Source organism: Trematomus bernacchii, unplaced genomic scaffold (assembly GCF_902827165.1).
Source record: "Trematomus bernacchii unplaced genomic scaffold, fTreBer1.1, whole genome shotgun sequence".
Taxonomy (NCBI): Eukaryota; Metazoa; Chordata; class Actinopteri; order Perciformes; family Nototheniidae; genus Trematomus; species Trematomus bernacchii.
Genome location: NW_022987332.1, coordinates 1,386,754 through 1,458,842, shown reverse-complemented (window position 1 = coordinate 1,458,842; position 72,089 = coordinate 1,386,754). Strand labels below are relative to the sequence as shown.

General features: G+C 41.8%; 1 protein-coding gene across 3 annotated transcripts; it reads left to right on the top strand.

Moving 5' to 3' along the window:
* Window positions 1-32,268: 32,268 nt before the first annotated feature.
* Window positions 32,269-67,601, top strand: il16 (interleukin 16). Of its 3 annotated transcripts, XM_034127363.1 has the most exons (24): window positions 32,269-32,394; window positions 35,538-35,674; window positions 36,166-36,283; window positions 42,763-42,906; window positions 43,177-43,258; window positions 48,880-49,028; window positions 49,814-49,921; window positions 50,084-50,198; window positions 50,336-50,409; window positions 51,008-51,224; window positions 51,601-51,718; window positions 52,084-52,216; window positions 53,256-53,343; window positions 53,470-53,693; window positions 53,792-53,929; window positions 55,434-55,583; window positions 57,941-58,007; window positions 58,636-59,729; window positions 60,224-60,327; window positions 60,711-60,870; window positions 61,461-61,562; window positions 62,394-62,625; window positions 63,882-64,010; window positions 67,028-67,601. In XM_034127363.1, exons 2-24 carry the CDS (start codon window positions 35,556-35,558, stop codon window positions 67,219-67,221), a joined length of 4,059 nt encoding a protein of 1,352 aa, XP_033983254.1. In that variant the 5' UTR covers window positions 32,269-32,394; window positions 35,538-35,555; the 3' UTR covers window positions 67,222-67,601. The 3 variants fall into 3 exon arrangements, with proteins under 3 accessions (XP_033983254.1, XP_033983263.1, XP_033983272.1); XM_034127372.1 differs by lacking the exon at window positions 53,792-53,929 and having other exon boundaries at window positions 57,938-58,007; XM_034127381.1 differs by lacking the exons at window positions 32,269-32,394; window positions 35,538-35,674; window positions 36,166-36,283; window positions 42,763-42,906; window positions 43,177-43,258 and adding an exon at window positions 44,250-44,266 and having other exon boundaries at window positions 57,938-58,007.
* The last annotated feature ends 4,488 nt before the right edge of the window (window positions 67,602-72,089 follow it).

The following is a 72,089-nucleotide window of genomic DNA, read 5'->3' as shown; positions in this document are numbered from 1 at the left end:
CCGGAGTATACTGTATGAGTATTCCGTGTGTGTGACTGCAGACATTCTCCTGCCATGACAAACATGTAAGGCCATCTGCTGACATTGTAGTTGATATATTTAAACGCTAGCAACGTAGCATCACAAAAATGTTTTTCCGACCAAAACTAGCTCTAGCTCCGTGTGTTAGATCGGTTGCATACACGCTACGCCAGCTATAATGTAATTACGTTTCGCGACTGACCGCACGGCAAATCACCCGGAGTATACTGTCAATAGGTATTTTGTGTGTGAATGCAGACATTCTCCTGCTATGAGATACATGTATGCAAGGCCATCTGCTGATATTAGAGTTGATATATGGAAACTCTAGCAACTTAGTTAGCACAGTTAGCACTGTGTCAATGGCTTAGCAGTCCAACACAGTTTTACACATTTAAACAGTCTTGTTTGATAAATACACAAATAACAATGCAAACTTACAGGTTGTATACCCGGATCTTCCCCTGCTCCAAACGGTCCAAACAAGCTGTGCATATCCGGCCTCAAACTGGGCAATGTTTTGGAAGCTTTCGTCTGTGAAATGCCGGTTCTTCGAACCTCTGGAGGAGGAACACGCCGCTGCTGGTGTGGCCATAGCTCTTCGGGATTGGTCCATTTCGTTCCGGGTACCGCATGACATCAGGCGGTACCCGGAAGAATCAAATGGGCAGTGACGTATCTCCAACGAGGCGTTTTGGGGAGGTATTTTCTGTGTTAGAGTTTTACTCGCTACAGGGTGTACTTTGAGGGTTTTGACTCTGCACACCGTTTACATGCATAAAATCCTTCATAACACACAAGGGTACGGGTAATAACCGGAAAAGCATGACATGGGAGCTTTAAGTGTAAACATGGCCGAAGCGCTGGTCTTATCTGCTTTCAGCGGAGAGGAGATGGACACTGAACAGGCAGAAAAGAAGTGTGATAGGAAAGAGAAAGGGGCCCAGAAGAGCAAGAGAAGTATCCGTGCTCCCATTGACAGTGAAGACAGTGAGCCTGAGCAAGAGAAAGGTGGAGAAATAGAGGAGGAACACAAGAATGAGATGAGGAAGGAAGCTAAATCGATGAAGGAACATAAGAAGAGAAGGAAGAGGGAAGCTAAAGAGAGAGGGCAGCTTGAAAAAATGACAGCACAAGCTCACCCTCTGTCATCCGCACTTGACATGAAACAGGTGACTTAAATAGACAAACCACACCCATGTGACAATTACCGGAAGTGCTCAACAAACAAATAAAAGTGACGTAAACAAATAATAATAATACAAATAATGAACTTGGGCTAAGTAGCATTATGGCACCTACAGAGGTGTTGTTGGTGCAGTATTCCTGGATCTGCGCAAAGCTTTTGATACAGTCAATCATAAGGTCCTTCTGTCCAAACTGTCAGCTTTTAACTGCTCTCCATTAACACTCAGTTGGATTGAATGATACCTCACTGGTAGGCGTCAGCATGTTACCGTCAATAATCGACTCTCTCTAATCTAGACTTAACCACCGGAGTACCACAAGGTTCAATACTTGGTCCACTTATTTTTACCCTATATATTAATGACCTGCCATCTGTCTGTCCTGATGTGGAAACACAGCTATATGCCGATGACACTGTGATATATGTGCATGCCAATACAAAGCAAAAGGCTGCTGATAAACTGACCTCAGCTTTAGTGCTGATCACTAGCTGGCTACACCGCTCCTGTCTTCAGCTTAATGTAAACAAAACAGTAGGAATGTTTTTCACAAAAAGAAAATGCAACATTGTGTCAAATATAAGCATCTCAGGTGAAAATATTGATATTGTGCCTCAGGTTAAGTACCTTGGAATCATTATTGACTCTAATTTCACATTCAAAACACAAGTCAAAAAAGTGACCCAAAGAGTAAAGTTTAGCCTAGCAAATGTTAAATACATAAGAAACACAATGACATTGAATTCTGCCAAGTTATACATGAATGCCATGATCATGTCACATCTAACATACTGTCTCACAAGCTGGGGGCAAACTAACAGCTCCACACTGAAGCCACTAGCAACCCTGTACAAACAAACCCTCAAAGTACTGGACCAGAAACCTAACAGCTCCCATCACTGTACCATCCTCAACAAGCATAACATCCTGAGTTGGGAAGATTTAATAAAGTATAGGAACATCGTTCTGGTGTACAAAATCCTGCACAATACAGCCCCTCCACCTCTTAACTCATTGGTTACTCAACGTAACAACACCAGACTGACCACTAGAAGCTCCACACGTGGCGACCTATCAGTCCCATTCAGGAAGAGTACTTTTGGTCAGTCATCATTCTCGGTCACAGCAATACAAAACTGGAATCTCTACCCACTCAAATCAAAGACATACATACACATACCACCTTCACAGCTCACTTCAAAACATGGTTCACTGAGAACTACACCTGCACACACTAGTCTGTGTTGAGTATGGCGTGAGTGTTACATGTTGTGTTACATGTTGTGATCATGGATGTTGCCCCTCGTTTCTGTTATGTGATTGTGATGTGCTATATGTGACATGTACTGTATGTATTAACGTGTGTTGTTTATTGTTCTCTTTTATCCTCTCTTATCCTTTCGCCTGTGCTAACAGTCCAGCCGTGAAGACATCTACGGGACAGTTTTGAGATTTCTTCAAATGCCGTTGCCATGGCGACAGACCACTCCCCATGAAACACAATGTCGCTGTAAGTCCAATGGACACGGTCCGATCGCCCCCCAATCTTCACTTGTATATCACCGGTCCATGCCTCAACAGCTCTACGTCAAATCTGAGATCTCACCATATCCCTCGCCATAAAAGACGATGCCGCTATAACTCCTATGAAAATGTGCTAACAGTCCAGCCGTGAAGACATCTACGGGACAGTTTTGAGATTTCTTCAAATGCTGTTGGCATGGCGACAGATCATTCACCATCAAGTTAGTTCAAAGGTTTGCAGTTCAAATATTCTGCTGCTTTTCCAAGCCTTTTTACTCTCTTTTCTTCTCTCATCACACATTCAAGCCCCCAGTGTTCATGTATCATTTCAATCTAAATTCTTCACTTTCTTCTTACACATTACATTTCAGCATAAAGCATTCCCACTAGCAATTTCTTCAGGAATTGCATTCTCTAGTTATGAATGTTGTTACATCAAGGCCGAAAATTAGGATGAGCGCAAACAGTCAAAAATAGTTGTTTCCCCTCCCAGAGCCAGCGCAGCCCCCCCCCCCAGATCTGGCACCCTGCATACCGCCACTTACTGTACAAGACTGGCTTCATCATCATTTCAACACCTGAAAAATCATTTTATCACTGTATGATACCTGGTTTTCATATTCACATCAGTGTTATTTTATTAAAATGTTAAGTATAATATATGTTGTTCTTTAGGTTTGCCATTGTTATTGTTATTGAATTCCTCGTACGTGTAAACCTCCCTGGTAATAAACCTGTTTCTGATTCTGATTCTGATATATATATATATATATATATATATGTATGCAGATGTCAAAAATGATTGTAGAAAAAGTGTATACCTAACAAGAAATACAAAATGTTGTTGAAGCATTACGGTTGTTGTTATTGTTAAGTATTGCTTTGTGATGGTGCCCTTTACTGCATGTATTAAGGTGCATTACAATATGACATCCCCACGCTACTGAAAATACATTTGACAGCAGCAAAGAGGAGAACAGAGGCCTGTACTACGAAGCCGGATTTTCGCTTAGCGAGCTAACTTCAGGGAAAACTCTGGGTTTCCGGTCCTACGACACTGGTTCTCTTTTTACCGGGCTAGATCTCAATGGTAACTTATGCTGAACGGCTAACCTGCTCCCGAGCAGGTTGGGTTCCAGGATAAGAGATCAACTCAGTGAAAGCACCGCCTGCTGACCAATCAGAGCTCAGTGTGCGGAGTTTAAAGCTATCAATTCATATTACAGGAGAAAGGAAATACAGAAAAACTGCCGTTGCAGGAAAGAGGGCCGTCAAAAATCAACTGACTGTGTGAACGTGAAAATGAATAGAATATCACCTCCCATCTTCAGAGCAATCTGACTAATATAACATTAGCGTTAAGAAAGCTTACTTAAATATCTGCCACAACATAAGTAACCGGATCAAAGTAACATTACACTGCCCTTTCAAAAAAACACTATAGTATCACTATTAAGAATTACTATAGAAATACCATAAAAAAACTGCTATAGTATTTCTATGGTGTTTTGGAACACACTATAGAGAATTACTTTAGTAATACTATAGAGTTGGCTATGGTGATCTTATAGTGAAGTTATGCTGCGTTCACACCGGACGCGATGCGAATATTCGCTTCGCTCTAATCGCTCCTATCGCATCGCTCTAAACGCTCGAGTTTCACCGCGGCTGCCAGCTGTGTTTACTCGCATCATTCAAACAAGACGCGCTGGCTCGGGAGCTACAACTACAACAAAATGAACATATTTTACCGTGATTAAATTGTAATACACGTTTCTAAATGATGCCGAAGTAACAACATACTGATACCGGTTAGTAAAAACCATGAATTAATGCTTGACAAGTCTGCAGACAAGACGGCAGGCGAAACATCTTTTAAAATGCTTGTTTTCTGAATGAAGATCGGGTCGACCAGGCTAAGCTAACGTTGTATATGCTCACTCCACACTCATAACAACGGCCTACAGACATAAATAAACCAGCGACTGTATTCGCCATGACACAGACAGTCTGTGGTTTGTACTTGTTTAACTTTTGTCCAGTTTCTGAACAGATATGAGGAGCTGTGAGCTCTGTGTGCTAACTGCTAACAGCTAACGGCTGATGTTGTGTGGTTGAACGTCAGTGACGGCAGGCTGAGATCCTCACCGCTGATTGGCTTCCGCGAGAACGCGTCACGTGAATTTGACGCTCGAGTTGAAAAAATTGAACTCTCGCGTTTAACGCGGCACCGTTCAATCGCCTCAATCGCGTGATTCGCGCGGCGTCCACCGCTTCATGCGCGCCGTCGGAGCGAATTCGCGTCTGTCCGCGTCTCTGCATTGACTTTACAGGTAATCGCGCCGCCCCCAAACATCGCATCGCGTCCGGTGTGAACGCAGCATTACAGTTATACTATAGTGTTTGTATGGTATCACTATAGTGTTTCCTGTAGTATTTCTATGGTTTTTTCGGCCACTATAGGAAATTACTATAGTTATACAATAGAGTTTTATGTAGTATCACTATAGTGCTTTCTATATTATTTCTATGGTGTTTTGGAACACACTAGAGAATTACTATAGTAATACTATAGAGTTGACTATGGTGAGTATATCTATAGTTAATTAGCTTTAATAATTATGTAGTCATCCCTATAGTAAGTATGGTATCAACAAATACAAGTTAGCAAGCAGAGCAGTTTAAATTTGAAAGATAGGGACTTTATTAACAAAATAAAATAACGTAAATGTAAAAAATGTACAAGAACAATTTCAGGCCCGGAAACAGAACTGGTTGGGCAATGAAATTTAGGGAAAAAGTGTCCCAACCCCAAACCCGCTCAGCAACACTAATGGCGCGTTTCCACTACACGGCCTCGCTCGGTATGGCTAGGCCTCGTTAGGACTGACTCACTTCATGGCGCATTTCCATTACAGTTTAGGAACTGGGGTAGTATCTATAGTAACGCAGTGTAGGCGGAGCCGTGACGTCATCTTCAATGAGAACCCCAGAAAAACAACACAGCCGTTAGCTGTTAGCACTCAAGCTCACAGCTCCTCATATCTGTTCAGAAACTAGACAAAAGTTACAACAAGTACACACCACAGACTGTCTGTGTCATGGCGAGTACAGTCGCTGGTTTATTTATGTCTGTATAGGCCGTTGTTGTGAGTGTGGACGGTCGGAGCATATATTGCGTTAGCTTAGCCAATCTCCATTTAGAAAACACGCATTTTAAAAGGTTTTTCGCCTGCCGTCTGTCTGCAGACTTGTCAAAGCATTAATTCATGGTTTTTACTAACCGGTATCAGTATGTTGTTACTTCGGCATCATTTTGAAACGTGTATTACAATTAAATCACGGTCAAATATGTTCATCTTGGTGTACAGATGGAGCGTCTTATTTTGGACAGTTTGAAACGCGAGGGTCGTGATTGGCTCGTGCACGGTCCCTGATCGGCCCGTGATCGGTTCGTGATGAAGAGCCGGCCCCCAGTCTGACTTGATACCGCCCCCGTGATAAATAAATGTAATTATTGTGAAGCCAGCTGCAATGGATCATTGATCCACCAGGGGGTGCAGTGGGGTTCCACACTGGAGCTCATGTGAAATCAACTTCGATACAGTAAGCTGGATGTACAGTATGTCTGGTACTAATGTATAGTGGATCTTTGTTAAGATCCATATGTCACGGATAGGATCATAGTCTGTGCTAAATAAGACATGTAATCATTTACAAAACATCACCATGTTGTTATTTAACAAAATAATGTTGTTTAGTCGAAAAAAACGAACGAGAGGAAATGCAGCCGGCTCTCCCGATTTTTAATCCTAATTTAATCATCATCTTCACCACGATCATTTATGTTTATGTTCGCCGAATTGACATGAAATCACTGACAAATATGAATATTCTGTATTCAACTTCATTGAAACGATCAGGATCCCTGGGTGTTATTTTTCCCCACAATGAGAAATAGTCAGAAAAGCAGAAAAGAACACTCAAACCGAGAGATGAGTTATTATTACAACGTGACTTCACTATTATTTAACAACTGTTTTTATTGGGTTCTTTTATTTGGGGTTAAGTATAGGTGAATTGCCCTAATGTGGGAAGATCGTGATGTCTCCTCCGATCTGCTTTATGATCTTCTTTCTCCCGCTGTGTAGATTGGGGGACCGCCGTCCTCTGTCTTCAATGTTCGACATCGCGTGAAACAGAGGATTTCGACATTCTGTATTCCTTGCTTACTTCCTTAAACCTTTTCTCCTCCTTATCTCTTTCATGACTTTTTATTTAATGCTTTATAACAGCTGTAATAGTTCGTTTAGAAATCCTAGAAACTCCTTCTGACGTCATAGCTACCCACGTATGTGAAAACACTTTACGATCAACGGTACCTTCATTTAATATTCATCAGTAATAATATCTCGACGTCTATAGATGTAGTGTTAAAGTCAGTAGGTTTTGGTGTGCAACATTCCGTGTCATTTTTACTTCACATTCAGAAAACGTAATATTAGCCACATGCTTGTCAATACTAACCGGATATGAAGGATTTTCAGAATAAAAGCTTGGCATTGAGATTTTATGAGAACTTCCGGGTTTTTTCACAATAAAACAGCTTTTAAACTGACGGTATGTTTTAGACTAAATAATGCTATTAAACATTGATTTTAATTTCTAACATTTTGCATTTCAGACTTCTGGAATATATTGCGATATGAACAGGGTTGGGAGGGTTACTTTGTAAATGTAATCAGTTACTGATTACTGAATACATGGCTCTGAATGTAATCCGAATACAGTTACAGTTACGTGTCTTAAAAAAGTAACGTAATGAGATTACTTTTAGATTACTTTTGGATTACTTTCTTTATCCATCACAGATGAGAAAATAATAAAACAAAAACAATTTGATATGTCTACCATTTATTTTAGGAGTATTAATATTTTTTCAGATAGGATCATACATTTACAAAACATCACCATGTTTTTATTTAACAAATTAATCTACAATAAATCCTAATCTTATATTATAAAACATCACCATGTTTTTATTTAACAAATTAATCTACAATAAATCCTAATCTTATATTATAAAACATCACCATGTTTTTATTTAACAAAATAATCTACAAGAAATCCTAATTTTATATTATAAAACATCACAATGTTTTTATTTAACAAAATAATCTACAAGAAATCCTAATCTTATATTATAAAACGTCACCATGTTTTTATTTAACAAAATAATCTACAAAAAATCCTAATCTTATATTATGGTCCTATATTTAACAAACTATGCCTATCTGCGGCCTATCTACAGTATGCCTATCTTTGGCCTATCTACAGTTTGCCTATCTGCGGCGGAAACCAGGGCGAGGTGTTTCTGGATCCGTTTTTCGTGGGCTCCTCAGTCTCTCGTTTACCCGGTTCCTAATTTTATGCCACTGGTCCACGGTCAGGCCTGGGAACCGACGGGAGACACTGGACTCAAGTGTTTGCCTCACATTGAGGGGAAGAGGCATTTTCCCTTTGCTCCCACTCCAGTTGGTGATTTTGACCATGTTCTCATATGAGTCAAATGGCACTAAGAAACACTTTTACGGCAGCTCTCATTTACGGTAACTCCTTCTGACGTCATAGCTACCCACGTAAAATATATAAACAAAGTCTTGGCTTTCAGAATATGAAACTTTTATTTCCAAAATCACACGATAAATACATTTGTGAAGCTTGTAAAGGGAAGATGACAGGCACCTCTCACTCGCAATCTGCTCCTCCGCAGCGCCGCCCCCCTCCCTCCGGCTGAAATTATGAATGTACAGTAAGGCATATAGTAATCATAGATAACACGGCAGGGTCCGTTACAGTTTGTTTTCATCTGATTTCAAATAAACAAAGTCTTGGCTTTCAGAATATTCAGAAATTTAGATGATAAATACAACCATGAAGCTTGTAACGGCATAATTACAAGCGGAGAACGGAGTAATTTAACGTTACAGCAGGCATAACAACAGCCGGTGTTTATTTTATTATTATATATAGTCGTTATTCATTTGTTTTAAAGCTCAATAAGGAAGATTTAAACTTTCACACGTTGACCGGCGAAAAACTCTGCCCGGTTCCCTCGGCCCCCACCACGTTGAATAAACAGAAGGCTGCTTTTGTGGAGGAAGTTACAGCGCTACGTACAGGCTCGGCATATGCAGCTTTTTCCAGCGGTATCCATAAATCTCTTAATTTTGACCTCAAGTGCACCAGATTGATGCATTTAACTTCAATATAAAGAAAAACATCTTCTGTTGTAACAACAATAACATTATAAATAGTAACATAGCTGAACATGGTATTGCACATTTAGCTTTCAGTGTTACTGACCTGAGATGTTTTTATTACATGAATTAAGGTGACTGAGACTTTTTAACATAGACTTTTCAGATGTCTGAGTGTAATATCTGCATTTTCTATTTTGGTTTGATAAGGACACATCCTGGGGATTGTGTTTACAAACATTGACCATACCGTTCACCATCCCCCACCCCCCTACTGTATGTTGATTTTTGACTTTGTTTGCCTACATGTAAATGGGTGGCATTTAGTACCTACCCCCCTCTGAGTGAATACCTGCTTAGCTACTTACTTGGCACTAAGTACAGATATGTCTACCCTTTCTTCTTAGGCCCCACTCACATGGGAACGTTTGCGTTTATGCACAGTATGCGTATTCAAAAAAGTCTTCCGTTCACATGCATTCGTTTCATTTAACGTGTCTGTTCAAACGAGGCCGCTGGAAACGCTGTAGTACATATGCCGGGACTGTAAGTGGCGCTGTAACTTCCGCCAAAATACACCAAAAACAGCGAAGAAGAGCAGCCCGAGCAGCCCCGCCGCAATGTTGCCATGGCTACCCTTCTGTTTATGCCCCGCGGTGTATTTAGCAACATGTAGTTCATGTAATTCTCCATGTCCACTTGTTGCTGATGGTTGTGGTAGAGGAGCTGTAGATTTTGTACTAATATCTGTAGCATGGTCAGTAGCAGTAGCACTAGCAGTAGCTACTGACAGGAGGAAGTGTGTGGCGATTGCTGGTATTCAGCGGGATATAGTCATTTCCTCAGCATATGGATAAATGCAACGGGGAAGTTAACTGAAAGAAACCGAATCTGTGGATATTACATCGACCGACCAAGAAGCACGTCTCTGTGGAGAGGACGGCTCAGAAAGAGAGATATTCTCTACAAACACCGGGTGAGATCGCTCCTTTGTCAATATAATGGATCAATGCATGAAATCTGACTCTGTTTATTTTGTTTAAGGAGTATATTGGGCGTTAACAATTCTGGTTTGCCTTTTATAATATTATTTCATTCAAGAACCCCTTGTGCGTTTAATTAACACCGCTATTTTTGATAGTTGCTACAGCAGTGAGCAGGAGAGGTGGGGAGAGGTGGGGCTATCGCTATTTTTTCAGGAAATATTCGTATAGAGGTGATTACACGGACTCGGTTGACCCCCCAGAGCGTTTCGTTTGCAAATCTATCCACCTTGGGACCCGTTATCGTTTGTGGGGTCAGTTTCTATCGGCCTCGTGTAAATAATAGGGCTATACGCACGCGAAACTATCAGATACAAGCAGTTTTCTCCTCGTGTAAACGGCGCCTTAGAGTTAGCCAAGAGGCTATTTTTCATCTGTAGTTAGTTAGATTTTAAAAGTCAATCTAAAACACATTTCATTTTAAACAAGTAAATACAATACATTTAAAACATGCAACATACACTGTAAACAAAATCTGTAATCTAGGCAGTAAATTGCTGTATTACCCACAGTCATTTACTTTGAATTTGTAATACAGTGTGATACTGTACATTATGCTGCACTGTGGGAATATTATCCTTAGGCGGGAAATGTATGTAAGCTGGAGTCTGAAATAAGCTAAAAATATGTATTTCTTAATAAACTAAATAGGCCACCATTGGTAGCAGTTCTCATTATATACTTCTCAGTAACTGCTCCCCTTAAATTAAATGTATTCTGTAGATTTTGGGGATTCATTAATGCATTTATTGCCATCACCATGCTTTTTCAAGACTCTTTTAAATTCTATCATTTTATAGGCCTATTTAAGTTTCACTTTTCTGAAAATAACAAAGCAGGGTTGAGGAAATATTCCCAACTGCATCTTCATTTGTCATATGTTTACAAAAAACGATGTTAACACTTTCTCGTTCTTAATATATGCTATATTTAGGGTCGATATGTGTTGAATTTACTTTAAAATAGTAGATCACTGTGACCGGATATAGTTTTTTCGGCTTAGTGAACGTGTGTCTCTTCCTCCGCGGCTCCTCCGTGCAGAGAGTTTGCAGCGGTGTGTGTCAGCAACGTGCAGTCAGGGGAGGCACGGATTGGCCGTCGGGAGAGTCGGGACTTATCCCTGGCCAGCTGTGAGTTCTGGAGAATCACAGAACGGCCGGACGCCAACGGCCCGGTTCGCTTACGGCCGACAACACCCACCCCCGTCGCACCTTTTAACAGAGCCCCCCCCACATATCAAATCCCAATTTAACCCCTGGCCTCTGGAGCAGAAATGAAAGAGTTTTAAAAATGTTTACGTTTTGGTACGTTTTTAGGGAAATGTTGTAATATTGCAACGTTGGCCTTAGGTGGGAGCAGAATTTCTGTATTTCTACTCACATTGTCTGAATAAACAACTAAGGGTTAATTTGCAGGATTGATTTGTTACTTAGCCCTATATCAGTATATAGCATGAATAATAATCACACATCACTCATATTTGTTATGAATAATCATTTATCATTTATTAAATAGTAAGTCGCTTTGGATAAAAGCGTCAGCTAAATGCAATTTATGAAAGCCTCACTCAGGATTTTTTTACCAAGTGTTTTTATTGCTCTTGGGGCATTAAAAACAAGATTTTAACTTTAGTTTTTTATATAATATTTGCATTTTCTCTTTTGAAAAACTAAGTCTCAGTTTGGCCATAGTTTGGACACTCATTTTTAATCACACACACGTCTCCCCATCCCATTCAAATTCTTGACTGAGCCTATACTGTATGCATTTGAAAATAAATAGTAGCTACAGTACCCCCCTCTGAGTGAATACCTGTTGACTTCACATCTTGTACACATTTAATTAGGAGCAAAAACACACACTTCAAGTCAGATCATCACCCTTAGCTATTTTAATTACCTCTCAAACAACCTAAACTAGTTATAAATGTTTATTTTTACTGTCGGCCGGATCAGCTGCTGCATGAGACAGACACTGAAAAGTATTATCATCTGAAATTAATCATTATGTTATTAGTATTAAATATATACAAGTATTTTTACAGCTTGTATTTTTTTTACCAAGTGTTTTTATTGCTCTTGGGGCATTAAAAACAAGATCTTAACTTTAGTTTTTTTATATAATATCTGCATTTTCTCTTGTGAAAAACGAAGTCTTAGTTTGGCCATAGTTATTTAATATATAAAGACTATATATTATTGAATTACAAGATTAGATATACTTCATTTGATCTAAAATATTGATGTGTTCAAATGCTCTTCTCAACAAAACTGAAAGTCCATGAAAAGTTGTCTTCCTGTTTTTGTGAAGGAAGCGCCATCTCCTGGTTAAATCCTGAAATTGAAAATCTGGCAACGCCCTCTTGGAAAATAGTGGGAGGGCTTAACATTCCCAGATACTGGTCTTTGGCAGGTAACTGGCAGGTAGTAGGCAGGAAGCAGTAAGCTGGAGTCTGAAATAAGATGCTCCATCTGTAGTTGTAGCCCCCTTGCTAGCGATTCTCTCTCTAGTTTAGCAAACTCAGCCCGACTCAGCCCTGTTTGTTGGCCCCGATAGAACCACAATTTTGTCGGGCCAGAAAAAAGGTGAAAAAGTAGCCCCGGGCCGGAACTAGGCATAGTGGAAACGCAACCAAAAACGGGCCCGGCACGCTTAAACCGCGCTCCGCGCCATGGTGGAAATGCGCCATTAGTATCTGCAGGCTCAGCACAGCGCTGGAAGTGAATCAGTGTCAGGTCAGGGCCCAGAGAACACAGAGAGGTTTCCTGCCCTCAGGCTGTTTACTGAGGATGTTTTTTTACCCTCTTTTCCCTTTTCCCTCCACAGAAGCAGAGCCTGTCTGCTGAGAGCTGTTGGATTAGTTCTTTGATCGGTGTGAGTTCATTCCTCCACTGAGACATCCAGCACAGAAAGAAACAAGATACATATACCCTTACATCATAAAAGCAAAAGCTTTACAAGCCACATGTTATGTTTTTGACTTGAAACTTAAAACAACAGATAACCACAGAAGATTACATGTCCAACTACATTTCAAGTACAACAGACAGGAAACTGATTCCCGCCAATGGAAAACTGAGTGACATAGTTCCTGGTAGAGAGCCCTATTCCATAAGGAATATTTGACTCTATGCACAGGCTTAACTTTTAAAAAAGTTTTAAGAAACCATGTTTGTATGTTGCAGCCCATTATTTTTAGCAGTATATGGAATTATAATTTTCACCGTAAAATAAAGTAATGCCACACAGATCTGCTTTTGATGAGTAATCTATTGCAGTGAATGTCATCCTAACTTTATTACTTTAAAAAAATGTTTAATTTTGTTATAATGACAGCCATTGCTGGGTAATACAGCAGAAATGTGGACTGGGTCGTATGAGCAACATTCTTGCTCGCTTCAGCAGACATGTGCTGAGTCATGGATTCCAAAGAATACTTAGGGTTCTAGTCCCAGCTTTTTACTGCATAGACATGTTAGGTAACTGGCTAGACCCGACATTAAAGATGCACTCTTCTCATTGCTTTTAAAACAACCCATGTTTGGATCACTTATCGGTTGTAAGTGTATCAGTTGTTAGTGCCTTCTACAACCCGACTGCCATAAAGACAACTATGAGTCTGAGAATTCCCAAACGACTGACAGTGTACATGTAAAGGAGGGGGGAGGGGTAGAAATGTAGGAAGAGGGAAAGGGTTCTTCTAGGCCCCGCTCACACGGAACCGTTTGCGTTTATGCACAGTATGCGTATTCAAAAAAGTCTTCCGTTCACATGCATTTGTTTCATTTAACGTGTCTGTTTAAACGAGGCCGCTGGAAACGCTGTAGTACATATGCTGGGACTGTAAGTGGCGCTGTAACTTCCGCCAAAATACACCAAAAGCCGCGAAGAAGAGCAGCCTGGAGCAGCCCCGCAGCAATGTTGCCATGGCTACCCTTCTGTTTAAGCCCTGAAACTGAAACTGAAACTGAAAGAAACTGAAAGAAACCGAATCTGTTGTTGCTGATGGTTGTGGTAGAGGAGCTGTATATTTTTGCACTAATATCTGTAGCATGGTCAGTAGCAGTAGCACTAGCAGTAGCTACTGACAGGAGGAAGTCAGTGTGTGTGGCGATTGCTGGTATTCAGCGGGATATAGTCATTTCCTCAGCATATGGATAAATGCAACGGGGAAGTTAACTGAAAGAAACCAAGAAGCACGTCTCTGTGGATATTGCATCGAGAGGACGGCTCAGAAAGAGAGATATTCTCTACAAACACCGGGTGAGATGCACCTTTGTCAATATAATGGATCAATGCATGAAATCTGACTCTGTTTATTTTGTTTAAGGAGTATATTGGGCGTTAACAATTCTGGTTTGCCTTTTATAATATTATTTCATTCAAGAACCCCTTGTGCGTTTAATTAACACAGCTATTTTTGATGGTTGCTACAGCAGTGAGCAGGAGAGGTGCTATTTTTTTTTTTTTTTCGCTATTTTTTCAGGAAATATTCGTATAGAGGTGATTACACGGACTCGGTTGACACCCCAGAGCGTTTCGTTTGCAAATCTATCCACCTTGGGACCCGTTATCGTTTGTGGGGTCAGTTTCTATCGGCCTCGTGTAAATAATAGGGCTATACGCACGCGAAACTATGCAGATACAAGCAGTTTTCTCCTCGTGTAAACGGCGCCTAAATCGGCTATAGAGTGCGACTGGGCAATCAGGAGCCAAACTACTCAAGTTTACAACGTTAACATAAATTATTATTGGACATATATAACCTTTACTAAAAACTAAAACCCATTTAAAATAAAATAAGTAAATCAATAAAACAATTTCACAAGCTACAAGGGCTTAAAAGTATTTTCTTTCAAATCCAGGCACTCGATGAGGGGGGTAAAACACTTCTGGGCACACAGTCCACTCCTCCAGCTTGGCTCCCACTCAGACAAATAGCATGTCACTCGTCTTTTAAGGGCAAATCAGGTCTTTGGTTGGAGAGTGTTACTCACGAAATAAGGGCAGAGCTATAAAATCTTCTGTCCTTGGCTTCACACTCTCAACTGGACTGTCGTTTGTCTCCTTTCTGCAGTGCTCAGCTGCATCTCCTGTCTTCTTCCCTTGTTTCTCTGGCCTCCTGTGTTCTTCCCTTGTTTCTCTGGCCTCCTGTGTTCTTCCCTTGTTTCTACGGCCTCCTGTGTTCTCTCTCTCCCTTTATAGGTAGGCCGTGATTGGCCCCAGGTGCTGCTAATTCTAAAATAGAAGCACACAATAAAATCAGAATAACAAGTATAAAACACACAAAAACCATGCAATATAATTAAAATACTTCGCCATGTGACATACAGGGTCCATATGTCTCCTCGCACTCGCACAGGTTGATCTCTTGTATAATCAAAGAATCTTCTCCCCTTAAAAAAGCTTCTTTGTTACTGGCAGTCATCACAGATTTCCAGAACCATGTTATCTCCCTATCATGGCGTTTCATTTCTTCCTGACCGTCAGCTACAGTAAACATGTCGATGATTGATTCCAGCAGTCAGGATGAAACACACATGCCTACTGGTCAATCCCAGAGGCCCATGGATGACCTGCTGCTGTCAGTGGGGATCAGGAGCCACTTCAGGTGCAGAGTGATGCCCAGGAAGCAGGTGCAGCCAAATATGTGGCCACACCCCTGGTAGAATAACTGGTGACATTGGAGAGGGCAGTGTTAGCTGCACGGTGCAGAAACTGTAAACCAGTAATGCACACAAGACTAATGTCTGATGTGAGCACATTGAGTTATGGTTAAATCAATATACAGACATAGTTGTGGAATAAAAATAAACAATAAGCCTTGTGTTACACATTCATTTTCCAGTAGCATGGAAGTAATGAATTCAGGACTGTCTCTAATATTTACAACGTATTGGGGAAGTAAAGAGGCCTATTTGGAGTTTCAAGCTTTATCATCAGGAGCAGGGAGAGGTGGCAGCAAATAAAAGCAAATCATTATTAAGGTAGAAATCATCACATAATGCCAAAGCTCTGAACATACCTTAGAAAGCTTCTGTTGCTTAGAGGTTTTCAGACCACTGTTCAGAGACTATTTTATATCGGGTTTTATTAAAGGTTTAGATCTGCTGAGTTATTATGGTGATGAATCAAGGTTCAGGCTGGAGTGTAACCAGCATTACAACCATGGCAATTCAACTGAAATATACCTAGCTTCTGAATGTCACTTTTAATTACATAGAACCCAAATCACCAAAGTTGCTTAAAATGGCAGATTTGTGAAGATATACTTCAAGTATGCCTTACTTTTGCGTCCCATATTGTTATGTATTTGATTTCTTTCTTCCTTCTTTGTTTATCAATGAGTTCTCTATGTCTCCAGTAGATGGCAGATGGATCCACAGATTGTACAGTTGAAGCTGGCATTAACATTCAAACACATTGATGCAGCAAATCCTTATCTCCTGAATGCAGTGGTCAGTCATTCAACGTGCGCTCATCTGCGTTGCAGTTTTTGTTGTTTTTTACATCTGATTTTATTTCTCCATCCTGAATTCTCTTTTCAAAACTATTCACATCGTTTTTCTTTCTTATTGTATTACATTACAATATCACTCACTGCATGGATTGTGTTACCTAACATTATACTGTTTATGTAACAGAAAATGCTGCATTCAGTCAGCTTTATTTTCCCAAAACAATGTTTTACTTGAGCTCTAGAGAACATGTGTGTGGCTCGTGTGACTATATATTTCTGTATTGAATATTATGAAATGTTTTCTTACTACATATTGTATAGCATAATATCATATTTACGTTAAATATGATATTAAATAGTGTTAGATATGAATATTTAATTTCCCGTTTTTTTTGATGAAGTTGAACAAACTGTGGTCTTGTTTAATTTTGTGTTTTGTAACGTTAAAAAGTATACTTATCATATATTTTGTAGGTATGTAAACATGTGCAGTATAGAGTTCTGTTGGTGGTTCAGTTTTAAAACAGAAGTATTTTGCCAGTTTAGTCCATAATGATTGATGTGATGAGTTGTGAATATACACTTTGGAAAAAAATTACAAATTATTGAGAAATGCATGTAACCGATAAAAAACAACAGCAAAACTAGGCCTATAATACACAACATGGCGTGTGGCGCAGTGGATAGTGCGTTGGTGTTAGGATTAGGGGGTCACAGGTTCAAACTCCACTGCAGTCAGCATGTCGTTGTGTCCCTGAGACACTTCACCCCAAATTGCTCCTGTGGGGATTGCCCACAGTATAGAGTATGTAAGTCGCTTTGGATAAAAGCGTCTAACAAGTGACATGTAATGTTCAAGGTTCTTTATTAGTCATACAACCATAGCTACAGAGTAGTTATGTTGATGAAATTCTTAAGTCACAGGCTTCTCCAACAGTGCAACACAATATTACAGAAAAACAGAAAAATATAGTGCAAGTAAATATTAAAAGTAACTGCGAAAAGAAAGGAATAGTTAAAAAAAAAGTGAAATAGTGCAATAAGAGTCTACTATATGCAAGCTATTGGAATGATATATTAGGTAAATAGATAAATGATTACTAAGTAGCAGAATGTTATGAATGTTGTTACAGCAGTTCAGGTGTTTAACAGTCTTATGGCCTGTGGGATGAAACTGTCTCTGAATCTGTTGGTTTTAGTCAGGATGCTGTGGTAACGCCTGCCAGACGGCAACAGACAGAACAGTTTGTGGCTGGGGTGATGGGGGTCTTTTATAATCCTGAGGGCTTTCTTCCTGAGCCGCTGGGAGTAAAGGTCCTCCATGGATGGCAGCTCCGTCCTGGTGATGTTCTGTGCAGTTTTCACCCCCCTCTGTAAAGCCTTACGATTGAGGGCGGTGCAGCTGCCGTACCAGGCCGTGATGCAGCCATCCTCTCTATGGTGCACCTGTAGAAGGTCAGGATCCTCTCTATGGTGCACCTGTAGAAGGTCAGGATCCTCTCTATGGTGCACCTGTAGAAGGTCAGGATCCTCTCTATGGTGCACCTGTAGAAGGTCAGGATCCTCTCTATGGTGCACCTGTAGAAGGTCAGGATCCTCTCTATGGTGCACCTGTAGAAGGTCAGGATGCTCTCTATGGTGCACCTGTAGAAGATCAGGATGCTCTCTATGGTGCACCTGTAGAAGGTCAGGATCCTCTCTATGGTGCACCTGTAGAAGGTCAGGATCCTCTCTATGGTGCACCTGTAGAAGGTCAGGATCCTCTCTATGGTGCACCTGTAGAAGTTGCAGAGTATCCTGGAGTCCATGTTGAACCTCCTCAGCCTGCGGAGGAAGAAGAGCCGCTGTCGAGCTTTCTTGGTGATGGTGGTGGTGTGAAGAGTCCATGTCAGGTCCTCAGTGATGTGGACCCCAAGGAACCTGAAGCTGCTGACTCTCCCCACCGTAGTCCCATTGATGGCGATGGGGGCGTGTCCCTCTCTCTGCTGCTTCCTGTAGTCCACAATCAGCTCCTTGGTTTTGCTGACGTTGAGATGGAGGTTGTTATCCTGGCAACAAGATGTCAGGTTTTCGACCTCCCCTCTGTTCGCCGTCTCGTCGCCGTCTGTGATCTGGCCGATGACGGTCGTGTCGTCAGCAAAGTTCACGATGGTGTTGGAGCTGTGTGTGGCCACGCAGTCGTGAGTGAACAGAGAGTAGAGGAGAGGGCTGAGCACGAAGCCTTGAGGGGCTCCGGTGTTGAGGATCAGGGTGGAGGATGTGATGTTTCCCACCCACACTGCAGGAAGTTCAGGATCCAATCACAGAGGGCGCTGTTGAGCCCCAGGTCTCTGAGCTTGATGGCCAGCTTGGAGGGCACAATGGTGTTGAATGCTGAACTGTAATCAATGAACAGCATTCTCACATATGTGTTCCTCTGGTCCAGGTGTGAGAGGGCAGTGTGGATGGTGTGGGCTATGGCGTCGTCTGTGGACCTGTTTGCTCTGTAGGCAAACTGCAGGGGGTCCAGAGAGTCAGGGAGGGAGGAGGTGATGAAGGTTTTGACTAACCGCTCAAAGCACTTCATGATGATGGAGGTGAGCGCTACTGGGCGGTAGTCGTTGGGGCAGGTGATTTATTGTTTTTTTGGGGACAGGAACGATGGTGGAGTGTTTGAAGCATGTGGGGACTACAGACTGCATCAGGGACCTGTTGAAGATGTCTGTGAACACCTCTGCCAGCTGAACTGCACACACCCTGAGAACACGGCCAGGGATGCCATCAGGTCCAGGAGCCTTGTGTGGGTTAACCCTTTTAAAGGATTTACACACATCTGCCCTGTTTAAAACAAAAGGGCAGGGCTCTGGCTCCTGGTCCTTCTGTACCTCCACAGCCTGGCCGTTCTCAAAACGTGCAAAAAATCCGTTCAGCTCATCTGGGAGAGATGCGCACGCAGACACTCCCGCAGCACCCCCGCTGCTCCTTTGTAGTCTGTCATTGTTCTTAGTCCCGCCCACATGTTCCTGGTATTACAGCCTTTGAAGTCAGATTCCACCTTCTCTTTGTACTGTCTCTTTGCCTTGTTAATAGCTCTCCGGAGTTCATACCTAGAATTCCTGTACTCCTCCAAATCTCCAGCGATAGTGCGCGATAGTGCGCGCTTTCAGCTTGGTACGAACCTCGCCGTTTATCCAGGGCTTTTGATTTGGGAATGTTCGTACAGAAACCTTCGGTACCACGTCATCGATGCATTTCCCAATGTAGCAGATGACCGTGTCCGTGTGTGTGTTGATGTTGTTGTGCTCAAACACACTCCAATCCGTGGATGCAAAGCAATCCTGCAGTGTTGAATCTGACTCCTCGCTCCATCGCTGTACTGTCCTTGTTACCGGTCTGTCCCTTTTAAGTTTCTGCTTGTAAGCAGGCAGCAGCAGCAGAGAGATGTGGTCTGATTTGCCGAAGGGAGGGCGAGGGAGGGACATTAATGTAATGTAATGTAACATAATGGTAACAGTATACATATAGCGAGACAGAATAGTTTTGAATGATTTGTTAATGCTTTTATAGTAAGCCACACACTATCAACATCAACAAACTATAGCTACATTCTGTAAGTGTGTGTTCTTACAACTCCTCACTGCTGCTTCACCTAATCAGGGGTCAGCAACCCGCGGCTCTCGAGCCGCATGCGGCTCTTTAAGCCCTCTGCTCTGGCTCCCTTGAGCTTAGACAAAAATAAGAAGGAAATTAAATAAAAGTATGTGTAGGACTATTTACATTTTGTTGCATGGTTGAAAATGTTTCGTACCTTGTATTTTGAGGTGATACAGGGTGTTTCTCAATGTCGAGGACGCTTCCTTGGTAGGACATGTCTTCCGAGTCACTTCCTTCAGAAGCGAGGCAAGAACCCTTCCTAGCCTCGGAAAACGAAGAATGGTGGAACAGGCTAACAGGTGTGCAGGTGTGCGTCATATGCGAGGCCCCGCCTTAAATGGAGTGCGATTTCCGCCAAAGATTTGGGAAATTGGTCCGTGCGCAAAGCATTGTGGGGCTTTTAAGACCGCGGAGGATACACATGTGCAGGCTCGAAATGTCTCGCTACGAAGGACGCTGGGTGTTTCTCAATGTCGAGGAAGGCTGCTCCAGAGCCACTATTTCAAGGATGCTACGTCATCGAGTCCCGCCGAAGGACTGTTCCAATGTCCAGGCTCCTTGGAATTCTACCGAGCCCGGCGTCCTTCGTAGCGAGAAATTTCGAGACTGCACATGTGTACCCTCCGCAGTCTTAAAATCCCCACAATGCTTTGCGCATGGACCAATTTCCAAATCTTTGGCGGAAATCGCGCTCCATTTAAGGCGGGGCCTCGCATATGACGCACACCTGCACACCTGTTAGCCTGTTCCACAATTCTTCGTTTTCCGAGGCTAGGAAGGATTCTTGCCTCGCTTCTGAAGGAAGTGACTCGGAAGACATGTCCTACCAAGGAAGCGTCCTCGACATTGAGAAGCACCCACTGTGACACATAAATAAAAAACAAAATGGTTTTAATTAGGTCAACTCAAATATGCATCACATCCTGCTACGGTCCCGCACCAGCGCCTTTTCTTACAGGCGAATAACCTGAGTCCCGGCTCGATGAGCGAACTATGGATACATCAAAGAAAATAAAAGTATGGGAGGAACACAGAGGGTTTAATTCTGCGTGGTTAGAGTTATATGCTTTCACAGCAAACGATGCTGGCTTACCGGTATGTTTGATATGTGGAGAGAAGTAGTCAAAGGTGCTGCAGCCTTTACGTATTGGAGGGAAAACACGGAAGAGGAAGACAGCTGACGATCTTCAGTCCTAATTCAATCAGTTAACTCTTTAGGTTGCAGCTATATGTTTTATTTATTTCAAAGTGGGTCAATTCTAATCGTATTTTTTTCCCTTCAAATGTGCAGGGACTCCCAAGTGCTGTGTTTAATTTATTTTAAAGTAGGCCTGTGTATTTTTTTGTATTCTCCTTATAGGAGTTATTTGTTTCTAATTAGAGGTTAACAGTTTTTTATAATGTAATAAATAATAAATGCAAAAAAACTGTAGTTTTTGTCTATGATATAACAATATATACAACTTTAAAAGCTATCAAATATGTTTTGCGGATCCAGACAAAAAAATTGTTGGAAAAGGGGGCAAAATGGCTCTTTTGGTCAAAAAGGTTGCAGACCCCTGACCTAACTGAAGGACACCTGTTCACTGTTGTGGTTCAGTCTGCCAACCTCATTGACACCGTTGGGCCACTAGGGGGAGGCACAGCAAAACCCATGGCTCACATGAAGGGTATCTGACTCAGCATCAATGGAGTCAAACATATCTGTATAAAGAACTCCCTTACAGGTGAGTGGGGGGCAGTGGTCGGTACACTGTCCTGAGTCCTGCCTGACCTTTGAGGGAATACTGTTGCTCACCAGTGTTATCACAGTGAGCTGAGCTTCACCTTCAAAAGAAAATGGCAATTGTCAGTTTTTATGACGAACATTATAATTTAAGGATTGCAATTTAAGGAACAAATAAAAAGATAAAGTAATTTAATTCACCAGTCCTTAATTCCTCTCCAGCAGCAATGCAATAGAGACGTGTCTTCATGCTTCATAATACTCCACTGCTTGTTTAGTCTTTACTGAAAAGCCTTACCCCAGTGAGTTCCTGCATGTTTTTACATGAGTTCTCTCATTACAAAGAGCAGTGGCAACAGTAGGCCTAAACATAAAGATGGCTGCCATTCTAACCTGTCATGTTGATTTGAATGTTAATGTCCTGTATGTTCTACTATCAATCTTTTTCTATGGGCAGAGAAAATCGAGAAATTATGGTATGGAAATGGTATCTGCCTTATAATTAAATGACTCGCATGAACCAACAGGAAGCTCTGCAGACACCAGTCCTCACTCCGTATTTTGGTCCAATCGGGTCTTGAACCAGCGTCCAGCGAGGTTGTGGCTGCCTCAAACAACAAGCCAACACTCCAACCTGCATCAATTATAAAGTAATCTCTTGCAACCAGCTGAATTATGGCGACATATCATTACAAGACAAAGGTATAACTTTTGAGCATGGAAAAGGTTTCTGTCTATGCACATTCTACCCCACCCCTGTAGGGTTTATTTGTCCACATTTAATGATTCCCCGTATACTTCACTACATAGAAAACCCTGTAAAGGCTTCACCTCCAATCAAAAATGGTCTAAAACATACTTGATTCACCCAGTGTATTGTCATCCACAGCCTCCAATATCAACCCAGATGTGCATATTAGCTGGCCGGTGCTGCAGTTCAAACAACACTGATCCAGACTGAAAACCAGGTTCATACGATGAGTGTGTGTTTATGTGTTAACGTGAGTGGGTCACAGAGAATGTATTCATCTTACTAAGTCCACACACACACACACACACACACACACACACACACACACACACACACACACACACACACACACACACACACACACACACACACACACACAGGAGCAAGTAAAGAGCCTGTAGCTGTGAGGTCAGGCTTAGCTCTGGAGCTGGCTCACAGGAAGGAGCAGTGATTTTGGGGAGCCAAGCCTTACTGAGGCACCGTTGTGTCCTCAGACAGAGGGGGAGGACAGGGAGGGAGGACGAGGAGGAGGAGGAGGAGGAGGAGGAGGAGGAGAGGTTCAGGCACATTAGCCCAGATGAATCACAGTGCTCCGAGTGATGAGTCAGGTTCTGACCCAGGTTCTCTGTGGACTTCTCACTCTGTCTGGAGTGTGTCCATCCTTTGAATCCCCTGCTGCATCTCCAGGAGGAGGCTGACAGACAACATGATCGACTACGGTGAGTAGGACTTCAAACCATAGAGGGTTTTGATGTGACTGCAAGTCCATAATGATTGGAACCATGTGTGTTGTATGACCGTCTCAGTATTGTGTAACTATCAAAATGAGTAGCAGAACAGGAAGTTAAACGATGCATTGGTTTGTCCTGAGGGGCTGGATGTGGAATAACCTCAATGTGTGTGTGGTTGGATTCCCGGGCCCACTTTGAAAGACAGAAAAATACTTTATAAAAAGCACAGACTCAGAATTTAATTCAAAGATATTTGAGAGATTTATTTATTTTTTCTTTCAGATGCATTGTATTTGATTGACACACTAACCCCTCGATTCCACTGGGTCCGTCTGCGTCGCGTCACGGCTGCGCCGCGGCTTTGGTCCAACCTCCTCCAGCGTCATAACCCACCGGGCGCGTTTCAGAAGCGGAGCGTCTTGCCTGCCGGCTCGCAGTTTCTGTTGATTTGAGCATATTTCCTGGACAGGCTACTTTGTACAGACAAAGTTAATAACAACTGTAATATTCCAGTTATAAACGACATGAATCAAAGATGTGTTGCTGTATTTTAGTGGTAAAAAAAATGCATTCATCATCATAATTATTCTATATATATAATTTACACAGTGCCTGTAAACCGGAGGAGAACGCTGGCATTTCTCCTCCTACTTGAAAGACTACGGAGGGATAGGGTCTGCACAATTAGTTTGTGTGTGTGTATATATCTATATATATATGCTATATATGCTCTGAAGGTTCCACTTCCTGCCTGCCCGACCTTACGTTACGGCTGCGCCGCGACCAAAATAGGATTCGATCCTAATTTTAGAGGAGCCCTGCGCCGAGCCGCTTCTGGGACGCTTCTGAGCCGTAACGCGCCGCGTGTGGTGGAATAGCACCCATTGACTAGAGTGGCCGCGATCGCCGTGAGCACCGCGGCGCAGCCGTAACGCGCCCGTAACGCGGCGCAGACGGACCCGGTGGAATCTAGGGGTAACACTCCCCTGAAGGCTGCAAAGACCTCAAAACACTTATTCTTACATTATCATAAATACATATATTGGAAATGTTGCCTTAAATTCTGTCACTAACCTTTGGGTTAGGTTTAGAGATTAATATGAGCGAGGAAACCCGGCTGAAGAAACTCATTTGCATACTGGCCTGCTATTGGAGGGTTGAACCTCAGGTGTACGCCCCCGGACTTTTACAGATGTTTCTCATTGGCCAGACTGCAGTTCCTACTAATAAATGTACATAAAGTATGCACACAGGGGTCCTTTATGGAAACACAAATTACATAACACTAAATCCATTTCAAGGAGACCTTTGGAGCACAAATAGCTGAGTGAGGCCAGCAGAGCATGGGCGGGGCTTCCTCTCTCCCCACAGCCCGGCTCAGAGGACCACATGGCTTTACCCAGCATGCAGTCCCACACATGCGGCTTTCACACCAGCGCTTTTCCCTTTCTAGCTCCTAGCTAGAGCTTTCCTGGTTCAGCTCCGGTTTCCCTTTTCAGCTCCCGCTCTGTTCACACCGCCCAGCTGCCGCTGCTGCGTCATGACGTCACAGTTTACGTCGCTGATTTTCTCCCCAACGGAGCTCACAACAACAACGGGGGGGGGACTGCGTCGGGTCGATGATCGTGTTGCTTTTAATCATACGAAGCCAGATTCAATTAAATAACGACTTCTCCAACCTTATACTTTTCTCCAGAGTGCCGTGGTTCATTGTTTATTAATGTGTTTCAGCGGCATTTACCGACCGCTGGCTGCTCTTCCACGGGAGTTTATTCTCCCGTTAGCTCCGGGTTAGCTCACACGGCTCTAAAGTATTCACTGTCTGACTGTCACACAAGCAGCTGATACATATCCCCAGTTCCCCTTAAGTGAATGTGTGTCAGTCTGAATTGACGCTGTTTGGCATCACAACGCTGTTATGAAAGTTTCTCTGGTATAACATGGGTGATGTTAGCATAGCAACCGAAGCTAAACTGACTACTTGCTAAGTCGTTTTCTACAGGCACATTTTACCGGCGTATTTTTCATTATGATTCTACTTGTGATAGTCGGACATGACAACCTGTGCAGCCCATGTATTGATTCCATCCGATAGCTGCTATAATAACAAACAAAACGTCTGCCTGCTCTCCACAATGATCAATAACAGCGAACGGATGGTCAAAGTAAGGTACAAATAAACAGAATCACACGAAGCCTGGTTAGTGTTGCCTGACTTTATAAAGTGTGTTTTTTTTTTATAAGTGTGTGGTTGCCTTCTAGTCACTTTGCTCAGCGCTACTGCTTGGAGGCAGGCATGACGAGACTCTTCAGTCGACCCATGTTCAGGGGAGGTGGGTTTAGTTTCCTGCACGCCTCGACGTAAGAGAGACGTAAGCGACGCCGCGTCATAGCTCCGAAGCTCTTGCCTCTAGACCGACAATTTTTTGGAGCTGGAAGTGAACCGCATTCCGGAGCTATGACGCGGCGCCGCTGCGGTGTGAACAGGAAAAAACGGCGCTTTTCCAGCTCCAGCTCCGAGCCGGAGCTGGAAAAGCGCCGGTATGAAAGGGGCAAGAGTGACACAACAGAGGCCAGACTAGCCAGACTCTTCTGGTGTATGAGATCATCTGGGAAGAATTGAAGATCAGTGGTCCTGTCTTGAGCCAGTGAATAATCTCAGTGACTGTGCACATTGTAGCAGTGCTGTGTTATTCATGGTCTCCCTTCAGGTGGAGCTCTGGGCCCTGCTCCGTGTCACACACTGGAAATATTCCCAGTGAACATTTCTCACAACACTCGCGTTGTTCAGCTGCACAGCCCCCGCCCCCCGCCCTCCGCTCTCTCTCAATCAGGTTCTGTGAGTCCCTGCATTACTAATGCTACAGGCAAAAAGTATGCTCTCTTTTAGGATATGTACACACACGTGAATATGCAAACACGTGTATACACGGTTTATTCAGCCTCTATCCTAAACACACCTTTCAACGTGACCAACACCCTCCTCCTCCGTTTTTTCCGCGCCTTCCAAGTTTTCATACTAAACAGAGTTACTGCTGTTTGCCATTACATCAATAGCATACAGAGCGTGTGTCAGAGGAAACTTTCCGTACCTCTGCTGACATCAGGAGGCGGTCAACATCTCCAAAACTCAAACACAAGTACTATTGATGAAGCTAGGCCTAAAATATACATGCTTACCAGCACAAAGCCTACATGGAAGTTCTTTAAAGACCTTGACAAATGGAGACTGTTATGTTGTGTACTTACAGTAGATGTTCAGATTTAGACTGGATGGAAACCTTACAGCAACCTAGAACTTGAAACAACATCATAACATAAATCTGGCTGCTACTTAAGAATTATTTATCTAATATATCATTCCAATCACTTGCACTATTTCACTATTACACTTTTTTACTATTTTTCCTTTTGTATTTACTATTTACTTGCACTATTTTTTTCTGTGTATCTGTTTTATTGTGTTGCACTGTTGGAGGAGCCTGTGACCTAAGATTTTCATCGTCATAACTACACTGTAGCTATGCACGTATGCCTTGAACCTTGAACCTTGAGACTGGGCTAAACAATTTCCCTTCCCAAACAGCAAGGTGCCCAAACATTTCAATATCTACATCTGAACCTCATTAGTTGTTGCTTTAGCAGAGACATCTAACCTGACAAACTGTCAATGAAATATTCATAGCAATTTTCTCTAAAATCACATGCCAAGATCTCTGTGCTCTATTCTGTCTTTCAGGGTTTTCCCTTTCCTATAGTGTGTTCTACTGTATAGGTTTCTGTGCATGTAAATGGTCTGCAAAGGCTAAAATCCCTGTGTTCCCTCCCACACACTCCCCCCCCCCTCCCCGCCTGAAAGCCTCCATTATACTCCTTTGTTTACTTGTGTAACATAATGACATCACTATGTAACACTTGCGCTTCTATTGGCTAGCGCTGCCAACACATAGTGTTTGGTAGGCCAAGTGGCAGGACCTTTCTGACACATCTCTAAGCGGTTGACCGCAACAGAGCCGGCCAGCTAACCAATCAGAGCAGACTGGGCTCTGGTTTCAGACAGAGGGTGAAAAGAGGTGCTGCAGCACAGGCAGAAAAAGAAAGAGCTTTTTGAACATTAAAGAATGGAGACATGTCACAGTAGAGACACTACATACTGATATGAAGCTGAACATGAGCATGACGGGCTCCTTTAAGCAGATGTGATTTTTTGTCATTTGGATGAGGGACTTCAGGAACAGAAACTAGAATTTCCAGCAGTCTATTTTGGAAAACTATTAAGATTATTGACAAATATGATCTACTTGCTTCATCTGCTTGTATTTGGTCTGGAATGATTCCATTAAACTATTCTGGTGTAGCAGTAGAAGGTATTCCTAAATAGTCATTTTCAGGATTTGGTAAGTTCTTCTAGCTGGCTCTGTAGATATTTTGGAGAGTTTTTTACCAACTTAAAGGACCGCAACAGAGACAATAAATGGTAGCTTTAATGCTGGAGATCTGACCTGGCTTTAAATGCTCATTTATATTCAACTAATGCTCAGAATGAATGTGATGTTTGAGTAGTTGCTTCAGAGACGATAGCTGAGTTTAATGTATGTCCTACTACTGTACTGGCAGCCAGGAGTGTGTGTGAGCCTGTGGATAGGGGAGAGAGGGAGAGAGATGGAGTCAGTGGGGCTCATAGGCCTCCAGCACAGAGATCCATGTCTCTGTTTCCTGTCTATCTGGCCAACACAATAAGCACACTAATGCTCCCTAATTGCTAACACACTTCCCGGATCAGCGCCACTCTTCACCAGAAAAGATAGTCTTTCTTCCATTCACCGGAGCCCATGTATCTGTTTGGCTTTTCAGATATCTGATTAACTATTTGAATAGGTAAACAGTAATTATGATGCATCCCTTTATTTAGTAAAGTCCTAAATTAATGATAATAGTAATGCATCATTTTGTATTAAACATCTGTTATGTATCATACTATTACTTTCGTTTTCTGAGTTGTTCTAGTTTTAGTGGCTGAGTTGGAGATACATCTGAGCGCTGAGACTCCATCTGGCAGTTTTTTGGTCAGCATATTATTACAGCATTTACTGTTTGAAGAGGTCTGTTATATTCCACCTGCATGCTGTAATATTCACAGCACAGAGGCATTTGTCCGCAGCCACATCACACAGCAGCAAACACTAGCTGTTTGAGGTTTTGAAGAAACATGCAAACACACATCTATACAATAGTGTATTAGGGCCATTGTAGCTATACAAAAATATATATTGGTGATTCAACTATTCTGAGAAAAAAAACACTTGGAAAATTGTGTGGGGGGATCCCAATATAAACCAGACCTTCCAGACCTTCACTAAATAATGTTAAATAAAAGTATCTGGTCAGGATTCCTTCACCTTATCTTGCCTGGTTCACATGTTCCTTGGCGTTCACCAGAAAGAGCAGAGAACACTTTCTACCACACAACTGTAAATATGCACATAATGATGGTGATAAACTCTCACTTTTCTGGCACCTCCTCCTTGAGCTCTGATTGGTGCATATTGTGAAAGACAGAAGTTATAATTGATCAGGCTCCAACATGTAGCCTGGCATATCTCTCTGCCAAGTTACAGCAGTGACAACATGATCACCTAATCTGACCCATTGACCATCCCAAACTGTACAAATATCACGTCGCCTGATCCCGTGATTAGACTAAGCACCAACTCTGGAAAACTGTGGACTGTAAGCCTGTGATGCTTCACCATTTTTGAGAGGGCAATTTTACTTGACCTATATTACACATGATCACCAAAGACTATTTATATATAAAAGTATTCAGTCAATGTGAAATCATCCAGACTAATAAAGTAAGAATGTGTAGAGCAATCGAAGAATCAACATCACATGCAGCTGGAGAACTGCTTAAACCTTCTGAGAGGTGGGGGGGGGGGGGGGGGTTAGCAAGATAATGATGTCTTTTGGGTTTCAGCTAAAGAGCCGGTAAGAGGCCATGTACACTAGCATGTATAATGCATTAGAGGGTCAACCTATAGTGCTCTCTGGAGCATGAAATGTAAGGACCATTATAAACCTCCATCCTATGAATGAGACCACCATGACTGTGTATCAATTAAAGGTTTTCCTTTCATGTAGTTTGTTATAAAGCTTTTTGTGCATGTAAATGGTCTGCAAAGGCTCAAATCTGTGTGTTCCTTCCAGAGGGAGTTTCTCTCCCACACACTCTACCCCCCCCCCCCCCCCCCTGCCTGAAATGTCTCCATTGAACTCCTTTGTTTACTTCAGCAACATAGTGACATCATTATGTAACACTCTCGCTTCTTTTGGCTAGCGCTCCAACACATTGTACGTGATAGGCTAAGGGGCGAGATATCTCTAATGCGTCAACCAATCACAACAGAGCCGGCCAGCTAACCAATCAGAGCAGACTGGGCTCTGGTTTCAGACAGAGGGTGAAAAGAGGTGCTGCAGCACAGGCAGTATGAGAGAAATAAAGAGCTTTTTGCAGCATGGAAACTATAAAGCCTGGAAACATGTTTTGACCAAAATATTGCACTTGAAGACATCGCAAAGACTAAAACCAACTGCTAACTAGCACAAATGTTCTGCGGTTACTTGTAAGGATATATCTCTCCACACCAGCAGGGGGCAGTAAGCTTTATACGTCATTCAAAAAGGGAAACAGGGAAAACATCAAGCTGTGCAAACAAAGCAGGGTTTCCCCACCATTTTTACAAACCACTTAGCTTTCTTCCAGAAACTATCGTGTTTTGTAATGATCGGATGATATAAAGATGAAAACTGAAAAAAAGGTTTCTGTGTATAACCTCTTGTATTTAGTTGCATGTTTTTCTGAAGTCTGTATCTCTTTTGGCGCATTTCCACTACACGGCCTCGCTCGGCCCCGCTCGGTATGGCTGGGCCTCGTTAGGACTGGCTCACTTTATGGCGCATTTCCATTACAGTTTAGGAACTGGGGTAGTATCTATAGTAACGCAGTGTAGGCGGAGCCGTGACGTCATCTTCAATGAGAACCCCATAAAAACAACACAGCCGTTAGCTGTTAGCACTCAGAGCTCACTGCTCCTCATATCTGTTCAGAAACTAGACAAAAGTTAAACAAGTACAAACCACCGACTGCCTGTGTCATGGTGAATACAGTCGCTGCTTTATTTATGTCTGTATAGGCCGTTGTTGTGAGTGTGGACGGTCGGAGCATATACTGCGTTAGCTTAGCCAATCTCCATTTAGAAAACACGCATTTTAAAAGGTTTTTCGCCTGCCGTCTGTCTGCAGACTTGACAAAGCATTAATTCATGGTTTTTACTAATCGGTATCAGTATGTTGTTACTTCGGCATCATTTTGAAACGTGTATTACAATTAAATCACGGTCAAATATGTCCATCTTGTTGTAGTTGTAGCCCCCTTGCCAGCGATGCTCTCTCTAGTTTAGCATACTCAGCCCGACTCAGCCTTGACCCTGGCCCTAGACCCGCGATTTTATGAGGCCAGAAAAACTGTGAATTAGGACCCGCTACCCGGTACTAGGCCAAGTGGAAACGCAACCAAAGACGGGCCGCTGACGTCACAGCCCTCTTAAACCGTGCTGCGCGCTGTAGTGGAAACGCGCCATTTGTGTATTAATTAGCTTAAGCTGAACAGCCAATCAGAGTCATTTCTCTTGGCGACAAGCTATGCTGGCGATTCAACGTGCTGAATCATCCAAAAAGTTGTCGACAGTGTGGGACATTCCACATAACACTAAGCTCACGGACACTCAGGGAAGGCCCCACATTTTCAAATTTCCGACTGTCGTCTTTTTGTGTCAGGGCCTTAAGCTGTAGTCATGAGCACTGAGGACACATACTGTAGTCATGAGCACTGAGGAAACATATTTTTCAAAGCAGAAAAAGAAGCTCTTTTATCCGCGATAGCTTCCACAACAGCCTCAGCCGTTTCTCAGAACGCTCTCACACACGGATGCAGTCAGACTGTACTAACTGAGTTTTCTAATTGCCCTACAGAGCGTCCCTCTCCATTAGGCTTTGGGTCAGCTGGGAGGAGTGTGATGGTTCCCGAGCTCCCTGCGCACACACACACACACACACACACTCTGACAGCCATGCCTCAGAGATACTCCCACCAGAGGAGGAAAGCCAGCACAGCAGCTGCTAGGAGGATGGAGAGAAGACGCAGCGATCAGGGGAGAAGCAACAGCAGCCCCCCCAGTACCCCCAGCAGCCACCACCAGCGCTCCAAGAAGCTGGCCATGCTCTCCAGGTACGCACCCCCCCCACCTGGCTCACTGTTAGGGCGGCGCAGGAAGCTACAGACACTTAGGTTAGGTTAGTCACACTTCATTGGCAGAAATAACATGTAACTTTCTTCACATGCTGATGCAAATGCTTATTATTTAAAGACTTAGATTTGTATTCTCCCAAAGGGGAAATGTATATCTGCGCATAAGTATTTCTTCACAAAACTGCATACAACAACAAACATGTGTACAGAAAACAACAGCGTTATTGTGATTAGCAAGCTATGGAATTTAGCACCATTACTACTTAACTTATTCAATCTGGGGGTGGTCAGGGTCATGCGCTATTGGGAATGCTGAGCGAGTGATGGCTGGTAATTTGAATCTGATATTAGTCTTCAATATGCTCCATGTTTATTACTTTTTTCAGTTTTATGTTCTGACAAAAATTCTGTTGCAAGAATTTAAAGCTTTACTTCTTCAGCTTTGCCATTCCTGTCATGGAGAACACTCTCTGACTTCCACTGACTCCGTCCAGGTCTCTGATCCTCTGTCACTCTAAGACCAATGATGATTGTCTGGAAGAGGGGCATGCTGGGGAAGTGTCACATGGGTGCAGGACGTGGGGCCCGGGGGGGAGGACGGACGGGACTGTTGGGGATCAAACACAGTACGGAGACTCAGAGGATGGACACTGGAGGACAGCTCTGGAGAGAAGAGGAGGCACGGAGGCAGACCATAGCGTCACACTCAGGGAAAATAAAAGGAGCCTCAGGAGGTCCTTCAGCATCAAGGTACACTGCATGAGTTTACACTGGTGACTCATCAATAGTGATCAAATGCTTTAGTACTTCATCTAAGCATATTCTCAAACCAAAGTAAAGTCTTTCCGACCCTTGCTTTACTTTACATGTGTTGCCTTAGTTGTAATTATTTATTATGTTTATTTTGTTATGTATTATAAATATTAAACTGGATTAATTTAACTTTAATATGTAGATATATTATTTTAGGCCATTTAACATAACTGACTTAATTTGGTTAAGTGTAAATATCTCTTGTTGATCAGACGTTGTTTTTTATGTCGGCTCAATTCACAATTATTATGGTGGCTGGAAGTCTTTGCCAGGCGACAGACCATGGATTGAAGAATTTGAGAGAAATAGGTGTGAGGCAGATATTAGAAAGCTATCCATGTTGAAGGGATAATTGATTGTTGTTTCCAAATACTGATCGATTTGAAAAAGGAAGTTGGCTTGCTACAAGTTTGTTTCTCTCATAATCAACATTTTTACAGTTTGCATTGCTCAAATCAAACATTTCAAAATCACATGTTACTTAATTTTCCCTTTGTTGTGAGTACACATTATGCAAAGCATAATAACCCTAACCCCTTGCAATGCAAGGGGCAGTCTAGCATATGGTTAAAGAAAACGTCCATATTTGCAAGTTGTATTTATTCGGAAAGCTCCAATGTATCTGAATTGGAGCTTAAGAATATTGTACAGCATGCTGACTAAACAAATATGCCCCCGGTCCATTGTTCCAGATGATTTAAACCAAATAGAGTCATTTACTTTTGTTGAACCAATGAGTCAACCAAGGCAGCCCTAATAGTGATGACTTAAATCATTCATATATAAACAAACTAACAAGTCCAAAAAAAGGTGAATGGGTGATTTATTCCTGTCAACAGATGGACCCGGAACATCCACTATTTAATATACCGTTATCAAAGAAAAAACAGGATATTGTACAAATGTGTGTTTTGTGTATCCTACAAAGTGTCAACATGCAAACGCTGCGCTATGCACACTACTGGCTGTGTGTGCGTGCGTGCGTGCGTGTGTGTGTGTGCGTGCGTGTGTGTGTGTATGTGTATGTGTATGTGTGTGTGTGTGTGTGTGTGTGTGTGTGTGTGTGTGTGTGTGTGTGTGTGTGTGTGTGTGTGTGTGTGTGTGTGTGTGTGTGTGTGTGTGTGTGTGTGTGTGTGTGTGTGTGTGTGTGTGTGTGTGTGTGTGTGTGTGTGTGTGTGTGTGTGTGTGTGTGTGTGTGTGCGTGCGTGCGTGCGTGCTTGTGTGCTCTGGCTGACCTGAATGTTAAAACTTGAGACAAAGACAGGGCTGTGCTGTTTCGACAATTGTTTATCTGATAAATGATACTCACATTTACATCTGATCAAATGAGCCAATCGGTTACATGTTTGTAACTTCAAATAAAGTTAAATGACAATAACTGACAAATAATACGTCTCATAAATATAGTAATCCAATGAAAAAATCTCATTGCTTTTTGTTGAGGGACCCCATTGCTAAGTCTACAAAGATATTTAATCAATGCACCACTCTATTGGCTTAGAAGTTTCCAATAACATATAATAATAAATACATGTGCAAATCAGAAATAACTCAAAAAAGTTTCTCTTCCTATAGCCCTACAGATATATTAACCATAAGAAACTGAGATTTCATGTCGATCATAGTGAAGATGTTAAAGTGGACCTATCATGCTATATTTGAATAATATAGTGTAGGACCATACCTATATAAGGCATATTTATACTTTTTTTTTTTCAAAATACCAAACAGATCATGCATTTTAGCCATGCCTCATTTTGCTCAATTTGACATTTTTTAGATCTGTTTTAGCAAGGGTTGATTCTGTGAGCAACAGCACCACCTACAGGCCTGGCATATGTACTACAGCGTCTCCAGCGCTTTCGAACGGCAATGCCGTGGTTGTCTCCTCCTGATTGGTGGAGTTGGCCCAATAGCCGTAGCGCCACTGTCCTGACGTCAGGACAGTGTTCAAATCTGGATCAGTTTTTATCAGATCCGTTGCAGCCCCTTTTTTAGAGATTTGGGTATGGAGGAAAATAGAGAGGGTTGTGTTTTCTGACACTTGGTGAGTTCCCTGGAACACCGGGGACACATATTCATGTAGAAAAGACGTACACAAGTGCATTTTGCATGATAGGTCCCCTTTAAGCTGGCTGTTGTCCCACTTCATGACTGCTAAACTCTCCTGACCAAAGCTGAGCTCCACAGTCCCTTAATGGAGCAGGGCTTCCCCTCTGGGGCAAATTCACACCAGGTCGAACATCAATCACTTTTAATCACCAACCAGACACTAACGTTATTACATACAGACATGTCCATTTGGAGTTTATGTTGAGACTAAATAATTTACAGTCAAAGAGACATTTGTGAATAATGTCTTTGTAAATACAGCTATGTTGTCATAAAGGGCATTATTTAAACACATTTAAGTTTTCATGCTTATCAATTATTGGATTTCTTTGTTTCTCATGCATTAAACATCCATGTGATTGCTCCATTCAAATAGTAATTGACATAAAGAAAATACCTTAGTACACATTTTGAGAGCACAACCACTCTGTCTTTATAACATTTGTTTGATAATCTGATCACATGTCACCTCAAGAACTATGAGAACATGCTCAAAACACTGGGGCCCAGTTTAAGACCTTAGGGGAGAGCAGGGTAAGACAGTGGGTAAGTTGACCCCTTTATCTAAAGAAAATGTGCACATTTGTAAAGATGGTAAAAACAAGGAAATTGGTCAATTTTTCCCCAGATGGTTCAATTTACCCCTTATGTGGATTAATTTACCCCTTGGATGGGACAAGTTAAGCCTTTTTTTTGAGAAGTCATATTTTCATGGCCCTTTGTGATGGATGCATTATTTTCACTTTGATTGACAGAAGACATCCTGAAGTAAAGGCTGTTGTTGTCATTTTACTTCCATCTCATGAGGACAACATAAGTAAGGATCGGCTCATCTTACCCACTCTCCCCTACTGCTGTTGCCACCGCACAGCCAGATGTTTGATAAGCTCATACAGCTTGCGTTCTACTCCCAGTATAGAGGTTACTTGTTCACTGTTTCACTGTAACTGATGTGTGTGCCCATACAGGAGAGCAGTATCTGGAAGATGTGTGTAGCCACAGGGCCGGCTGAGGAGGTATGTGGGCCACAGACGGCTGATAACAGTGTCCAGACAGAAGACAAAGACCCTAATGTGCCAGGGAGGAATGGAGAGACCACACAGAGGTAATAACACACAGCAACACACCGCTAAGCACTTCAAGGTCAAAGCTGCACTTTGGGTAGAATTACAAAAACTTCATTCATATTAGGTGAAAAACTGTGCAAAATGTGCAACATGAGAGTCATGAAGGTTATGTGAACTACTAGTGTTATCCAGCTGCTCCACAATAACTGATCACTTTCCTACCAGGCGTTTTAAATAAAAAATAGGCCTGTGTTAAATCAGTGCAAAGGACTGCGTAGGGGGGGTTGTGTGGCCATTGTGAAAACAATGGATGAATGTAATCTCATCCTCCTCATAATATTTGATAGCTTTTCCTAGTATTTTAATGCAGAATGTTCACTAATGGTTAACTTTGTAATACGTTTCTGTTGGGAACTGTTCAGGGTTAGGTTTAGGCAACCGAAGCACTTGGTAAGCATTAGAAGAAAGATGTTTTGTTTATGCAGTAAGGTTTTTCTTGTGTTTCTGTGTCCGTATGCTTTCTCTTCAGACGCTGCAGCTTCCTGAGCCCAGACAAGCTGGCTCCCTTTAACGGACACTTTCTAAACGGCAGTACTTGGATTGCAGGGGAGGCGATGAGGAGCGTTCACATAAAAGCCTTCAGTGAGGTAATTCAAGCTAACAGATGAAATTGACTCCATGGCATTTTCTTCCTCTTTTCTCGTATTTTTAGGAAAACACCAAACTACTGTCTACAGTACATGAAGCATACTCCATTGATATTGACTCATTAGATATAGAGCTTTCGATATGAGCACATTTTGTCTTTGACCTGCTCCAGCAGATAGCTGCACATTCTGTGTGTTTAATCATTTCAGCAAACTTAAGTTGAATTTTGATAGGGTTAACTTACTATCTCATTATAATGACTTAGCTATCTCATTATTATGACTTACTATCTCATTATTAGGACTTAGCTATCTCATTATTATGATTTAAGCCGACTACCAGCAAGTCAAAGCAATACACTAGCTAGCTGTAAGCAATCCTGATTTTGGAGCACTCCTGAAGAGATTACATTGTTTCTGCTCTTGCCACACGCCAAAGCTTGTTATTTTGTAGCTTCCTCTGTAGTGTCCGTAGGCTTAGTTTAATATTGTGTGATTTCCAAAACCACTAAAATGTCCTTATTTGTGAATCCGTGTCTAAAGTAGTCTTCAATTATAGTATCCATTAGTTCAGCTAAGTGTGTCCCACACACTTGCTTCTGTTGCTTTGGTGTAAAGGGATGAAAGCTCATTTAAAAATTGCTCTTATATGATAGTAAGTCATAATAATGAGATAGTAAGTCATTGTTGTAGAAATGTATCATTAAATCTAATTTAATCATAAGTATTACTGTAACTTCATTCTCTGTTTATTTCCAACGGTTTGAATTCACATCTAGCCTCTAATTTCCACTTGCTTAGAACAAATAAAAGGCTGTCTCTACAACCATTGGTTTGTAATGAACATGTATGTGAGTTTCAACCGTCTGGCCAAATGTTTTCCTGTAATGTATATTGCATAGCTGTATGTAAGTTTCAACCATTTGGTCAACACTTCTTGTATATTTGCTTGCTGAGGACCTTCCCCTTCCCTCCTTCTGTAGTGTATAAAGTGTATGTATTTTCTGTTGTATGTTGTCAAATCTTCTACAAACCTTTTAGTGCAAGACTCTGTCCTTTCAGCTGAAATAGATTAACTCTGTTAAATGCTTTTGGACTTTTATTGACTTTATTAAATAACAAAACGTTGCTTTAAACTTCTATTGTTTGTTCATTTCTTGCCAAACAGGTTGTTTCTGTTTTTTAAGTGGAATTTCATCCACAGTTATAATAATGAGATAGCTAAGTCATTATAATGAGATAGCTAAGTCATTATAATGAGATAGCTAAGTCATTATAATGAGATAGCTAAGTCATTATAATGAGATAGCTAAGTCATAATAATGAGATAGCTAAGTCATAATAATGAGATAGCTAAGTCATAATAATGAGATAGCTAATATGAGATAGCTAAGTCATAATAATGAGATAGCTAAGGCATAATAATGAGATAGCTAAGTCATTATAATGAGATAGTAAGTCGTAATAATGAGATAGCTAAGGCATAATAATGAGATAGCTAAGTCATTATAATGAGATAGTAAGTCGTAATAATGAGATAGCTAAGTCATAATAATGAGATAGCTAAGTCATTATAATGAGATAGTAAGTCATTATAATGAGATAGTAAGTCGTAATAATGAGATAGCTAAGTCATAATAATGAGATAGCTAAGTCATTATAATGAGATAGTAAGTCGTAATAATGAGATAGCTAAGTCATAATAATGAGATAGCTAAGTCATTATAATGAGATAGTAAGTCGTAATAATGAGATAGCTAAGTCATAATAATGAGATAGCTAAGTCGTTATAATGAGATAGCTAAGTCATAATAATGAGATAGCTAAGTCATTATAATGAGATAGTAAGTCGTAATAATGAGATAGCTAAGTCATAATAATGAGATAGCTAAGTCATTATAATGAGATAGTAAGTCGTAATAATGAGATAGCTAAGTCATAATAATGAGATAGCTAAGTCATTATAATGAGATAGTAAGTCGTAATAATGAGATAGCTAAGTCATAATAATGAGATAGCTAAGTCATAATAATGAGATAGCTAAGTCATAATAATAAGATAGCTAAGTCATAATAATGAGATAGCTAAGTCATTATAATGAGATAGTAAGTCGTAATAATGAGATAGCTAAGTCATAATAATGAGATAGCTAAGTCATAATAATGAGATAGCTAATATGAGATAGCTAAGTCATAATAATGAGATAGCTAAGTCATAATAATGAGATAGCTAATATGAGATAGCTAAGTCATAATAATGAGATAGCTAAGTCATAATAATGAGATAGCTAAGTCATTATAATGAGATAGCTAAGTCATTATAATGAGATAGCTAAGTCATAATAATGAGATAGCTAAGTCATAATAATGAGATAGCTAAGTCATAATAATGAGATAGCTAATATGAGATAGCTAAGTCATAATAATGAGATAGCTAAGGCATAATAATGAGATAGCTAAGTCATTATAATGAGATAGTAAGTCGTAATAATGAGATAGCTAAGGCATAATAATGAGATAGCTAAGTCATTATAATGAGATAGTAAGTCGTAATAATGAGATAGCTAAGTCATAATAATGAGATAGCTAAGTCATTATAATGAGATAGTAAGTCATTATAATGAGATAGTAAGTCGTAATAATGAGATAGCTAAGTCATAATAATGAGATAGCTAAGTCATTATAATGAGATAGTAAGTCGTAATAATGAGATAGCTAAGTCATAATAATGAGATAGCTAAGTCATTATAATGAGATAGTAAGTCGTAATAATGAGATAGCTAAGTCATAATAATGAGATAGCTAAGTCGTTATAATGAGATAGCTAAGTCATAATAATGAGATAGCTAAGTCATTATAATGAGATAGTAAGTCGTAATAATGAGATAGCTAAGTCATAATAATGAGATAGCTAAGTCATTATAATGAGATAGTAAGTCGTAATAATGAGATAGCTAAGTCATAATAATGAGATAGCTAAGTCATTATAATGAGATAGTAAGTCGTAATAATGAGATAGCTAAGTCATAATAATGAGATAGCTAAGTCATAATAATGAGATAGCTAAGTCATAATAATAAGATAGCTAAGTCATAATAATGAGATAGCTAAGTCATTATAATGAGATAGTAAGTCGTAATAATGAGATAGCTAAGTCATAATAATGAGATAGCTAAGTCATAATAATGAGATAGCTAATATGAGATAGCTAAGTCATAATAATGAGATAGCTAAGTCATAATAATGAGATAGCTAATATGAGATAGCTAAGTCATAATAATGAGATAGCTAAGTCATAATAATGAGATAGCTAATATGAGATAGCTAAGTCATAATAATGAGATAGCTAAGTCATAATAATGAGATAGCTAAGTCATTATAATGAGATAGTAAGTCGTAATAATGAGATAGCTAAGTCATAATAATGAGATAGCTAAGTCATAATAATGAGATAGCTAAGTCGTAATAATGAGATAGCTAAGTCATAATTATGACTTACAGGATTTTAATTTATTTTTCCTGTGGTGCAAACAGGCTTCCATAATCCTGACTACTGGTCCGTATGATAAGCTTTTTTTCTTCTAAATAAATCTAAATTTAAATGTATTTATAAACAAAGTGCAATTAATTTCTAAATGATCATTTGCATGCCCAACACAGAGCATCCTGGGACTGTTGGGCTGAAATGATAGACAACAAACTGTGTGTGTGGGCATGTCATGTCTCTGCAGTCTGCCAGTCTTCCGACACACACTCAGACAAAAGGCTCTTTTGATTCAGTCAGAGATGGAAACAAACAAAAAGGCATTTAAAGAATGTATTTAATAATGTGAAGAGAAGAAAATTCAGCAACATTTATATAATTTGTTGGCTTCAAACTGCTTGTGGAATTTGAGGAATAACACTTGTCTATTCAAGCTAAACACAATGTGTATTCCAGAAATGCACAGTCAAGGAATTTGTCAATTGTCAAGGTAATTTCGTTAAATATAGTTGAGTAAAAATCACATTGTGAGTTTTACCTTAACACAAGGAGCTGCACATGTACAAGCTCATGTATGGATGTCTCATTATAGACTAGAGCTGTTAGCACTGAACCCAGCATGGTGTGCTTTCATTGGTCCAGAGGAAGTGGGTTTTAGGTCTTATGCCCCTCATCAAAGCAGTTCCAGGGCCAGTTCGGAGCTAGTGCCCGATTAAGCACCGTTCTTCCTGTTTCCACTGCAGCGGGGCCATCTCTTAGCACTGAAAATGTATTCCTATCTGGCCACACTGGACTGCCCGTCCAGAAACCAAGAACCAAAAACGTCACGAGGCGGGGGCAGGGGCGCTGAGCAAAGTGACTAGATCGCGACCACACACTTATAAAAAACACACTTATATAAAGTGAGGCAACACTAACCAGGCAGAGTTTGATGCCGTTTGTTTTGACCTTACTTTTAATGATCATCCGTTCTCTGTTATTTGCCATTTTGAAGCCAAGCACACTGCCTCTAATGTTTTCCTCTTGTTTTTATTATAGCAGCTATTGTGTGGAATCAGTACTTGGGCTACACAAGTAAAATCATAAAGAAAAATACGCAGGTAAAATGTGCCTGTAGAAAACGGCTTATGCCACAATATGATACCAACAAGTAGTCAAGATAGTCAGATGAGCTTCAGTTGCTATGCTAACATCACCTGTCTAATACCAGAGAAACTTTAATGACAGCGTTATGATGCCGAACTGCGTCAATTCAGACTGAAACACATTCACTGATGGGGATGGGGGATATTTATCAGCTGCTTGTGTGAGAGTCAGACAGTGAATACTTTACAGCGGCCGCTGCCGTGAGTTAACGGGAGAATAAACTCTGCCGTGAGTTAAAGGTAGGGTAGATAAGTTTGAGAAACCGGCTCGAGATACACTTTTTGTTATATTCCATGGAATGCTCTTAACATCCCGATAGCAATGAATATCTTAAGTGCTTTGACAAAAAATCCATAAAAAGTGTCATCTGTGGAAGCCGTAGTACTGTAAAAAGCACGACCAATCATTTTAGCCGGCCCGGTTAAAATAACTGGATGGCCTACCTGCCTGTCAGCCTTCCATCTGTGCACAAACTTATCTCGTGCCCTCATTGGTCATGTGCGCATTCGTGTGTGTTGGAGGAGGGGCTCTGTAAGGAAGTGGCAGATTTTCTCTGGTTGTGTATTTTCAAATTCTTGCGATCTCGAGCCTGTTTCTCAAACTTACCTACCCTACCTTTAACGGTAGACTAAACTCTGCCGTGAGATAAAAGTAGACGAGCAGCACTGCAGCGGTCGGTAAATGCCGCTGAACCACGTTAATAAACAATGAATGAAACAAAGAACTGCGTGATCGCTGTGTATGCTGTGGATAACATTAATGTTGGCAAGGACAAGGTACACATAAAACTAGTTGCTAAAACAAAACACGGGAGTGTACCTTGTTAGCTAATGTTAGCTAGCTGACATTAACGTTACACATTAAACTCGTTTAACACTCACCTCGGCTCTTACAGAACCAACTAACTCCCCTTTTGTGTATTTGCAGCTCTCAACATGCCCAGACGTGTAATGATTTTCACCTCGTTTAATACTTTTCGCCTCATTCTGAAAGAGGTGAAATGTGCTAAGATGGCCGTCACCATCAAAATCAACATGATTTTATTGATTTCAAAATGGTCGGTTTACTTCCGCACATTTTTTTTTTTATGTTTACTGTAACTGTCCAAGTCCGTTCACATTTGTTCTTCCATTAACCAGTCTTTAAAAACTTCCAGAGCTCATACTGTGTTCCTGTTAGTGTTTACTTTCTGTCTGTCTTCTTCTGTTGTTCACTTTAGTGTTGACTTCCTGTCTGTCTTCTTCTGTTGATTTCTCTGAATTCCAGCGCGCTGTCTTTACATTTCTTTCCTTCTCTTGTTCTCTTTTTCAGTTTTTCTGGGGACAATTTATCCATCATGAATCTAAAGTTTCATGCTCTCCACAAATAAAAAAAATGCCATGGTGTTTTCTGGTGGAGGTAAACATTTGTTTTTCTGGGGTTTTTTTTTGGCCACAGCTGACGTTATATTGACCGGACTTCTTTCTGCGATTGATATGACTGCACATAGTCCCTTGCTTAGAGTATCCTTAGCAACGGTCTATTATCCTTAACAACAGTCTGCTATTGAAATAGAACAGACCTCTGGAATGTCCAAATTGACCAATCAGAATCGAGTATTCAGCCAAGCCGTGTATTAATACTTGATACTATACTCTTTTACTTTACACTAAACTTAACTACGCAATTCTTAATGCATAATGTATACTATCCTCTCCTGAGGAATCTATTAGAAGGATAAGTGAGATGGGTTGCTTTGTGCTGTACAAGCAGAAATAAGAAGTAAGCTGAAGTTAACTTTAAACACATTCTGCCATTCTGTTGGGCCACAGATGTCATGTTTCTCTTCACTGGTGTTTTGTCTACTTTAGGACATCTCCACATGTGAAGACACTCTCCATTCACACAGTCTGAATACAAGCCCACAGCACCCTGCCCTCACCCCCCCCTCTGACCCTCTGTGCCTGCCTGGATACATGGAGGAGGAACTGATGGCCAACAACAACCACCTCAAGGTAAACTCCTTAGTCTTACCCACTATTACATTTAAATGATGAACCTGTTGAAAAATGTTTCATCCAACACTTTAAAAAAAAAAAGGACAACGTATGTTTTGTGTGTGTGTGTGTGTGTGTGTGTGTGTGTGTGTGTGTGTGTGTGTGTGTGTGTGTGTGTGTGTGTGTGTGTGTGTGTGTGTGTGTGTGTGTGTGTGTGTGTGTGTGTGTGTGTGTGTGTGTGTGTGTGTGTGTGTGTGTGTGTGTGTGTGTGTGTTTGTGTGTGTGTAGTTACCCATCCCAGAGGTGAACAAGGACAGATGCTGGGACACAGAGAAGCAGAAGCCACCAGGACAGACTGTCAATTCAACCGGTGTGTATCATACAGTTTTCACTCTAAAGTAAAAGTGACCACCAGTGAGAACCATACTGTGTTTCACTTTGCATCAGTGTTTGAGAGGAGGCTGCACGAACAGCAGGCTGCTGCTCTGTTCTGACTCTGCTAAAGCTTTTAGAGTGTATAGTAATGACGGATGAGAGGAGAGAGAGGATGATGGGGAAATAATATGTTTATTGTCTTCAGGGGGGGGGTGAGGCCAGGGGGTAATATCCTTTTAACACCAGGAAGCCTCATGGCTTATGGGAAATGCGGTCCTAATTGGGAGAAATGCTGTGCTTATAGCTCCAGCGGCGTGAGATTGAACAGCTTGTAAAAGGTAGTTTATGTTTCTAATGATATGTATAATGATGGGTTAGAGATACAAAGTTGTTTTCTGCGAAGACGTATTACTCATCAGGCAAATAGAAAACCAAATGAAACTAGAGAATGCAATTCCTGAAGAAATTGCTAGTGGGAATGCTTTAGATAGATAGATAGATAGATAGATAGATAGTACTTTATTGATCCCAAATTGGGAAATTGTTGTTGTTACAGCAGCATAAAAGGCATTTTACAATAAAACAAAGCTACAAAATATACAAGAATAGAAAGAAAAATAAAATAAAATAAAATATAAAATATACATGTTGAAATAGAAAATATACATGCAGATATTATATATACAAATATATATATATATTCAAAATATATGACATTATGGAATATGGAGTATAAATATTGAACAGATTATAGAGTAAAATGTACAACGTGGTTTAATTTCTAGAGAAACTATGGAGCAGAGAGTTCTCTTCCAGCCAGAGGTGATTTATTGTACAGAGTTATTGCAGTGGGCAGGAATGTTTTCCAGTATCTGTCCTTGTGACAGGGGAGCTGCAGCAGTCTGTTGGAGAAGGAGCTGCAGCAGTCTGTTGGAGAGGGAGCTCTGTTGACTGTCCAGCTGCTGAAAAGCTGACGCTAAACTGCTATGCTGAAATGTAATGTGTAAGAAGAAAGTGAAGAATTTAGATTGAAATGATACATGAACACTGGGGGCTTGAATGTGTGATGAGCAGTGTTGGGCAAGTTACTTTTAAAAAGTAACTAGTAATAGTTAAAGTTACTGCTCTCAAAAACTAGTTACTTTATTAGTTACTAAATTATAAAAGTAACTGGTAACAAGTTACTTTACTTTACTTTAAAAATAATAACAATAAAAATACAAGTTTTTGTGTTGTTCTGTGGCACAGTAAGACTAGTTTTATAGCCCCATGTACATTAGGTGCTTCAGGAGATTGGCATTGCTGTTATTCGATGTGGACAATGCTTTCTGTCCTGCACACAGTTTACATTTGACCGTAATATTTTTTGCGTCCTTTATCCCCACAAATTGAAAATAGTGGTTATATCTCCAAGTTGTAAATGCGCTGCTGCTCTCGCTGATACTTGCATCTGCCATTGTGTGTGTGTGTGCTGGTGGTGGGCGTTGCCGTGTATGTGTGTGTGTTAGCAAGTGTTTGTGTGTCTGTGTATTTTCCCCATAAGGCAAGACCTGCCCAACTCTGTCTCTGATTGGCTTACCCTGAAATGTTACCCCACGTTAACCAATCATCACTCCTCTCTGGTCACTTTCACTTTTCCATGGTACTGTGAGAGGACATAACTGTATTCGCCTGTAAGTTACATCCGCAGGGAGATTCGGTTCAGTTGGACCACATAATGTAACGCAGTAACGCACCCATTTAAATCACAGTAACTATAACGGCGTTACTGAATGGAAATAGGTAACTAGTAACGTTATTAGTTACCGCAAAAGGTAGTTGCGTTACAGTAACGCGTTAGTTTGTAACGCGTTAGTCCCAACACTGGTGATGAGAGAAGAAAAGAAAGTAAAAAGGCTTGGAAAAGCAGCAGAATATTTGAACTGCAAACTTTTGAACTAAGTTGATGGCGAATGATCTGTCGCCAAGCAACGGCATTTGATGACATCCCATAATACGCTTAGATGCGTTGATGGCTGCATCGTTACCAAACCTGTGAAGTTTTGGGCCGTTTGGAGCATTTTCACTGAAGTTATGAGAAAACCATGTTTCATGGTGAGCATTGTGTTGCCATGGCAACGGCATTTGAAGAAATCTCAAAACTGTCCCGTAGATGTCTTCACGGCTGGACTGTTAGCACACATGTGAAGTTTGAGCACTTTTTGGACATTTTCATACGAGTTATAGCGACATCGTCTTTTATGGCGAATCTTTTATATGCCGTTTCCATGGAAACGGCATATGATGACACCCCATAATTGACGTAGAGCTGTTGAGGGCTGGACCGTTAACCATTATCTGAAGTCTGCTGCTCTGAGCATGTCAGTTGGAGTTATGACATCATCGTGTTCCATGACACAGGTGTTTATATTTGAGCTAACGACGTGTCCAGAGATCAAAGGTTTCCATGGTGATATAATAATAATAAATAATTTTGTGCGTAGCATAACAGATAGTTGAAATGCTGTATCAGCATTCCCACTAAATAACCTACAGTACAGTGAACATACTAGAACCAAAACCAGGGATTGACATTAAATATTTAGAAGTTCACATATTTTCTTGTCAAAGACTTGTATTTACATAACATAGAGTGGGAAGCTTCCCCATTACGTATGAATTATATAAATAATTCAAATAAATGTGGCAAAGGCTCAAATTTGTTGAACAACACATTTGTAACAGCTTTATTAATTGACCAAAAAATATGAACAGTTGGAAGATTGAAAATGGGATTATTATTAGGGTTATTTGTAGGTCATTGAAAAGTAGAATCATTTAGAAAGATGTGAACATTGAAGTTTCTATTTTAGAAAAGCTGACACTGTAGTGCATCGCTGGTTTTAAAAGTGATTTATAAGAGTCATGTTTAAAGATGTGCAATACTTAAAACGTTTATAAAGATCCTCTGAGTGTGTGTCATTAGTTAGCTGATAAAATGTTAGGGATAAATACCTTGACATATTGACTACAAGAGCTTGAATCAAACAAGCAACCTTGTATTTGAAAGATTAACTGACATAGCAACAGTCGCACGTGGTATATAAGTGGTGTGGCTGAGTACTTTAAAGGGTTTATGAATAGAGGGGACTTGAATGTGAAATAAGAACAAGAAAATAAAAGTCTAAATGCATGAAAAAGCAGCAGAATATTTGAACTGAAAACTTTAGAACTAAAAGCATACGTCACCAATAATGTCTAAAATATGTGGAACATGTTGAAGTCAGTATGAAGTCTCCATCAGACGGAAAATAATAGGCTGAGACAGTCTGTTAAACTCCAGTGACCACGTCATTAGTCTGCTGCTCTAATTATGTCAATTGGAGTTATGACATCATCGTGTTCCATGACACAGGTGTTTATGTTTGAGCTAACGAGGTGTCCAGAGATCAAAGGTTTCCATGGTGATTAGTGAGAGGAAAGCATTTTCATTGTTCTGAATGAGAGATAAACCTGTTACATGTGAATGTTTTGTTGAAGAACCATAACAGATATCGGTGAAATTTCAAAGCGTGAAGCATGTCAAGGAACTTGAGCATCTGAAGTGTACTTTTTGTGTACTTTCGGGTTAATAATGTGGCCTTTTTGGCAGATTAACTAAAGGTGTGCGGCTGCTGTGGTGGGGAAAGATGAGGCTGAATTTACAATGGAGTTTAATGGAGACATGTTGAACGTTTTTGTCACTTCATGCCCTCAAGAGGCATTTTGTTTAATTATTTTTGCTTAATTTTTTTTTATCTTTCAAGCTACGAGATGTTTTCCTACGTATGTCATGAGAAATGATGTCTCAGGAATGTAGGGTTTGGGAATTATGGGTTCAAAAGAAAATATGAAGGCAAAATTAAATCTGTCCTCCACTCCAGCTGTGACATCACGCACTCTAATATCTGAAGAAGGCCTCTTTACCAAGGTCTGAACAATGTTTAATATCTGTAAAAGTAAGAATCAGATTTAAAAGTTGTGTTACACGAATAATGTCAGAAAGATGTGTAACATTTTAAAGTTGGAATGAGGTTTCTGAGTGAAAGTATGAAGGAGCAGTTAGCAGTTGAAGAAGGAGCAGTTAGCAGTTGAAGTTGCATGAAGATTGTTGAAGTCTGAAGAGTTCTCCATTGACTTCCATGTTAAAAATGGGATGTATTAGCGCAGTGGTTCTCAACTGGTCAGGCCTCGGGACCCACTTTTTACTTGGTCAATACATCGCGACCCAACATTTTGAACCACTCAAATCTATTCAACAAAAAATCGTGCTGTAATATATACGCTTTTGAGCATACAATATTAATAAAAGTGAATTACAGTGCATATATCCCTTATATCCCTTCACAGAACTAAAGTATGCTTTTAAAAAAGGTTTAATGAGATGATGGAATCAAAGCTGAACTATATAAAAAGGCACACATGCTGAAAACCCAACCCCAGAAGGGGGGTCTGGGGGGATTCTCCCCCAGGAGATTTTTAGAAATACTAACATAAACTACGCATTCTGGTACACTCTGAGAAGAAAATAAATAAATCTATTACTACCCGACATATTAATAATATTTTATGCCATTGTTTGTTTTTCACTTTGTTCTGACATCTTGCTGCGAGAAGAGCAAAGAGGAGAGAGTGTGTGACTTGCTTTAAATTGTGGTAAGGGTAGATAGCTCCCATTGTTCTGTGACCTGTCAATCATCAAACCGGGGGTCATATTTCATTATGTGTTCATTTTTATCTGAAGTTGTACCCATGGATGTATAAAGAAGAGTTCTACCGCAAAGTTATTCTCCGTGGGGACTTCCGGCAACAATCTTGATTCTGATTGGCCAGAAGACTCGAAAAAACATCAGCAAAGATATTTTATTGAGAAGATGATCGTGACAGAAGTTTTCAAAACCGTTTATGGTCTCCGGTACTTCCAGTCCAACGCCAACTGCATGCACAGCGTTAGAAAATCGGGCCTTCAAAATAAAAGTTTGACTTTTTCCCCAAAAAAAAAAAAAAAAAAATTCCAATTTTTTTTTTCAACTTTTTTTTCTTCACTCACACATCCGCGACCCACTCGAAACGGGTCCGCGACCCACTTTTGGGTCGCGACCCACCAGTTGAGAACCACTGTATTAGGGGATGTATCTCTGGAATTATGAAAGTTATGAATGATAAAAGTAATAGCCATTGATTCCCGACCGAGCTGAACGTTTTGATGTTTGAACGGAGTTTCTGCGATGTTCAATGTGGGAGAAGAAGCAGCGCAAAATAACCCGGCGGAATAATAAAGAATTTTGTGCGTAGCATAACAGATAGTTGGAATGCTGTGTCAGCATTCCAACTAAAATATTGCAATAAATAAAATACAAAATACCAGATAATAAAACATTTATTTTTTTAACAAAACAGTAAAAAGGTGCAATAAAAAGATAATAAACATAAATGAAAATAAAATAAAATAATACAAGTTAAATGAAGATATGTAAAATGTCCAAATAAAAGATAAAATACAAATAAATAAAAATATTTTTATGGATAAAATCACCTCAAAATAGAGACTGAGATGAATGTAAAGCTGATGCTGGTTGTGATGGTGTGTGTGAGCAGGTGTTCACCCGTACTGGATCGGAGATCTGGACAGCATCATCATGAAGAGCCCGGAGCTTCATCCCACTCATCCCCATGGCAACAGGGGTTTATATGGAAACAGGAAGTCCCTGTCCCAGCAGCTGGAGTTCCCTCACACCACCACACAAGTATTTGATTTATTTTCTCAATATTATTAACACAATGCATTAAAGATCACCTGGTGACCACCACACATTTTCATTCATCTAATAATGAGCACAAAAAACTGCACTTCTGCACCAGACTCCCACAGGCCATAAGACTGTTAAACACCTGAACTTTGAAACAACATCCATAACATTCATCTGGCTGCAACTTACAAATGTTTTATCTAATATATCATATTCCAATAACTTGTATATATATATATAATATAATATATCTTATTGCACTATTTCATTATTTCACTTTTCTTTTACTATTTTTCTTTTTGTATTTACTATTTACTTGCACTATTTCTCTCTGTTTTTCTGTTTTATTGTGTTGCACTGTTGGAGGAGCCAACAAAAACCTAAGATTTTCCTCGTCATAACTACACTGTAGCTATGTTCGTATGACCAATAAAAGCCTTGAACCTTGAGAGTGAGTCACATTAAAGGGGCCCAGCAGCACTGTTTCCTCTGGGGCTCCCCGCCATGAGTAGAACAGGAAACCCTTTCTATATGTTACTACTGTACTTACTGGTAGGAAAGTTAATAATTCATTACATAATGCCCTGCTCTCTGTGTGTGTGTGTGTGTGTGTGTGTGTGTGTGTGTGTGTGTGTGTGTGTGTGTGTGGTGTGTGTGTGTGTGTGTGTGTGTGTGTGTGTGTGTGTGTGTGTGTGTGTGTGTGTGTGTGTGTGTGTGTGTGTGTGTGTGTGTGTGTGTGTGTGTGTGTGTGTGTGTGTGTGTGTGTGTGTGTGTGTCTCCAGCCTGTGCGCCCCTCCCGCTCCCTCAGCTCTGCTCAGCTGGTTCACTCCTGCAGTAACGTGCAGGCGTTCATCATCTGTAACGTGGTGCTGATGAAGGGCCACGGAAAGGTACGACATGTAACGGAATTTACAGCAGAATCAGATGTTACTTAGGTAATCCCAGAGTTAAGGAAAGTAATCAGATGACATTATTTGTATATTGTGATAGCTCCACTGATACACTTTTGAGTCTGAGTATGTTGTTGAATAATAGCTGTTGTTCTGACGCAGGGCCTGGGCTTCAGCATAGTGGGGGGCCGGGACAGCATGTATGGACCGATGGGGATCTATGTGAAGACCATCTTCCCTGGAGGGGCAGCAGCTGCTGATGGAAGACTGCAGGAGGGTGAGGACCACACACTGTGCATGGAGCTCACACACACACACACACACTTTACTGTTATAGTAAACAGCATTTTTTTATTCTGTGTGTGTGTGTGTGTGCGTGTGCGTGTGCGTGTGCGTGTGCGTGTGTGTGTGTAGGGGATGAGATCCTGGAGCTGAACGCAGAGTCTCTCCATGGTCTGACTCATGATGAAGCCCTGTACAAGTTCAAAGTAACCAAACTTCATTATACTGTATGATGATAAAGCAGAGGAGGTTACACACATTTATTTTCAATTTCTTATAAATTAAAGCAACTTGACTATTACTTACGTAAGAGATTGTAGAGCACAGAAGCTCCAATGAAAGGAAACATGTTAAACACACAGTAGATTAGAAAACGTTCAATGATATCTTTTCCTGATAAGGAATAATATTGACTTCTTTAGGAAAACTGGCTTCCTGGGTTGATAATCCCATACAATTTTGATCTTGGATGTATCAAGAAAATGTTCACTGACAATGTATTTCATTGTGTTTTTACTGGTAATAACATTTAAACAGAACCGTAATCTTTCCCTGACAGAAGCCAAAGGGCTGAGGTACTTGTACTTTACTCTACTTTCCACTTCTCCATTTGACTGCTTTTCTTTCTCGTTACTTGGTGAATACTGGGCTCTTTCTGATGGAGCTGTAGTGAGGGGTATTTTTTGGGGGCTGTGTGGGAAATTAGGATTTTGCCTTAACTCTGTGCACTACCAACCAAACCAATTAACAACATTAACGCCCGGCCTACATTTCCAAAAGCATTGATGAGAAATGTCTCTGCAGCAAATCAAGAAGGGGCTGCTGACCCTGGTGGTGAGGACGAGCCTGCGGGGGGGGGCAGGGTGTGGTCCGGAGGCCCAGCTCTGCAGGTCTCGCTCCCTCAGCTCCAGCTCCGGCCTGGCCCGGGTCAGCGCTGACTACAGCTACCTGAACAGCAGCTGCAGCGACACCCCGAGGGCCCCGGGCGACCGCGTCGTCATGGAGATCATCCTGCACAAAGGTCAGCCAAACAGCAGAGACACCACAACAATCTTTTTGATATATTATTTAAATACCAAAGATCCACTTACAATTACTCAGAATAGGATTTCTTAGATTTCCGAATTTCATCTGATTATAAATAGAATATTCACATATATTTTTAAATTTTAATGTTGAGAAATTAAGCAATTTTCTCAAGCAATTTTTTTATTTTACATGTATAGATTTATAGCTGTATCTTGGGCCCTGCTGAAAGCATTGGAGCTCTAAAAGGCTAATCTCTATTGCTTAACATTAGTTTGTTAGAGTGTGCATTACTTTAAATCTCTTTTGATTGAAACAGCCTCCTTTAATGTTATCATATTAAAGGTTTCTCTGCATGAATCACTTCCCAGAGGCAGGTGTTGGTCTGGGTATCGGGCTGTGCTGTGTTCCATCTGGTGACGGGTGTCCTGGGATCTTCATCCACACCCTCTCTCCTGGATCAGTAGCACACATGGACAGTAGACTCAGGTGAGGAGCATTTACTGCATGCATGGAGAGAGTACCAACATACCTGTTACACATTGTGAATTAAGTGCACTAAGATATTACATTACATTACATGTCACTTGTTAGACACTTTTATCCAAAGCGACTTACATACTCAATACTGTGGGCAATCCCCACAGGAGCAATTTGGGTGAAGTGTCTTGCCCAGAGACACAACGACATGCTGACTGCAGTGGGGTTTGAACCTGTTACCCCCTGATCCGAACACCAACGCACAATCCACTGCACCACACGCCTCCCTAGATATAAGACAGGAAGTGTAAAAGGCAGATCTTGGGTCTGTCCTCACTGTGAAAACCCTCTCCCCCCCCCCCTCTTACCTGCAGGTGTGGGGATGAGATCATGGAGATCAACGACACTGTGGTTTACAACATGGCGCTGAACGATGTGTACACGGTGCTGAGCCAGTGCTCTCCAGGTCCAGTCCACATCATCATCAGCCGACACCCCGACCCCAAAGTATGCAACGCCAACACCTCATTCCCTACGGTCAGGTTTACGGGCTCACAGGGAGGAGCTGGCCCCTGGGTTCAGCTTGGGGCCTCTGAGTGTTAGGTCCATGGCTCCTGGCTTTCATCCCAGTGTTCTGGCCTCCTCCCTCAGGCCAAAGTACAACAGAGTGGAATGAATGGTGAATGAATGTTTAGGGTCTCTACAACAGGCAGTTCTTGGCTTATGAGGCAAATTATGTAACACCCCTAAACAGAGGTGGGAAGTAACTAAGTACATTTACTCAAGTACTGTACGTACAATTTTGAAATAGTTGTGCTTTACTAGAGTATTTCCATTTCATGCTACTTTGTACTTTCTACTCCACTACATGTATTTAATACCTTTAGTTACTTCACAGATGTGGATGAATGATGTGAAATATAATCAAGTGTTAAATCAGACTTTAGTTCCACCTGGAGTAAATTCACAAGCTACCCTGCAGTATACAAAGTCATTCAAACTAGCTGCACCTTTACCAGCTTTGAGAACACTTTCATGATCAATCATTATAAAACATATCATTTATATTATTCTGAAATGGACCAATCTGCACAATGACTACTTTTACTTAACATCAGCATGCTAACATCAGCATGCTAACATGCGCACAATCACTTGTTGTTTAGCAGGTATACTTTTATACTTTAACAGTAATACATGCCTTTTTTAATTAATTGATTTCGTATCTGTGTCTAAAAAAAGTCTGAAGTGTGGGTTGTCTGAAATGTTAGAATAAAAAATCCTCAAGTCATACTAGATGTGACCATTTTACACAAATGTACACACAAAAAACCTTGGTGTCGACTTTATTCTGCCGTCATCCTCTATTAGTCTTTGTCTGGAGTATGGGTTAAGGCTTTTTACCTAATATAATGAAGATATTTTAAAACTCTTATATGATATCCTTTCTTTACCTTGAAAACTATCTTGAACTTGTTTAAGAGCTGCCATTCTGACTCATTCATTAACCCCTTGACAATCTCTTCTTCTGCCCTGTATGGTCCAGGTGTCAGGGCAGCAGCTGAATGATGCTATCACTCAGGCAGTGGAAAACAGCAAACTGAGGAAGGAGAAGAGCCAGTGGAGTATTGATGGTGACATATTTATTATTATTCATTCCACAGTTACATCTTTCTGTTTTAGGTCTTCTGAATTGTATTACAGAGTTGCATATTGTTAAAGATCCACCGTGAACCTCTGTCCTGTGTTGCTGGCCCCAGGTCTGCGCAGACTGGAGCCCTGCTCTCACAGTCGGCAGAGGTGTGAGCGCTGTCTGGAGAAGACTTTCAGTCAGCTGACAGTTCGACGGGCGCAGAAGACCATGACCCGCTCCTGCAGCGACAACACCAGCAGCCCCCACCACAATCAATGCCTCACTATACAGCACCTCCACAACACACACCATCACCCATCCGCCCGCGTGCACAGCCTGGACACACCCAAGGTAAGCACACATGAGCAGGTTGTGTTGAGAAAGTTCAAAATACAGCCTCTTTTGTAGTAGTGTGGGTCATCTGACCCTGTCCCCTCCCTGTTGTGTAGTCTATGAGAGAGACGTGGTCTGACAACAGGCTGTCAGTGCCTGTGTATCCTGATGAAGACTACAACGTCCCCTACAACACTGCTGCTGCACACCTGTCCAATCAGCACGCCCTGGACCTGACCCTCAGGAGCAACAAGGTACACCATCCAACCATCCATCTATCCATTCATCCATCTATCCAACCATTCATCTATCCATTCATCCATCCAACCATCCATCTATCCATTCATCCATCTATCCAACCATCCATCTATCCATTCATCCATCCAACCATCCATCCATCCATTCATCCATCCAACCATCCATCTATCCTTCCATCCCAAAAGACAAAGCAGGGACTCCAAACTACATATGTATATAATCTTTTTAATAATTTTACTGTAATTATTGGGGAATCTTATGTGTGTTGTGATGTTTGTGCTGGAGCTGCTTTATCCAAAACAGCACTCCGGTTAGAGAGTTGACACGGAGACAGGAAGTACAGTCGTTGGACTTTATATTAGCTTGGTTCTGATCATCAACACAGAATACATCATGTTTGATGTGGAATCACATACAGGATGTCGAATGGGTTTGATGAGGATGATGATAATGATAATGACAACGTAGAGTAGAGAATGAATGAATGGTTTATTCTTCACGAACGCATTCTCTCTGTGACGATGGTAATTATGCATGTGACGATGCGACCGCAATAATGTCCTGTCATGAACGCACATGTGCAAATAGCTCGAGGACCCGTAGCTGCGCTACTTTAGCTGTCCCTAAATGTGCCTGACTAAAAACACGAACTATATAACGCAGATCAAGGAAAACAAGGGGAATTTACAACAGTAATGTACTCTAATTTAAAGACAAAAAACTCCCAAAACATTATCTAACAAAATTAAGACACCTACTGTCTTCTTGTGTCACACTTTTATTAGATTGGTGCGGCAAAGATGTATATTTGTAGGCCGACACAGAAGTTGGCATTGCAAGGGCTCCCACAACTAAAATGCTATGGTATTTTTCCATTGGGTTTGGAATATTGCAGAAAATAAGATCTGTAGCAAACACACGTTTATGATAACCTCAATATATTAACACCACTTTGTGATTTTTGAAAGGTAATTGCAATGTCCAGAACTAAAAAGCTAACATAATAAACTGCATTACAGTCGCATGGCTACTCATCACGAATGCTAAGCTAAAGGATGCTAATGCTTGGTGGGATGAATTTAAGAAGTCTAATTTTGTCACTTCCTAGCAACTGCTGTTTTTACGATACAAAGAAGCTTTGGACACACATATTTAATGTCAGAGAATTGTAAAAAACGTTCTTAAGCCTGGATTAACCACATAATTTATTTTAGGCTTACCACAAACAAAAACAAACAAAACAACTGTTGACTTCAAGACGAGGGAACTGCAAATGCTAATATGCTATGTCATTTCTGGGTTTTAGGACCACTCTATACATGTATTACAGCTGTGTGTGTGTGTGTGTGTGTGTGTGTGTGTGTGTGTGTGTGTGTGTGTGTGTGTGTGTGTGTGTGTGTGTGTGTGTGTGTGTGTGTGTGTGTGTGTGTGTGTGTGTGTGTGTGTGTGTGTGTGTGTGTGTGTGTGTGTGTGTGTGTGTGTGTGTGTGTGTGTGTGTAGTCCACCTGCAGGGTGCGTGCTGCTCCTCACCGGCACTGCTGGCCTCAGGATGTGACCAGTGAGGAGGGCTATAATGGAGACTCCAGCGGCTCCAGTGGAGGGTCCCCAGTCAGGGAGGGGGGGCTGGAGTCCTCCTCACACAGCTGTCAGGTACATCACTCTGCATGCTGCCTCTGAACACTGGGAACAGGTTTATTAAGATAGCTGTGAAGGCCTCTGTTGAATTGATGTACTATTTCCACATAACAGCCAACTTTGCTGCTGCATTGCTACATTATTGGTGCAGTGATCGTTGCAACACGTTAAGCAAAGTTAGGGAAATAAAAATGTATCCAAATGTGCTACTTTGTACTTCTACCCCACTACAGTTCAGAGGTAAATGGTGTACTTCTACTCCACTACATGTATTTAATCCCTTTAGTTACTTCACAGATGTGGATGAATGATGTGAAATATAATCAAGTGTTAAATCAGACTTTAGTTCCACCTGGAGTAAATCCACAAGCTGCCCTGCAGTATACAAAGTCATTCAAACTAGCTGCACCTTTACCAGCTTTGAGAACACTTTCATGATCAATCATTATAAAACATATCATATATATTATTCTGAAATGGACCAATCTGCATAATCACTACTTTTACTGTCGCTACTTTCACTAGATTTTTGATGCTAATACTTTTGTACTTTTACTTGATTAACATTTTGAATGCAGGAAGTGTACTTGTAACAGAGTATTCCTACACTCTGGTACTTCTACTTTTACTTACGTACAAGATCTGAGTACTTTTCTCACCTCTGGTTAGGGAAATGGAACTTAACTAAAAGCGAGCATTAGGTTTTCTTAAACAATACCCAAACATGACCTGGAACCAGAACTTTGTCAGTATCTGTCAGTTGTGTCCGATAGCAGAACTGTTATGTTTTAACACTGTCTGCCATTTCTGTGCCAACATGTGTCAAAACATTCATTACAAACGTACCATCCCCCTTCTCTCACTTTCCATATGTCTGGTCCCTCGAATTGCATTGGCATCCTAATCCTGATTGGAGAGACCATGTGCTGCTCCAATCAGGATTAGGATGCCAACCAGGAAGTGGGATGGGCACATGGTATCCATCTCACATCCTACTTGGCATACATAAACCAGTCTGTTGGATGTTGCTCCGATACAGTAGCTAATTAGGTTTATCAAACATTTTCTAATTCAGTGCCCATATATGGATGCTGATTTGAGGAACAGCGAGGGGACTGCTTCTTTCTGAATTAGCTGACCATCTCTTGTAATATGCATGTTTTCTTCAATAGACTAACCATGACTAACATGTAACTCTGTCCTCTCCTCTCACTGCCTGCAGTTCTTCAGCAGTGTGTACAAGGCACTGAGAAAGATCCTGAGGTTACTCTTAAGGAACGTATGTGAAGGGATGTGAAGGGATGTGGCTTCAGTGTTGTGCTGGTGAAAGCATGCTGAACACCTAGTTATGATTTAACAGTCAGCCTATACTAGTCTACATTACAGACAACGGGACACTTGCTTTAATCCCAGCTCAGTGTACTGCTGCACTTTTGTATGATTGGTAAGACATTGTTAGAATCCTTTGTTTACTTCCGTAGTGACATAGTGACATCGCTACGTAACACTCGCGCTTCTATTGGCTAGCTCTCCAACACATTGTACATGATAGACTAAGGGTCGGGACATCTCTAAGCGGTCAGACCGAGGGTGATTAGAGGTCAAAAGAAAGAGCTTTTTGAACATGAAAGCATGGAGACATGTCCCAGTAGAGACACTACATACTGATATGAACCTGAACATTAGCAAACCATTTCAATGAATGAAGAAGTACAAATGCATAACATGGTGCTTGCAACACCCATCTTGTGTCTCTGTGTTGCCTGGTATACATGTTTTTATACATTTCACTATTCGTGTGCATGTCAGCATGAAGGCAGTGCATGTCATGTGCTTGTATGCAACTTTAACACTTTTTTTTTTTGATGTGTCAAATGGAATATTACAAGACGTTCTCAGTTTTACTGCTTTACCTCTACTCCTTTGGGACTCCACAGTGTTTATTGGAGCGTTTCACTCACATTCATTTAAATGATCAATTAATTCAAATTGAAGATAAATAAAATACAATAAATATCAAATATATACATGTATTTTGGCTTCACCTTAATGTAATCTGCCTACATAGGTTCCATTTTTCTCCTAAAATTCAGTGAGCTGAATGGAATTTAGTACGAGGACTAGAGAAAAAGTCCATGAGTGGACTATGACAACCTTCCACCAGTACCCCCAATCTAATTGGACGAGGGCACCAATGAAGCTGCTGCCTGTTAGCATCATGCTTGTTCAGGTTCTGGGCCTGTTACTGAATGGCGCAGAGGGAGAGCAGCAGCAGTGATGTGGATGAGTGTCAGAGCGGAAGCATTATTGCACCTCTTTGTGGTTGATATGAGAGAAACTGTGTGACACAATACTTCCTGTTTGTGTAGCAGGAAGGAGAACGACTAAGAGAACACTCAGAGGGGACTGCAGCCTGCACCAGCAACAGACTACACACAGGTAACACACCATACCATTATATACTTTAGGCACCTGAATGCAACCTCAGGTAGCTGATGAATCAGGCGGTTGGTTGATACAGCATGCTGACCCTGCTGCTGTGGGATCAGTATTTCAGTTACTAAAGTTCCATTTCCTGTTTAAGACAGGGTTTCTACAGTATGTGTCCGTCAATACAATTCTATCAGGATGTGTGCAATGGGCTCTAACTTCTGAAGCACTGTTGAGCTGCTTCAGTTACACCAAGGTTTCAGGTTGTCTTGAATGTCATTGTGATAATATGCATATCAGCATTTTTCTCAAAGCTCCACTTTAATGGAGTAAGAGTTTAGCTTCACATAGAATAGCTGTAGTCTAGTTTTGTTACATTTTCATCATAACCAATTTGATTGAAATTGAGTTTTTTAGTTGGATATGGTCAGTTTGATATACATTTATTTGAATGAATGAAAAAACACTTTTATGGGGACCTCCATGATAATCCTACAAATACTGGCAGAAGCCTGGATAATCATCAATCAAATAATTGGGATGTTAACAGAAAAAAAAGTCTTCTCATGAGTTTGTGACATGTTTGAAAACAAGAAGCACCAGATTGTTCTACGTTCCTCTGCTTTGTGTCCGTCAGACGCTGTGCTCTGCTCACAGTCAAAGAGAGGAGCTCTGAGGAGACAGCCTCACATTGACCAACACACCCAGGCACGCATTGAGGACCCCTGGGTTCGCCTCGCAGACCGCCTCCCTGAAGAGGTGCTCCACCACCACCCCGCCGCTGCAGACAGAACACACCCCACCACCATGAGCGACCAGGAGAACACACCTGAGGTTAATGGCACACACTCGGATGTCACCTCAGATCCTCCCTCAGATATGACTCCTGAGAACACATGTGAGACTCCTCCAGGAGAAAAGACGGCCCCCCCGGTGGCCCCCAAGCCTGCCTGGTTCCGCCAGAGTCTGAGGAAAATCCGGAATGAGCAGGGCCAGAAGAAGCAGGACAAACCCGCAGAGCTGAGGTCAGTGGGGGGCTTCACCAGGACCTACGGGGGCAGATCCGCCTCATCTTCAGCCAACCTGTCAATCAAACAGAAGATCCACTCCTTTGAGACTTTTTCCAGTGCGGAGGTTTCAGAGAAGGGGGGGAACAGGAGACCCTCGGCCACCTCCACCTCCATCTCCACCTCTCTACCTCTGGAGGAGAGCAGGAGTCGCCCTGCCTCACATGGGGACAGTGGGAGGGGCCAAAATGAAATCCAAGAAGAGATCCAGGAAATCACCTCTCCGTGTGACAGCGAGCCAGAGAACCCCCCTGTCTTTGCTACACCTTCTGCTATCCCCTCCTCCACTTTTGAAGCATGCAGTCAAACAGCCGCTGGGGATGACCCCCTCTCTATCCAACCCCCCGCAGATCTGCCACTGTGTGACAGCACTGATCTGCACTCAGGGACACATGGTGATCCTCCATCAGCTCCACTTCCTGCCAAACAGGAAGCTGAGCTAGAAGAGGATCTCACCAGCTCCAATCAGAACACAGTCTCTCCCCCTGCCACATCCATGATATCTCAAGAGGGGGGAGAGAGCCTTCAAGAAGAGGGAGATGGAGCAGAGAACCAAGGGAAGCCCCTGAGCCCCACCCTGAGTGCTGCCCCCCCCGCAGGCAGCCACCATCAGAGAGGCCTGGAGGAGGGGAGTTTAGAGAAGATCCTCGCCTTCAGTAACCAGGTAATCTGTCAGGGAAGAACCATGGTTATGGACTTTATGTCAATGATTATTATTTGAAGGTCCAATGTTTATATTCACTTATTGTGTTTTGGGGTTTTCCTTTCCTGTAGTGTGTTTTATAGGTTTTTGTGCATGTAAATGGTCTGCAAAGGCTAAAATCCCTGTGTTCCTTCCAGAGGGAGTATTCTCAACCCCCCCCCCCCATAATGAAAAATGAAAATAGTTTTTAAAAAAAGTGAAAATAGTGCAATAAGAGTCTATATGCAAGTTATTGGAATATTATATATTAGATAAATAATTTCGAAATAGCAGCAAGATGAATGTTGTGGATGTTGTTTCAAAGTTCAGGTGTTTAACAGTCTTATTGCCTGTGGTACATATAGTTATGAATTAATTAATATATTTAGATTTTTTCTATATTTCAATAATTGAATTGAAACCAGAAATGCTTATGTTTTGTATCTAATTCTATTTGAATATGTTGGTTGTTCCAGGTTTCCCAGGCGGTGATGCGCTCTCACAGCGACCTGCTGCCCTCTGTGGAGAGCGACTCTGAGGAGAGAGAGCAGGACAGCAGCGAGAGAGGCTTCTCTGTCAGGTGCAGTAACACACACACACACACACACACACACACACACACACACACACACACACACACACACACACACACACACACACACACACACACACACACACACACACACACACACACACACACACACTCGCAGTTTATAATGACCATAGACTGTATTACTCAAACAGAGACTCGCCCCAAAATGCATACTGTGCCTGTTTTATATTCATAAGGAAGTGGTTCATTTTGTTGAAAAAAATAACAACTTCCTGTTTCACCAGAGAAGCAGTGGCACGCTTTAATTAACAGAACTCACAGAGCTGTCAGGGGTGGAATGTATGAGGTACGTGCAGGCGTGCAGTGCTCAGAAGTGTGTAACAGTGTGTGTGTCTTCATTTTAAACACAGCTTGGCCACACTGAGGGAGTGTACCATTGAGCGAGGGGAGGGGGGGCACCATGACGAGGCAGCAGGCTCCTCTGCTCACTCTGTCATCTCAGCCATCCCCTCACAGGAAATACAGAGGATGATCCAGGAAGTCAAAGCTCTGGACCAAGACACGCTGAAGGTAAAACAATGAAAACATTTTTTAATCAATATTTGGAACCTTTTCTTAACTGAAAACAGTGGAAATAATGATCCGAGTGTCATGAGAACTGGACCATCTTTGTTATATATACACTTCAGCACACATGAAATAAAGGTGCAGATGGAATATGGAATAAAAAACCCAAAAGGTATGTTTGACTTTTCTGTCATTATTAAAGTTAGGTGTCCGAATCACCAACAAAATGTCATTCTGTGCTCCCTGCTGTTGGGTGTGTGTGTGTGTGTGTGTGTGTGTGTGTGGGGGGGGGGGGGGTGGGTGTTTGTGTGTGTGTGTGTGTGTGTGTGTTTGTGTGTGTGTGTGTGGCCATATCTAGGGGTCATGATGTGCTCTACATCTACTGTGTAAATACCACTGATTCCACTGATGTTCTAACCACATGCAGAATGTCCCATAATACTCTCTGAACGCTCACTGCTCCCTTTACCTTTTAGATGTAGGAGTGAGGAAACACTCACAGCAAATATCACTGTGGTCATGTTGATGCAAACAGTGATGATGTTTATTGTGAGCAATAATAAAGAGAACAAATGAACTGTCTGTCTCCACAGCAACTGGTGGACATCCATGTGGTGATTCTGCATAAAGAGGAGGGGGCCGGGCTGGGCTTCAGCATCGCAGGGGGGTCCGACCTGGAGAGCAAGGCTCTGACAGTAAGCAGCACTACACACACACACACACACACACACACACACACACACACACACACACACACACACACACACACACACACACACACACACACACACACACACACACACACACACACACACACACACACACACACACACAGGTCAGACTGACTGTGAATAGCTGGCTGAGAGTTGAGGAGAGCATCATTCCTGACTCTACTTAATATGATAGTGTTTCCTGTAATGGCCAGTAGATGGCACCACAATCCAACATCAAATACTAAGTGGGTTTTGAGTGCCTTCTTATTCCTAATGTTTGTACTAGTGGTGCCATATTGCTTGTACTCTTGGTAAAATGCACATTTAAGGAGTTTTGGGTCCTCACAAAAGGGTTTATCAGCTTTGCTGTTTATGCAAGCAGATAGATGTATTAAAAATACAGAGGTGCTCCTAACCTTTTATCAAAATAATACAACATTTTACTAACACATCATTTGAATTATTGCTACATCAGAGAATATCAAATAATAATGTTAAAACATCGTTAAAGATTGTACCAATCCCAACAAAATGCGCATAAACAGAATCTGAGTATAATGAGAGGGACTATAGAAACGTTAATTATAATTATAGAATGTATTGTATAAACTGTTCATGTAGATATGTAGTAGAATTCGAGCAAAGAATCTGAACGTAGTTCTTCCTGCAGGTCAGTGGAAATATTTGTTCTGTCACAAGACTTAATTCTGAGATGTGCATCAAGGGATTTGGTTGAACTGTCTGCCACTGTACAGACCGTGCACACACTCTGTGATCATCGAGTGTGTGTGAGACTGAGTGTGTTCTGTCCAGGTCCACAAAGTGTTCCCCAGTGGCCTGGCGGCTCAGGAGGGAACCATCCAGAGAGGAGACGAGGTGCTGTCCATAAACGGACACACACTGCGCGGTGTCACACACACTGATGCCACCAGCGCTCTGCGGCAGGCCCGCAATCTGCAGCTGGCTGTGGTGGTGGTCTGCAAGAGGGCGGAGGAGGGGGGGGCCGAGGGGGACGGCTGCAGGACGGAAGACCTCCACCCTGCAGGTGAGTCCTACAGCTCTCAGAGAGTGAGCCTCTCCAAGGCTCTGCTGAAAAAGCATCTTCACAATATGTAGTGGCCTATGAGATCAATTACACCTCTTCATATATTAAAGGGTGCTTATACAGAGAGCCGAGCTTAAAGTAAGTAAAGTGCTATATCAAAAAAGAGAGCACATTACTCCTGTTTTAGCTACACTGCATTGGTTCCCTGTATATTTCAAAATCCTTTTACTGGTTTACAAATGAGCTAATGGTCTGGTCCCTCTCCTCTCACTGATTCTCTGTCCTTTATGTCCCAAGCAGCAGGCTTTTTATATATACCTATCTCCTCCAATCAAATGGGTGAAGCAGCTTTTTCCACTACGCTTCCAACCAAGACATTTCAGGGAAGCAAACTCAGTGGACATTTTTAAACGACAGTTGAAAACAATACTTTTTTAGGTTAGCCTTTATTCTCTAGCCTATTTGACCTCCTTGTACTCCATGATATCACACATATCATGTTCATTTGCTGCATGTGTGTTCAAATGTTTTCAAGTTTGACCTGAATTGAATTTCTTGTTTCGGTTTAATTGTGTTGTGTGTACTATTGTTATAGCACTTTGAGCTGCATCCAAAGTGCTATCCAAAATACAGCTTTATTATTATTACTTTTATTATATAATCCCCATTTACACAATGGAGGTCGATACTGTACTGTATTTTAGAACCCTTACAAAATCTGTTTAGGTGAAATCTCTATTTTGAGATATATTTTCACTGCTTTACCTCACTATCAAAAAGCCTTTCTGACCAAAGACAGCAGCTGGGATCATGAGAGATTTGACATCACAGATCAGGGGAGGGGTCTGCCACCCTGATCAGCTGGTTTATTCGGTAAATCTGAACTACTGCAAAGCTAAATAATCGTTTTTGTTAATGTATGTTGGTGTATTTGAAGAGGGCATACATAATGGCGTCATTGTAAAGGGCTGTCTGAGAAGGTGGGGCAGGGGAAATATTGTAAATCAAGAGTACACTAAAAGGATTACTCTTTTATATACGGCTTTATATCACTTGAATACGCATTGAATGTGCCAACTTAGCCAGGCTACTACTGTATTTATTTTACTCACACAACTCTAGCCCCAAACATCCAAACTCTCCGTTTAACTTTGATGTTTTCAGCTGTGGAATGAAGGTATGCAGGCTACGTCTGTCCTTGTTGTTGATGGGGTTGTGTGTGGTGTGTGGTGTGTGTGTGTGTGTGTGTGTTGCAGTGGTCCTCCAATCCGCTCCGCTGACGGTGGAGCTGCAGAAAGGAGCTGCAGGAGTGGACTTCACTCTGGAGGGGGGCAGGGGCTCCATCCATGGAGACAGACCTTTAGTCATCAACAGGATCTTTGCAGGTACACAATATAATGCTGACATTATAATATTATAGTAACAATGAAACCACTTCACATTCACTCAGAAGAAAACATCTGGGGTTTAAAAATGGGTTCTTATTTTAAAGGTCTCCGATCATGCACTTTTTTTTTTTGTAATTCAAAATTGTATTGGATTTTAAGCACAAACATCCAACATCATATACAGACTCAGAGAAAAAACAAACAGTACCAAAGAAATAATAAAAATAAAAACAGGCAGGTAAAAGCAGACATTGACAAGTATCCATACATCAAAGTAAAACATCCAGTCATAGCAGCGCACATTAGTGCATGATATTGTGAGTGTCCCACATCCACTTATTAGTGTCTTCACACGGTTCCACCTTCCCCAGACATGTATCTACTGAAACTATCCCATTGTTCATTAGCCATGCCACTTTCAACATTCAACCTCCCCAGCATCTTTTCACATGCAGCAGTCTCCATCATTTGAACCCTCCACATATTCAGTGTAGGAGTTTGGGGATCCTTCCAACATCTTCAAATGATGCGCGCACACGTTATTAGGCCAGTCTTTCACACTCTAAATGCACATTTATTCAGATGCGGGGTCACCGTCCTGTCTCCAAGGAGACACAGTCTTGGCGAAGTGGGAATATCACATTTCAACCATTTTCCCATAGAGTCCAGAACACTCCTCCACAAGGGACAAACCTTCGAACATTCCCAAAATGCATGCATATACGTGCCACGTTCTTCCCCACATTTCCAACAGAAATCATCCTTAATCAGGCCCATTCTGTGTAGTCTTGACGGAGTATAATAATATCTTTGAATTATTTTATACTGAATTTGCCTCTACCTTCCCTTATGTATTTTTCAGAGTTAGATATAATTTCCTCCCATGTTTTTTCGTCAATTGTAAGTGACAGGTCCTTTTCCCATACACGTTTGAGATTACCACAGCCATTGTCATTTATCCAGGGACACATCCCGTACCTCCTAGATGCTCTTTGGAGCATTGTTGGCAGTTGTAGGTAACACTCTATTGTATTCTCATCCCTATTAATGAAACTCCTCCCCCCCATACAATGTCTAATCTGTAAATATTTCCAAAAGTGGCCTCGTTCCTCCAAATTAAACTTTTCCTTCAGTCTGTCATAAGAAATAAAAATGTTTGCTTCAAATAAATCATCCAATATCCTGATACCTTGTTTAAGCCACTGTGCCCAGTAAATGGGTTGATTATCAATTTGTATCTTAGGATTGTGCCATAAGGGTGCATATCTTTCAGTATTGTGGGACATTTTACATTTTTTATGTACTTCTCACCAAACTGCTTTTGAGTGTACCAGAATAGGATTCATCACGTTATTATCTTCCTTGTTGGTTGTCACCTGAGCTTCAATAGGTTTAAAAGGGGAGGTTAGTTCCTGCTCAATCAGGACCCAGTCCAGATCAGTATTTAAACCCTTCCAATGTTTCACGAGCTTTGACATTTCAAAATAAATACTATAATACTTTATATTGGGCAATGATAATCCTCCTCTATTTTTTGGTTGACATAATTTGTCCTTATTAATTCTAGGTTTTCTCCCATCCCAGAGAAAATGCTTTACCATGTTGTTATATATAAGTAGTAATTGTTGTGGAATGCATACAGGTATCATTCCAGTTATGTAATTTATCTGCGGGGCAACTATCATCTTAATCGTGTTCACCTTCCCCCACAGCGTCATGCGTAACTTACTCCATTTGTCCAAATGAACTTTACATTTGTTCAGTAGTTTTTCCATATTAGTATTCATAGTTACTCTTATATCCGAATTGAGTTCTATCCCTAGATACTTCATGCCATTTGGAAACCATTTCAAATCGAAGGTGGAGATTCTGAGAGCAGGTTTGAGAAACTGGCATGGCCAATTTGTGCCAATGAATACAGTAACCAGACACTTTAGAATATACTTCCATAACTTCTAAGAATGCTTTGATGGAGTTTGTCGGATCCTGACTCAGTAATAAAATGTCATCCGCGTAAAGAAAAAGCTTATGCTCCCTGCCACCTCCAGCAACTCCTTTTATTCTTGAATCCTCTCTAATCATTGCAGCCAACAGTTCAAGGAAGATTGTAAATAAAAGTGGACTGAGGCTGCATCCCTGGCGAGTTGGCAAATGCACTTTTTGACGTCTTTTAAACATAAATATGTGTCAGGGAACTCACGCAGCATCAGAAAACAAAACCCTCTCTCTTTTCCTCCGTACCCAAATCTTTAAAAACGGGGCTACAACGGAGCTGATCCAGATTTGCGTCCGATATGACGTAATATCAGAAATGTGAGTTGGCTTTACACCCACGGCCCTATCAGAAACGTTGCTATCAGAAACAATGCGTGATGTGTTTTGGAAGTAATATGGTCTTTGTTTACATTAGCAAGCATCGCTAACACTCAGAGCTAACCTGTACTGGAGAGAGCATGTGTAAAGAAGCAGGAAATAAAAGGAACTCACCTTGTGGTAAACCTGAGAGAGAGAAAGAGTTTGAGCTCCATACTGTTTCAGAAAAATCCTTGATGAGGTTTGGAACACAATATGGCTTCTAATCACGGCAGCGGTTCTCCTGCATCTCCCCCACCTCTTTTTCTTTTTTTTTAAAGCTACGGACCCCGAATCAGCAGTTCTCTAACAGGGCTGAAATAGAGGGGTATGAGGCTAGAGTGGGTGATCTGTTTGGTTTTTTGAGCAAAACACTTCATAGACATGTTTTTTTACCAATAATATATACCTAAAAATAGTATAATAGGAGACCTTTAAATGGTCTGACAGTTCATATCTGAGAGAACTGTGAAATAATCAGTATCACACTACTCAACAAAGTCAGGGTTTTTCATTTATGTGGCGAGGTGTGTGGGGAAAAAAACACACTTCTGGAAACAGTCATACTGAAAATAATAAGTTTTTCGGTCTGTGTTTTTGGTGGTGGAAGCCAGGTTCCAGTCCTGATTACATTGTGACTCTTTGTTTCCTCCGGTGTTCAGGGGGGGCCGCGGAGCAGAGCGGGCTGCAGCGGGGGGACGAGCTGCTGCAGGTGCAGGGGGTCAGTCTGCAGGACATGACCCGCTTCGAGGCCTGGAACATGATCAAGGCTCTCCCTGAGGGGGTCATCACTGCGGTGCTGAGGAAGGGGCCGGGCGGGGGGGGAGTGACAGCTGCTGGGAACGCTTACATGTGACATGGCTGGAGAAAAGAAAGAAGAAAACTAATAATGGTACCGAGCAAACAGATGTAGACTTTCAACAGTCTCATATCAGGTATCTGCCATCCAGTGTGAACTTCAAATGTTTATATTATTTTTATATCACATTCCTTATCCGATTTGAAAGTGTATTGCATTGTAAGTTCACCCAAATACCCCCATCTAAAGCCATCTAGCCTTTTAGTGAGATTAATCTACAGAGCTCACTGTCATTGTTTTACTTTCCGTAGCAATAGTGTTAGCTAATGTTAGCTTCAGATCTGTGGATTATCCTGCATAATGCTGCTGTGGAAAACGTATTTGTGTACACAAAAAAAAAATAATGCTCTCAAATTAATAAATGTGCACAGAAATGATTTAATGTTGTCCTTGAAAAACTGGATTTGTGTTCTCGGATTGAGGGATTGTTCTGTTACAGCTACATTTAGTATTGTTTGCATTTTCTGGGCTATTTTTTGTGTGCCTATTGTGCCTGGTCGTGGTCCCTCCTGCTATATTCGTTTTTGTAACAGCAATAATATTCGTGGGTGAATTTGACCCAGTGCATGTTTAATTATCCAAAAATGGTCAGAAGCCCCAAAATCCAGATTTTTTCTTTGTACATAGTTTGTACCTTTTATTACTATCAATGAAATCAATATTTAGTGCAATTGTGTTATTCACCTCTCACAGATCATGGTTCCATTAGAATAAGTCACCTGTTTTTCACAAAACATATACATTCAAACACATTTTTCTATTTTCTTTTTTACATTGGAAAAACCTTGATCTAAAATACATTAGTTTTGCATAACATAAACATTTTTAAATTACTTTTAAAATGTTCCAACTTTTTTTCCAATTGGTTGATGTTGATAAATAGAAACGAGACACCTCTTCTGTTCAGGGTCTTGACCCGTTCACTTAGAATCAAGCCAAATGAGTCATAAGGATTTGTATTGAAAGTATTTTATTGTAACAGCAATTAAGAACGTGTGTGTGTGTGTGTGTGTGTGTGTGTGTGTGTGTGTGTGTGTGTGTGTGTGTGTGTGTGTGTGTGTGTGTGTGTGTGTGTGTGTGTGTGTGTGTGTGTGTGTGTGTGTGCGTGCGTGCGTGCGTGCGTGCGTGCGTGCGTGCGTGTGTGTGTGTACATTTCTGACCCCTTTTAGCCTCCACTTTCACTGCCGGGTCAGACCCGAATACCATCTCTGTGATATAGACATGTAGGGGGGGGGTTCCAAATGCATGACATGAACCATTTTCATTTGACTTGTATATTGCACTAATTAAGGTAAGTAGAAGAAGTTTCACACAAAAAAAATACTTGAAAGTATTTTTCGTAGATTTTCAAACGGGTCAATTTGACCCTGAATGCAGGGTTGCTAACTCTCATGCATCTGGCGTGGGACACACACTTTCACTCTCAATCTCACGCTCTCACGCTGCCCAAACTATTCTCACGCCAAAAACAAGATGAACCGGCGATCGTTTTTGGCTGGTTATTTACAATGTTGAGTTGACAGCATTATTTGTAGTACTTCCATTTACTGACGATGGGGGCGCTGCATAACTACGTAGCCTCGATTAAAGCAAACAGAAGAAGACGACATATATCAACAAACCACCGCAGCCCGGACTTGTATCGGAGCAGCGGAGGAGTGATGAGGTATCTAGAGATCTGAGTCCAGCGGGCTGCTTGTGTTTCTGTTCATCAGGACATCATATGACCAGCAGATCCTGTGTGAACGCTCTACGTTAGTCAGTGGACGTCTATGGGCTCAGAACAGTCTCATAATACACACATGCACACAGAAGGATTCACACTTGTATTTCATGATCCGCAAAAGGATTCACACTTGTATTTCCGGATCCACACTTGTGTTTTTCAATGCACACACAAATGTGTTCCGTTTCATGTACATGTAAATAAAATCCAAATACAGAAAAAAGTTTTACATATGTATTTTTGATCCTCACATATTTGTTTTCCGTTTAAATCCCCTGCACCTGCAAACACAAACCGCTTTCTGTGCATGGATCGCTGTGCATTCGTGTGTGGGTTTTTTGAGACTCCCCTGACGGTGACCCAATTCGTACTTGTAATTTCTTTCATCTATAGCCAATCAGATGTCTCCTCCAGTATAAGCCAATCACATGAGCGCGCCCCCACGAGGGTATGATTTCTTACGTTCATGACACTTCATATAAGCATTTTGCGCTGTCCGGAGCAGGGTTTCCGCGGACAGAATTTATTTTACCGGACAAATTTGAAACTTACCGGTCATGTTTCAATAATAAGAAGAAGAAGAAGAAGAATTGTGTAGCAGAGTTTCCGACTATGACCGGATATGGCTAATAACACGGGAGTAACGGATCCCCTCTTTTCCTCTCTCCCTCCCTCTCTCCTGACAGCCCGTCAGTTTCTCATGCAGCTCGCTAAAACTTCACTCGCGTATCCACATCGATCAGATCCAGCTCTCCTGATCGGCCTTTATAGAGAGCACCGATCAAACTATTAAGAGTGAATATCGGCCGATAATGACCGGCGGGGGCTCCCCCCGTTGACAGTTCACTGTCTAGCACTGGCTTCGTAGTGCACTGATCGATCAGGCTAAGCTAACCTGTAGCTGCTCCCTCCACACTCACAACAACTTCATACAGACATAAATAAAGCAGCTGTATTCGCCATACAGGAAACACACATTTAAAACGGTTTTGCCTGCCGTTTTTGTGTACACAAGCCTTCATTAATGGTTCGGAAAGTGGCGCTGTACCTTAATAATATAAAGGCTTGTATTTGCGTGCATTTCCTGCTCGGAAAGTGGGAATGTACTGATAGTGGAAGTGTCCTGAGATTAGCGCCTGCAGGCTCCATGGACCTGTCAGCTCCGGACAGCGCAAAATGCGTACATGAAGCGCTACGTCATGAACGCAAGAAATCTACCCTCGTGGGGGCGCGCTCATGTGATTGGCTTAGAATTGAGGAGATATCTGATTGGCTATAGATAGAAAAAATTACAAGTACGAATTGGGTCACCGTCAGGGGTGTCTCAAAAAACCCACACACGAATGCACAGCGATCCGTGCACAGAAAGCGGTTTGTGTTTGTAGGTTCAGGGGATTTAAACGGAAAACAAATATGTGAGGATCAAAAATACATATGTAAAACTTTTTTCTGTATTTGGATTTTATTTACATGTATATGAAACGGAACACATTTAGTGTGTGCATTGAAAAACACAAGTGTGGATCCGGAAATACAAGTGTGAATCCTTCTGTGTGCATGTGTGTATTATGAGACTGTTCTGAGCCCATAGACGTCCGACAACATGCACACTAACTTATATTGCAGCTATAGGCTATACTTTGGTTTAAATTGCGTGAATAAACTAGCTAGAGCTAAAGTTAATTACATTCATCCAATGTCAGAAGGATTACCTTTTAACAAACGTTGTAATGCTTTTCTTTCATTTCAATTTGAGTAAAACATTGAAGATATAACATTGTATTGTTTTCTTTTTACACTGACTCAGATATAATGAAAAGACTACGTCAGTTGAAGCTCAGCTTTGGTAAGGAAGAGACAGGACAGGCAGAGAGAAAGAGAGAGAGAGAAAGTGATGGAAGTCAGGGAGGAACTGCAGGTACAGTCACACAAAAGAATGTAGGCTTAATAACCCCATCTACCTATCTATCTATCCATCTATCTATCTATCTATCTAGCGCCAGTGCCAGCCATCCATCTATCTAGCTAGCGAGCTAGCGAGCCAGCCAGCCAGCGAGAGCGAGCGAGCGAGCGAGCGAGAGCGAGCGAGCGAGCGAGAGCGAGCGAGCGAGCGAGGAGCGAGCGAGCGAGCAGCGAGCGAGCGAGCGAGAGATGCGAGCGAGAGCCAGCGAGGGAGCATCAGACAGCCAGCCAGCCAGCCAGCCGAGCGAGAGCGAGCGAGCGAGCGAGCGAGCGAGCGAGCGAGCGAGCGAGCGAGCGAGGAGCGAGCGAGCGAGAGAGCGAGCGAGCGCAGCACAGCCAGCCAGCCAGCCAGCCAGCCATCCAGCAGCCAGCCAGCCAGCCAGCCAGCCAGCCAGCCAGCAGCCAGCCAGCCAGCCAGCAAGCCAGCCAGCCACAGCCAGCCAGCCAGCCAGCCAGCGAGCGAGCGAGCGAGCCAGCGAGCAGCGAGCGAGCGAGCGAGCGAGCGAGCGAGCCAGCGAGCCAGCGAGCGAGAGAGCGAGCCAGCGAGCCAGCGAGCGAGCGAGCGAGCCAGCCAGCCAGCCAGCGAGCGAGACCAGCGAGGAGCGACGAGCAGCGAGCGAGCGAGCGAGCGAGCGAGCCAGCCAGCCAGCGAGCCGCGAGCGCGAGCGAGCGAGCGAGCCAGCGAGCCAGCGAGCCAGCCAGCGAGCGAGAGAGCGAGCGAGCGAAGCGAGCCAGCGAGCCAGCGAGCCAGCGAGACAGCGAGCCAGCGACCAGCGAGCCAGCGAGCCAGCGAGCGCGACAGCGAGCAAGCGGCGAGCCAGCCAGCCAGAGCAGCAGCGAGCGAGCCAGCGAGCCAGCGAGCCAGCGAGCCAGCGAGCCAGCGAGCGAGAGCGAGCGAGCGAGCGAGCGAGCGAGGAGCGAGCGAGCAGCAGCGAGCAGCGAGCCAGCCAGCGAGCAGCGAGAGGGAGGGAAGCCAGCGAGCGAGCGAGCGAGCGAGCGAGCGAGCGAGTGAGCGAGCAAGCGAGCGGAGCCAGCCAGCCAGCCAGCGAGCGAGCGAGCGAGCGAGCGAGCAGCGAGCCAGGGAGCGAGAGCCAGCGAGCCAGCCAAGCGAGCGAGCGAGCGAGGAGGGAGGGAGCAGCGAGCCAGCGAGCCAGCGAGCCAGCCAGCCAGCGAGGCG

Coding starts and splice junctions, on each gene's coding strand:
- il16 (XM_034127363.1), top strand. CDS start 35,556: ATGTGTGTAGCCACAGGGCCGGCTGAGGAGGTATGTGGGCCACAGACG. Junction 43,259..48,879: donor ACAGACTGTCAATTCAACCG/GTGTGTATCATA, acceptor GTGTGTGAGCAG/GTGTTCACCCGTACTGGATC. Junction 55,584..57,940: donor CCTCCTCACACAGCTGTCAG/GTACATCACTCT, acceptor TTTGTGTAGCAG/GAAGGAGAACGACTAAGAGA.